Source organism: Apteryx mantelli, chromosome 2 (genome assembly GCF_036417845.1).
Source record: "Apteryx mantelli isolate bAptMan1 chromosome 2, bAptMan1.hap1, whole genome shotgun sequence".
Taxonomy (NCBI): Eukaryota; Metazoa; Chordata; class Aves; order Apterygiformes; family Apterygidae; genus Apteryx; species Apteryx mantelli.
The window spans coordinates 45341997-45414085 of record NC_089979.1 but is presented as its reverse complement, the minus strand read 5'-3'; the positions used below and the strand labels follow the sequence as shown (position 1 = coordinate 45414085).

Sequence of the window (72089 nt, the reverse complement as noted above, 5' to 3'; positions counted from 1 at the left end):
CCTAGAAGGTACCTGATGGAGATTCAAATCCTCAGGCAAAGGATGGGATTTATTCTGAGACTTTGATGTCACAGGTCAAAGCTTTAATCTTCAAACTGTAGGGGAAAGGAATGGGGAAACAGGCACCATTGCTATCTTCTTTGATAAAATGGTGTTCTATAAAGACCAGTACTACTGAATGTTGGACTAAGACACGGCGTACTGTCATAATCATCTGGTTCGTGTTTTGTTTCAAGTATGCCTGATGTACATTCTTCAAAGACTAAAATGCCCCAAGGCCTCTGTGGCTTTCAACCTTCTGGGAAGTTATCTCACCTCAACTCCAATGGAACAAAGAATCTAGACCTTTAGTTTTACTTAGTTCCTTTATTTAAGACTTTCACTTTTGACTTTAAAAGATCAGTTGGCAAGAGTGATTTTATTGTCAATAACTAATGTCTAAGACAGAAGGAACATAGCTTTTTGGAAGAATGAAGGTTTTAGATGCAGTTCTTGCCTCAGTAGTCTCATACTCAGTGGTTCTCATACTCAGAGCTACTACGTGATCTTAGCCAAAAGCAATCTATGGGGAGAAGAGATCCCCCCCCCTTTTTTTTAATTTCTTGTAATGATGAGTGAGGATGGCAAAAAAAAAGTGATGACTGAAAGGATTAACCTCCTGTTTTATGTGTGAAGCTTCAAGGTTATATGCTACATCTTCATGTGCAATGCATTTATAGTTCCTAGTGGTGCAGCCTGACAGAATGGTTCATAGAAATTGCAGGGTTCATAGTCCAAGCTGTCAAATTACAGCATGAAAGCTTTTAAGACAAAATTGCTTGCTTTACTGTAATGTATCAGCAGTAGGCTTGGTGTACTTTGTCTACTGCAATATGCATATTAACATACCATTACATCTCCGTAACATACATGTGATCAAGCATACATCTTTGAATTAAATGCTTCACCTGTTTCAATGAAGATGAAAATAGTGTCAGCCCACCTGAACCAGTTAAGCATTGTAATGCTCAGGAAAAATGTGTTTTCTTTTTTCTATTGCTGAAATTGAAGAAATAATGACTGAATTACCATATGATTGTAGTTAGTAAGTCAAACAATTTTTCTGGTTGGAGAAACTGTATTGTTCTACTCATTATAGAGATAAATAGTATGTAATATATATCTATATAATAGATATAGAGAGAGATATAGAGATACAGATATTTTATTGATGGACTTCATGGTTCAAGAAACCAGTAACAAGAAAGGGAGCCTTTCACTGGTCTGAACTCATCCAGGTCTTGACTGGGCAAAACCTATTACTTCTGGCTGAGTAGTGGAAGAGGTTGATTTTTGTAGTAGGCAAGCTTCCACATTGTGAAAAAAACTCACCAGGATCTTCCTGAAACCCTTCCTAAGTGTTCTCAGTGCAGTAGATAGAAACAACAGGTGGGGTAAGAAAACCTGAACTCTCATCTCAAAGCTGTGAGCTACGGCATGCACAGGCTTCTTTGAATTTGAAGCTATGCTTTTCCCATGTAAACCGAATGTTTGGGAAAACTTTTTTTTTTTAACTCAAAGGGGCAAAAATATGCTAAGCTTTTAAAGTATTAAAGTTAAAACTTCAAAGAACTTCGAAGTATTAAAAATAGATGTCTTTGACTCAAACAAGCAATGTATTCAGTCTTCAGAAAGTCGCAAAAGAAAGTCGAAAGGCTGAAATTTCCCTTCAATAAATTCAGGAAAGAAAACTACTACTTCCCCCTCCCATATTTAGAGACTTAACTGAGCAGAAAAAGATCTTTGAGCCCAACAGAAATCTTTTAAATAAAAGGAAGTATAGTATTTAAAATGAACCTGGAATATAGATGGCAATGGAATTTGAACTTTAATAAAAGACAAGAAGACAGAAACTGGAGGTCTTTAAATTGTTCATGAACTTCTGGGATTTAAGGAAAAAATAAAGACCTTACAAAGGAATGATTTTTTTTGTGTGTAAAACTTCACCAAAGAAGGTTGTGGGAAAAGATCTGCAGTTTTCAAGTAAAGATGAATTGTTTCAGAAAAGAAATGTCTAAAGAGAGATGCACTGCTTGAAAAAACAAGGAAAACATTTTATTACAACCTACCAGGCTGCTCTAGGAGCATCAACAAAAAAATCACAGTCATCTCCCAAACAAAGTAATACTGTATAAGACATAAGCAAGGTTTTCAAGGAACCTTAAAACTAGTAATGTAGAGTGAAGTAAACTAAAGACTAAATCCTAGCTTGTGCTAAAATCATTCTGTCTTGTGGGAAGTCCCCTTTCATTTTTTTCTGAACACAGAAATGGTCTGTGGCCAAACTATCCATCATAACAAGTGCTGTATCACATGGTTGGTACTGAATATAATAAGAAGTTAAAATTAAAGTTACTGCGATATCAGTACTGATAATAGTGGTGTTCAACTTGCTGATTCATAATTTGGAAGAAGAGAAAATAATAGCAGAACGAATGACAGAAAATCATTCACATTGAGCAAGAATATTTAGTCATTTGGGGGAATCACATTGGGAGAGGAATGTAGGTGGCCCAATGACAAACAAATAGGAGCAATGACAAAAAAATTGTAATTGACAATACAAGTCCATGTACAGCGCAAGGAACCATTTATATAACCCATGTTTGTTATAGGTTTCTATATAAACATAGCAAGAACAGACCAAGGCATCTTTCTGAATATCTTGGGGACAGCAGAGAGAAATGTCAATATATGGTACACAACCAGTAAAAAAGGAAATCAGTTTATTAATATGTATAAAACACAGATTGGCAAATAGTAATAGAAGGTTATATATGATTGTATTATACCCTCATACTGAATACCATGTTAAGTCCCAGACATCACTACTGGCTTAGCTGATCCACTTTGGATGAGCCCTTGCTATTCTATTGCATGAAAAAGGACTAATATACAAAATCAAATTGGAAATAGGAGCCTGTGAGTCCTAATTCTCCACTGTGTAGGTGTGAGGGAATATTCATTTGAAGGGGAATTAATTGGCTGGGTAACTGAGCCAGGTTAGTTCCCCTAAATTCTTTCTGCAGAGGGCAATTTGGAGAACCTAAATTAGACACTGTTTTTTAATAGTCCGCTGGAGAAGGTCATCTCTATATTAACTATGCACCTGTCCTGGTTAGATGAGTGCAGCAGGGGGGTAGGAATTACTGGCTTTAAATCAGGGCAATTTTATTTAGTGAAACCTCAGGGGGAAAAAATTAACTCCATTAGTTCTTCTTGTAATTGAAACCCTCAGCACCAAAGATATATCAGCTGAATCTGCTTCTGGTAGTCACAGTGTTCTTCCTAATCCCACATGAGTTTTGTACTAGTGCAAATCTGTTGTCTTCAATTAAGGGATTTTTTATGAAATTGTTCTATGATCTGTATAAATCAGATCTCCCTTTTTTAATTGCATTATTTGTGTAGGATGTACTGAGCACAGTCTACCTATTATTTATGTATTTGTAGTGCTGTGCAAACCCTAAGTAGTTACTCATTTCTTTTCCAGTTTGAAATTAACTGGTCAGTTCTTTTCATTCACTTATGTTTGATGCTTCTGTGAATGTGTTTTAGCAAACTGGACTATCTATAGAACCACCTCACTTGCCCTAAAGAAATAAAAATGTAAAAAAAAGGAGAAAAAACAATGATTAGCTTTAATATGGGAGATGAAATTAGTGAGTTTTAAATGTTTCCTGACTTCACAGCACTTGAATAACAAGCACTGAAGGATTTTAGAGAAACAGAATAATGCTTCAGAGAATAGTGCCTGAATATTTCATGGGAGACAGCAGGGAAGGACCGAAAGAGTGATGAGCTCTTTGGAAGATGCTGTCTGCCCTTGTGGGTGGCTGACGTGAAAGCAGGTCTCCTGCAGGTCAAACACGGATAGAAATAGCATGTTGGGATGCACCTGTACCTGTTGATGCAACCTTTGCATCAATATAATTGATGGTAAAACCACTATGGAAGAATAAATAAGGAGCTTGCCTTCTGAAATGACAGTGACTCCAGAGAAATACAGTAAGAGTTCAGTCAACACAAGCAGCAGACATTTGCATAGGTATTTTATGGCCACACTTTGGTAGAAGGTGGCTATTTACTAAAGGGTAGGGATTTTTCTATAATAATAATTAGTGCAGCTTGTTTTGCTTTGGCTCTCACAGAAGGGTAACTTGTGTTAAACACAGGTAAAGAACAGAATGGCTGTCTGTTTTTTCCAATCCTTGAATATTCTTATTTGTATACCAGGAAGATATATAGTTTTCACCATGGAGGTTTTTCATTTTCAGCTTTCAAAAACAAGAAAGTTTTAGGGAAGAATGTGTTCCCAGACAAAAGAATGAGGATCCACAATTCATAAGGTTTACAGGTGGCTACATACATTTGGGTACGCAAGTAACTCCATTATATAAAGCTGTGCACATGGAAGAACTGGAATCTCTTTTGGGAATAGTAAAAGGGATTTCTGTTTTTTCAAGCGATACAAGCATAATGTTTTGCTGTGTTTGGGAGTACCATTGTAAAACAACTTGCCATCACTAGCATAAATCACAATATTACAATATTCTGAGGATCATGAACTTGTGAAAGCATACATAGGCTGCTTTGAAGGGGATATAATTTCTCTGTGATTAGTGTGGTTTTGTCTCATGAAAAAAATATTTCAAAATCCTAAAAATATACTGGCCTAAAGAATTGATTTTGAAAAACTATCCATGTTATGGATAGTGTAATGAGAAATTTATTGATATAAAATGGAATTGCTTACACTAACATTGACTAATGTAAGACCCATTGCAGCAGTAGGTCATTTTTTGGACATCAGAAAAGAGGGTAGTAACCTGGTTTACTCACCAGAGTTGTGGCAATACTGGTAACATTATCATAAGCAAAAATTACATGCTCAAGGGGAATGGACACTCCTTTCATTGGCAAATTATCTAGAGAGGGAATTATTTTAGATAGTGGACTTTTCCAGAGCTGCTAACGCTTGCCAACATTTTGCTGAAATATGGTGGAATTAACACTGAAACAAGGAGAGGTGCAGTAACAGAATATCATGGTTGAAGGATGATCCCCTAGAGAGTGATGGGCTGGAGACAGCAGAAGGTTTCCTTCTTCTCAGCTGTATGTGTGTAAACACGTACCAGTGCTGATGGAGTGAAGAAGCTTCTCTCTGAAACTTTTGAAGTGGCTGGTCTGTTTTAGGCATTTGAGATTGACATCCTGCCTCAGGGCTCTTCAAGTCTTTTGTAAAAACACGTTGAAAAATTAAATCTTCTCTGTGGAAAGAAAATCTCAAATCTAAATGTGGGACTGTCTATTAGTAACAGGACACTTTGGCAGGTGAGGTGAAAAAGGTGGTAGGACTCTACTTAGGCTAATTACTGCATGATATTGTTAGTTAATCTTGAGAAAAGAAGCTAATTGCTGCATGATATTGTTAGTTAATCTTGAGAAAAGAAGCTTTTCGAGACTTCTACATTTATATAGCACAGCAACAAGTGAATATATATTACTAGTCTTTAATGGTATGATGCCTGGAATTAATGGCATAGTTTAGTAGCACATTGTGTCCTTTAATATCCTCTAATGCTAAGCCTCTTTGTGAGGAAATGGCAGCCTTTTTTAAAAGATTGCTAAAATGAAATGGATTTTCACTCTACCTTTCCATATGATCTTTTCTACTTTTCTGCACTAAAAAGCTGCTCTCGTGTTCCTTTTCTCCTTGAAAATCTTGGACTACTTATGGTAATAGCCACTGAATCCAGTCATTATTGGCCTTTTTAATGTCTAGTTCCTTGGCCCTGATCCTGATCTAGATTAGCACCAGAAAAGAGAGCTCTATCATAAACACCCAGCCATGCTTTGAAACATCCCTTCTCATTCTTCTGAGTGTGCCTTGATGACATTTCTGTCTTTTTTGGGGAATTCTAATAAGCACAAACTTACCACAAATGTCAGAAAAATATTCTTTGTTATTACTTTGATGAATTATTTTAATTTAAATCCCATTTGAAATATTCAGATTGATAATCTCTTTACAGTAAAGGTCACACAAAAAAGAGCTGAAAAGCAGGAAGACACTCTTACTGACACCATTCTGACTGTGCTGTCAGATTTGTGAAACCAGGCTTGGATTCTGTGAGCTGTCCTTTAATCAGAGTTTGTGTGAAGACAGGAGAATGATGTATTTCTGATGTCAGTTCCTCTACCAGAACTAGTTGCAAGACCTACTTGAAAATCCCAGTGTTATTTTCAGGAGTTATTGAGATTTTTTCTGTGGGATATGGTTGCAGATACTGGGAACACTCTGAAACAGAACATGTGTTTTAAGGTATTCAGGACAAAAAACAAGTCTGTAATTCAATCATGTAAAAGACGAATTTACAATACTTTGCTCGCATGGTTTCCAAAGAATTTTCTCCACACGTTAATCTCCCCCGATCCAGCATGGCTGTTTGGACCGCTGTTTCTCTGGGTTGGTTTTGCTTCTAATCCTTCTCTTTAAAATACTACTCATAGCCACCAGGAGGTGCCCGTATGCTATTTATCAGTTGCTTTCTGGGGGTGCTTGCTTGCTCCACAACAAAGACACACTGGTAGCAATTTCTGTAGGATCATTATTACTATATAACATTCGTGTTTGCACTTCCAAACAAGCGTGTTCGTGTCTGGAGAGAGTTCAGAATTCTTTCCTTGGATGAGAAGAATGATACATGAAAAAGAGCTATTAAGTCATCTGATCCATCGTTTTCCCCTACAGCATGCACTGTTCTCTGAAGTATACTTTAGAATGTATTGAGAATATCAGTCTGTTGCTAGGGAAATGATGACTATAATGAGATGTTACATAGTCTACATTTTGACTGCATTGCAGGATCAAAGATGAGGCTGTGGAAATAGAGATCTTATTGAAACGTGTAAGTTGTATCTTATTTGCACTTGTAACTTCCAGGATTAATAAAAAGGGATGAGTGTGAAAAGCTACATATCACATTATTATTGTATTGTGTACCCTCGTTTGGTCTGTGATGTTGAGCTGGAAAATATGTATTTTCAGTTTAAATAGAGACATATAGACATAAAATTTGTACAGATCTATGGGACGTTACAGCTACAGAACATCCTATTACAGTACAGCCTCTCTAAAGCAGTGAGATATTTATTAACACATGGACATTCAAAAGCATATTTTAGAGTGAGTAGTAAGTGAACATGTCATTTGAACATCACATAGGAAGAAATAATTAGTTAATGATAAAATATGATCAGTCCTGCCTGGTGACGTAATATTTCTTGCCAGAGGTTCAGATCTATTTGATAGGGTCCCTTGAAAATTCCTGTTCTAACAAGAGGTTAAAACTCAGAGTGTTACTATAGCTATAAGCACTACTTGGAGATGCTGCATGTGAGGGAGACATGTAGGCATGAAACTTTTTTCATGGCTGCACAGTCAGATTGACTACTGCTGCTTTCTACAGTACTTTTCAATCAACATGTATTTTGACCAAGTGTATGCCATTGTTGTTGAGGAGACGTCATTAGGTTGAAAAAGATTTCCAAATATATGTTGTAATATGCTGTATGGGTTATGGTCAAACCTCTTAAAATGTAAGAGATTTTATGAGCTAGTCAAATCTAATTTAGTAGTCACATTTCACTGAGGTTGTTTTCAGGCTACCAGTATAAAACCACAAGCTGGACTTGACTGTCTTTAAATTACACTTAATACTCCTTCCCCTGGTGTCACTCCCCCCAACTTACCCATATTCTTGGTCTTCCCTATTTGTCTTCAGCTACAACACCATTTACCCAACAGCCTCGCATGGCTTCATCCAGGAGTGGTTATTGGATGTCTGCCAGAGATGGGGGTCCCAGAATGTTTCTGAGTAGTTCCTGATCCCAATCACTCAGATATGTTCTGTTCTATCTATATGTATTAAAGCAGCAGACAGATAACATTACTGCACATGAGCTGTTAACTTCCAAAGTACATGTTCTTACTTCAATAGTCAGCAAATTAAAGAACTGAAACAGAAAAGAATGTAGACAGCAGAAATCATTTTACAAGCAAGTGAGCTAACAGAACTGGTAGAAAACACACTGAAATCCCACTGAATATGAATGATAAAACAGACTCCCATAAAGGCAGATACAGCTAATGCATTGGTTGGATACTTGCCATTTAGGGTCCCAAGTAATAACAGAACACTATCAAGACAAATGAACATTTTTGCTGATGTGCACATTATGATACTGAATTTCTTTGTGCAATCACACCTGTGTTGTTCTTTTTTTAGTGGAACAACTGACGTATGAATGGCAGCATACTAGTAATGAAACATCTGTCAATATGCTAGATGGTGACAATTCTTGTTTTTTCCTTTGCTGCCTTGGAACCTGTTCATGCTTAAAAACTGCTTCTGTGAATCTGCTTGCAATATCCATATTTGATGGATGCAATGAGAGTTAATTTACACGCTAAAACAACTCCACAGATGCAGAATGGATCAACTCATCAGCTAACACACACATTACTGTGACCACACTAATTACTAACTGAATGACAGTTAGGTTTGATGCCCTGATACTGATTTGCTGGGCTGTCAAAGATTTGATCTCCCTACAACTATCTCCCTTCCGTCTTTCAGATGATAGGACAATATTTGCTATAAATTAATGCTGATTTACTTTTCTATTTTGCCTCTTGCCTTTTTACATGTTAAAAACAATGACTGATTTTTTATGATTACAAGTTTGTTTTTTCAAGGAAATAGATTTTGCACAGCTCATAATGAATTCCATTTAAGCATTAACTGATGAATCAGTGATACAAATGGTTTATTATTAAACAGATACAAAGCAACATTATCTGTCTTTGCTAATGCAAGAAGACTGTAGATTTTTGCAGCCATTTTTATCTCAGGCATTTTAGTAACAGTCAAAAGGAACTACCTTGGTCAAGTCTGTATCAGGCTATCATCTGTTACACTATACTCATGGATCAACACCAGAAAATTTCTTAATGGCAAATGGGATTGAAAAAGTATACTGACAGCTAATTTGCTAAAGTTTACAAAAGAGCTCATGAGCTAGATGTCATTAGCATAGGTCTTTTATGAACACTTGGTCTCAGGGTACTGAAGCATAAATGTGTTGCCTGAAAACACCAAGAGAGCATTTGCATATACACACATGTAATGAGGTGAAAAAGTGTTACCTGCTTTCCCTCCCAGAAAATTAGCAACTCCAACCCATAGTGTAAGAATCAATGTAAGAGGGTAAAATATGAAGCTTGGTGCTTTCAGAAGAGCAGGATGCTTCTCAGAAGCACAGTGAGTGCACTGCACTATATTTATGTTTAACTTTATTCTTTGTTTTAACATTTGTTCATATTTTGTTAACTCAGAGTTAGACTTGCTAGTCACATACAACAACATGAACTGACTCAGTATTGTATCATCTTGTTTTTCCAGACTATTGTGTTTGACCATTATTTGCTCTGCTAGATCTTACATATCTTATAGCTATTTGCAGTACATAACGTAAACAAAATGTTAGTGGAAATGTACTAAACATCCATGTTGACCATGCCTGTCCTTAATTTTTCTTTTCTCTTTGAGCACAGAATCCCTGATCATGGCAAAAAAGCAGTAAAGAACAGAGTTCAGCTTGTAAGACTGCAGAGAACAGTGAGAGGGTTCCTGCTATGACCTTGATTTCTGTCATTTTCCTAGCTGTTAAAAGGTTCTGCCTTTCAAAGATACCCTGTATTCTAAATGATCTAGAAATTCCTGTCTTTTTTGATTAGAAACTGATGATTCTCATTTGTTTGTGATGTTTCAAGTTAGGATACCAAACTTGTATCTGCTTCTGTTCTAGAACACAGCTGAAAATCTGGAGTTGGTTGTGAAATCCAAACATACCCAAGCTGTGTCATTTCTCTGCTTTTCAGCTAAGAGCAGCCCAGCCTGACTGTCCATCATTCCACAGAGGAAGCTTATTTTCTGCATTGGGCTTCACATGCCTTACCATTACAAAGAGATATCCTCGTGATATTGCTGGCCTGTCTTCTTGACTTCATGTTCCCCTCCTGGCTCTTTTGCTTCTTCAGCTGTTTAGAGTTTTGAAGCAGTGATCAAATGGATGAAGAGAAACACCCTTTCCAGTACAAGAATTCCGTCAGTTAAATATACAGAAAATCCACTAAGGTACTCCATATATTTCTGGGGCATTATTTTACAGAGACGTACGTAAAACACAGGACAGAAAACAAACCAGCCAGGAAGAGAAGCAGAGCAAAACAATAGAACATGTCAGGGCAAAAATTTAATGTGGGAGTACTGTTGAGGTAAGGCATTAAACTTTGACAAAGTTGAGGTGACTGAACTCACTCTCAACAGCAGCTTTCAGTATTTCCTTTGTAAAATTTCATTGATATCTCTGAGACATAAACATTAAGCACACCTGGAATTCTTCATTATGTTTAGCTAAGGAAGGAGTTGCTACTGTAGGAGTTCCAGCTTAACCACTTTTGGTAGTTGCCTCCACCCCAGACAAGAGATAATTTCATTTGCCCTTTGCGTGAAATCTAACACCTTGGGACCCATCACTTATACTAAGATACACTTCTTCCACCTGAAACTTTAGAATCACAGAAAAAAAATGACAAGGGAAATAGCTGCAAATGATACAAGTAGCAGCTATGCTGCCTTTTTGATGTTGGTTTCTTAATCACTGTATGGAAGGTCATGGTGAAATTTTGGATTTACATGAGCTTGATCAAATATATGTATATATGTGCTTGCTGATGCCTTTAAGAATCAAAGCTTTGTGAAGCACACGACATTAATGGCAATAAGTGAAAGTGAGAAATGCCAATATCATAGAATTCTAGTTCTATGTTCTTGTTGTTTGTGGATGTGGATGGAGAATGTAACCCTACAAGTGCAATGTTTGTAAACACAGTTGTAAATCTTGCCATAGGCAATAAGAACATGGTTACAGAGACTATTTTTTGGAACGATGGGGGTAGCGGGGGGGCGGGGGGGGAAGCACTGAAATGGTATCCCTAAAGAGATAGCCAAAAGGAAAAAAAAAAAAATCTGTAGAAAGTATTCTACTAAGCTAACAGTCCAGACATAATTTTCTGTTGAGTTTATAGATTTTGGAGTGATTGCTCTAAAATAATCCTGGCTTAATTAAACATTTTAACATTTTACCTACCATGATAACAATAAAATATGGAGAAAGTATAGGAACAGAAGCCAGAGCCTCAGACTTACTGAAAAGGTAACTAGCAAAGGAAAAAAGAACATCATTAAAACATGATTCTGCTGTCAGTGTTCCTGTTATACAGGAAGAGATGGTGCAACTACACTGCCATAAAGGTGCAACTATGCTTGAACTAGCTATTTTATAATTGCCTGGGTTATAATAGCAGTCAAGATGCAGTAGTATGATTTGGCGCAGACTAACCACATGTGTAAGTACTCAGGGGCTCTGAAGGATATCCAGCCTATGTCTATACTGGTAAATTAAACATGCCTAGGATCTGTTCTCTAGCACAGAGAACAGACGACAGGAAACAATTTGTATCTATATAATCAAAATCCATCTCCAAAACTGCATGATCACATGCTAGCTGCCTACTGAGAATCTTCTGCAGTTTATGAATGGTCCCTAGCCCTGAAAATTTTAGCTGGCAAGGACCAAATACATGCCAGAGAGCATGCTATTAATTCAGGGGTATAAACAAATGAGTTTTAGTGGCTAAGAACATTCCCTAGAACTGTGCAAAAGTATATAGCTATGATGGCCATACATCTCTCCACATTGATGTTTGTACGTAGTTTTTATTGGAACTGTTTCAGGTAAAGCTAGGCCTGCTTATAGATGCTAGAGAAATACCCCAGATAAAGAGAGTGAGCAGAGTCCAAGTGATGAAACAAGCATTCATATACTTTTGGGGAATGAGAACCATAAATAGCCTTTTACTCTACTAAAATTAATAGTGCTATTTTCCATCAAGGAGACACACTTCAAAAAGCCACAAAGGTCTCCGTGTCTGCTTTAAAAACAAAAGAAAACAAGAAGAGAAATAGAGGGAAGAAACAACTATGAAATAGAGGAGATAGGTTCAAATGTATTTTATTTCACAACATAGAAGACTTGAAAGAAAGAAAATGTATTGAAATAAGAAAAGCATTGAAGGAGAATAAGGAAAACCAAAACTTTAATGTACTATAATTACTTATTCCACTATTACTTTTAACTGCTGCTCTTTAGTGATGGTGTTTTGTGGACTGTCAGTAAAGTAACACTATATAAAGGCCCTAGAATCTTATTTCTTTCTAGTGTTAGTGCTAGAATGAAATTAACTAGTCCCATACAAAGCGGAAAACAGGTTTTGCTTAACTTGAAGGACAGATTAAGGAGCAATGAAAAAAAAATGTTAACTTTGAAAGGAACACCAAGAGAAACAAATGACCAACTAATTAGTTTAAGGGTAATAGTATTTTCAAAGCAAATGGACTACTTCTGTCACAAAGGAGATGGGGCATTTGTCAGCTAGTATGACAGCAAGGCATTTAATTTCCAAACAATAACAGGTAAAAGAATTAATATTACACTAATGAACCACAAGCATACTGCTGGTTTGTTATTTATTAACACTAATAAATGAGCTCATAATACTGATCAGAGGTTTGTTTGTTTGTTTGTTTGTTTTTAAACACATCTCACAAAAGAATTCCAAATGACAAGTACTGTGATACATATGGTAGAAACAGCTGTGGCCATAAAGATGTTTTGTTAAATGATGATTAATCTATTTAGGAAGCAATCACACTATTAATTAGTAAAAGTTTACAAACATTAAAAAGTGCATAACATTTGAAACCACCAACAACAGAAAAATATATATAATATATATAATATATATATAAAGAAAGTGACATCACCTCCTCTTATTAAAAAGAAAAAGAAGATCTTCTGACTCCGATTGGTGCTTATGTGATTGCCATGGTTTATTTGTCAGTCACTCTATACTCACCTTAGTCACAGAGAGGCACACCTGCCCCATTTTGCAGTATTCAGCCTCATGTTGGGCCTCATCTACACAGGAGGAGGAGGGGGGAAGTCAAACAGCATAGTTACTGCAGAATAGGTTATTTGTTTATAGGTATTTTAGGTAATCCTCTGGATGGACAAGCTCTCCTGGTACTTCAATGAGTGTCCAATTTGGACTGTCATTTCAGAATAGCTGAAATGGGAAAAATCCAGTCTTTTGGGTGCTAGATGCCAACTCTCTCACTTCTCTGTCCCCATCCTGGCCACAAGGTTGCTGTGAAAGTTTCTAGCACTTGGCACTTGGTTGTGCATGGTGCATCAGTAACCGTCTGTGCCTCAACTCAACAGCCTGATTAACGGAGGCAAAGGCAAGGAATAGAGCAAAGAGTCCCAATGGCTGGATCCAGGCCATGATCCACTAGTTGAACTACTCTGCAATCTAAAAATCATTCCAGAATAGATGTTTGGCAATAACTATGCTGGTTATTTTCTCATGTGTAAACAAGGCCCATCTTTAACAATGTGAACCAGAAAAATCTCTAGCACCATGGAATTTGTTTGAATTTTAAACCGTATAAGGTTATAAATGTATTCTTAAATCTACCATAATAGTAAAATAATTGGACTACCATTTTAAAAAAATAGTTTGGAGAAAGATTAATAAATTGGGAGTAAAATTAGAAAAAAAAGGGGAAGAATAATGTAAAAGATTCAGTTTAACTCTTTGATATGCAACTAACTACAGGCAAGTGGCAAAACTGTACCAAGGACACAAAACACACCAAAATATTCACATTAATGAATCGTTTTGAAGGCTCAAGTAACAAATTAGAGTTTTGCTGAGTCATTTATGTTTAGGCAAAATTAATTTAGCTGTTGACATTTTAAATCTATCATGAGCACATCACCACATTATGCAAAAAACAGCCCTTTCAAAACGAGTGGTAGAAAAATTCACAGTAACAGAAATATTCTTCATAAGCAGTTGAGAAGGGGCAGTGTGGTGCATCTAAGTTGTACAATACAAAAACCATTGTAAAGAACAGAGCTGTAAAACACAGACGCAGAGTTCTAAAAACAGTGCTTTCTTTACAGTTCTTTTAATGGGTGAACACTTTGGCCAGAGAATTTTAAACTCTGAGGATCACACAAGCCTTTGCTTAAGATACACAATCTGATCCTCTGACGTTTCAAAGGCCATTTGCTACAAGATTTACCTGTTTGTTCTACTTTCTAAAAGTGTTCCCATCAAGTAGTCATTGTGAAGAGATCCATCTGATGATGCTATCCCAAAAATCAATACATGTTCAACCATTGCTAATGACAGAGGTAGAGAAAATTCTGTCTTCTGCCACAGCTTGTACCCCCATTTTTAACATTGTGTTGAGTGGGCTCCAGCAGTGAAGACACATGCACTTTCTTTTCCATAGGCTTGCTCATGGAAACAAATTTGTTCCAGCATGCTCTTGTACCCTGAAAACATCCAACAGCTGTTCCATTCGGTCAAAGTCGGGTGTCAGCTTTCTTGCTTTGCTGCCTCCCCTTGGGTTTCCCCAGTTTGCTCACTTGGATTTCTTTGTGCATCTCCTTCTCCTTCTGCAAAAATACAAGAAAAAAGATGAGCGATCCACTCCAGAATACAGAGATTCATCCATCAGTCTGACAAAAAGAAATTGAAGTGAAACCAAAATCTTTAATTAAATAGAAAATCTCTTACTACTGAAATATTGATATTTCGCATTTCAAAAGACACCTTCAAAATCAAATTCCTAGCTGCATCTCCCACTATTGTTTCAAGTAACACCTAAAATAATATGAAATGAAAGAAGTTTCCAGAAGTAATAGGGTATTTTTGCATATTTATGTTACTATGACAATATAGGAGAAACCCCAAATCTGAACAGAGTTTACTGAAAAGAGATGCAACTTCAACAGATCCACACTGTGTGTGTTCATTTTAAGCACCACACTCCATCATGGTGTTCAGTCCAGCTGTCTCACTGCAAGCCACAAAACGATCTGAGAAATGAAAAATGTTTTACAGTGACAAAAGTGAGTAGATAACTCCTAAGGACTGTCTACAGAAGGATAAGAGGTGACTTGATAATGGTCTGTAAGCACCAACATACAAACTATTGTATCATATCTTTTGCATAATGATTCAAGACCTAACATGTTCAGAGAGCTGGAAGCTGAAGCTAAGTGGAAATAAGACAGAAGTCCCTGAACATTGCAGTAATTAGCTATTGGTACATAATAGTAAGGAATAATGCTGAATAAGAAATGAGACCTATCTTGTATCTTAGGAGAATCCTGAATCATTTGAATTTAAATGGCTTAAGACAGGAGTTTTGAGAGGACAATGCTATGGACTAAGTTGTGAAAAAGCCGAAGTGGAGGTAACAGTGCCTCTTAACTTTAATCTATACTTTATTTTGTAGGCCACTCCACTATTTGAAACCATGTCTTTAGAAGGAAGGAAGACCTTAATATAGGTATTTATCATTTCCCAATTTCAAACTGCACTGTACATTTACAGCTTTATTTCTGTTTATTAAAAGAAACACCATAAACACTTTCTCTTTTCTACATACATGAAACAGCAGCTAATGGAAAGAAGTTCTATTGCAAAAAGCTCAGACTTGGTAGCTGCATTTTATGCAGAATGCCTCAAGTATTAGTAATTATCAAATTCAACCTAATGAAAAGTTGTATGAAATGTTAACTTACTAACAGTGAGGTTTGTTCTATTCATTATGGGTTGACTTAAAAATAAAAATGTTTTGCCAGTCACTTTCTCAGAAAACCTGAATTTTATCAAATCAACTCATGAGGCTCCTTGTTACTCAGCATTATCTCCCACAGACAAATGATTCCAACAGGATGGATCTACATGTGAATTCCTGTTGGACAGAAAATCCCTTTTGCCTGACTTGTCCAAACACTCTCTACAAAGCCTCCTACATTTGTTCTGTTATTGCAACAGTACAGATGAGTAGAATCTGATATTTGATTTCCTTTTTACCTGCTCTGTACTCCATTCATACTGATGACTAGGGAGTCTTTGATGCATCTTATACCTTCCGGGCAACTCAAGATTTGCTGAATTCTTATTTAAAAAAGTCGAAATTCAAAAGATAAAAAAAACTTGCAAGGTATTTGTGTATAAAATAAAAATCATCTGGACAGGAGGCCTAGACAGGTAACTACCTAAATGTTAAATATAGTGCACCAAGATTTAGAGAAAGAGAACTAAGGTTCTAATATACCATTTCTTCAAAGATCTTCTCAACTCACCGACACACTCACCAGTCTAAATCTGTTCAATCTATAATACGCTTCCTTGGTCTTACCAACTGTCTTCTACTGACAAAGGTCTTAAAATATATTTGAGAAAATAATTTTGTTTCTGGGTTCTAAGAATCCAAAAATTGCCTAAGCACACTCTGGAATCATTTTTCCTTCAAAACATGATGACTCTAAGCTCTTAAGAGTAAGGGCTGTGGTTCTTATGCAGCATTTTGATTCCAATAGGCAGAGTTAAAAAACCCCCAAGTGAAATAATAACATACTGTAAGCCACAACACAATTGTGTGAGTTAGTAACCTAGGAACACCTTTTATTACTTCTTCTAATGGGCAACTCTTAATTAATTTTTCCTCCCGGAACATTACTGACTTTTCAATACCTACCACTGTTCCCAGTAGTTATAGCTAAAGCATTTCTACTGTGATCTAAATTCACTTTTAATGACAAACTTCAACATCAGTGCTTCGTTCCAGTTCTGTACTTCATTAGCAACTCCACTATTCCGAGTTTTTCGGAGATGGTTGGACCATCTCAGCTTTTACAGTAGCCTCCTTTTACAAGCCTCCTTTCAACTTCTGCACTGAATTTGTGTTCTCTGGTATGTCCGCAAATACCTGGAAAAGTGGCAGTTTGTTTTAGAGATTAGACTTGCAGAGACTGGTGCTCATTCTTCAGTGCACTTTTTCCTTACCACTTTATATTACTTAGCTACAATCACCAGTAAGATTATCTGGATAGAAAGTTTCTTGGAATTGCACTGTTTACCTTGAAAGAGAGTTGATTGAGCTGATTTCCTTACTAAAGTCTTTCTTTGCCCTTCAGTCATTACTAAGGATAAAGATGCCTCATGATTTCTGCTGAGGTTTTGTACTTGTCAGATGTACACAGTGGAACTTTTGCTAAGTTTATATAAATTGCATTGTCACAGAGAAGTTTGGAGCCTACATTTTGACTTACAGTTTGGTAAGTACGTCCATTCTGTGAACATTGGAAAGTTACTTGCTTATTCTGGACCAAGAAAACCAGAGCAGTTGTTTTGAAGGGAGAATATTGCAGTCATTATACACATTATACATAATTATGCAGTCACCTCATGATTATCCATGGGTGGCTTTTCAAGGTGGGAATTAACCACCACTCATTTCCTTCAGGTATCAAATAGTGCATGACAGAAAACATGCGGTCTGTCTACAAGGTCTCACTGTGCCTATTGCTGAAGCTGTTCCTGTTCTTTACAGGAAATGTATTTGCAGGCTTTTCAAAGTGAAGGTATTAAATATGCTTGGGTAGCTTAATTTACATATGTTCATAAATAACCATTTTTCTTTGTTTCATCTGTGTTATCTTACACTGCCATTACTCCATGCAGTTGAAAGCAACTGCACTTGCATTTTTGCAAGAAAACAAGTATAGCTGTAATAAAAATAAATAAATAATGAACCCCCCCAAAACTTAAGTCTCTATATTTGTATAATTAGGTAGCAATGGTACTTATCATCATAAATTATTTGACGTATACCTTGCATGAAATAGGACTCCAAACATATAACCCCTGAACATGTGTGTTCTTCTTGACCTGCCAGGTGTGAGGCATATCTACATCCTGCAAGCACTGGCACCTTCTGAACTAGAATTAGGGACATAATTATTTTTTTTATTGTCTCTTAGATTTGGAAGGGCAGGATAGGGTAATATAGCAATGATAATGCGATACATTTCAAATATTTGTGTTTTGGAGGCTTTTGCTCAGCACCTACATGTACTAATAATATAAAATTGAAGAATATTTCATTGTATCTAATTCAAACTGCATAACTTCCCAAAAGGTATGCTGGCATAATTCTATGAGCCACTTTGAATACTCTTCTGCAATGATTAACAGTTACCTAAGCAGCAAAAGGGACAAACTAAATAGACTCTTGAATTATGTATTCAAACTTAGGCTAATAATTATTTTAACCATTCTCATTACTACAGAGCTAATGGCACAAACAAAATTTATACTGACATACTACAGGCCCTAAGTCATACTCTTCTCATGGCTCACAGGAGAATGTAGCTCTGTCTTGTAATCATTCCAACAGCTTAATTGAAAAGTAGGGATAGTGCACATTTTCTAAGTATTCAAGATCAAAAACTGTTTTGATAAGTGCAAATGTGAGACTGAAGAAGGAAGAAGGAGACTGGCACTATGCATTTTGAATAATACCTACAATAATAGCTACTGTATAACTATTTTTATTTAGTGTAAGGCTCTTCACCATACACTGTCCCTTTCTCCTGCCAACTGAAGCTGCATGACGTGTTAAAATTTTGGTAATCTTAGACATAGAGTAAGAGTGTATTAGTGCTGATCACTTTAAAAGAAGGGCAAAGTACCAGCTGAAAGGGGAAAGAGACAATTCAGCTGGAAACAAAGATCCAAGTGAAACAAATACAAATGCATTGCTGTTGCTGTGTCCTCTAGCAGCTGAAAACAAAATTAACCTTTACAATAACCTTTTAAGCAGAGACACTGTCTCTCCTGCAAGTTTCAAAACAGAGAGATTCTATTAAAGATTATCAAGAAAAGTTGGGTCTGTCTTAATAAACGCCTTCCAAACTAGTTCTTTTTGTTTCTTACATTTGATTTTCCATAAGATTTATTCTTACATGGACCCTGCCACCAGCCACTCACTGCATAAAGTCTTCTCTTATTTTAATAATATGCTGTACTTGCAAATAACCATCCTTCCTATTTCAGAAATCTGGACTTCGCATTGCCGGCAACCCCAGCTGATCTCACAATAGCAGATAAAACATTTGAGTCTTGTTGGTGAGGGAGAAGGGAATAATGCATGCACATAAACCATGTTTTATGTACTACTTTTTCATTGCAGTTTTAAATAATAATAATAAAACCAAAATGTACCCACCTGCCTTGTTTATATCAAGCTCTGATAACTTTAAGGCTAGTTCACTAGAGTTCCCACCTGTAGAGGACACAAGTATGTCATGTAGTGCATTTCTTCTACCTGTTCTTCCTGAAGCAATAAAATCTGCATATGTAGATTCCACATCAGTCATTGCTAACAAATATCCACATAGCAGTACCTGGATGAGAGGAAAAAAACACCAACATTTAGAACACCAAGAAGACTGAATATGTTATAGAACAGGAACAGAAAACTAGATGGTCCTCCCTGTGGGGTGGAAAGCATTTACAATTTACCAGGTATGCAGTAAGCAAAGGAGATGCCTCATCAGAACTTGGAGAAATTAGAGAAGGAATGGAGTAGAAAGCAAAAAAAAGGTGTGTGGATTTTGTGCAATCTGTATTCAACAGTAACCTAAACAACTTCATTTTACATGCTTCATAAGTGCTAGTGAGTACTTTATAAAAGCAATGACCTCAGCAACATAACAATTTCTCTATAGAGCTGTCTCTGCTTTTAATATTAGCTGGGAAGTGGGAGGTAGGTAGGGGGTGGAACAGAGTTCTTTTCTGCACAGGCAAAGCATAAGGAGTAAGAAAGTACAAACTGGTAATGCTTTTGGAGGCAGATCTGTGTGCTTGTGCACAGTGCTCTTCCAGCTAAGTTTTGTCTTTTCCTTTCCTGTAATAAGGTTAATTTTGGCATTGTATATAGACCTCTTGGGACTCAATTAATTTTTTTGGTGTGGTAGCTGCACCAAAGTGAATGCATTATCATTAAGTCACTGAAATGAGTGGAGACATGCTAACTTAGAGCAAACAGAAGAGCTAAACTACACTGCAGGGGTTGGAAAGCTATGTCCATAAGCTAGATACAGCCCAGAACCTCTTTTCATAGGAACCTAACTATTTTTCATATTATTATGGAATAACATGATGACATTCCATAATGTTATTATGGAATAACATGATGACATGCATTAATAATGCCAAAGACACTGGGAAACTCCTATTTCATCCTCAGAGAAATACTCCCATCCCTGCTGGAGTAGCTGACGTATTGGGATTTTTTTTTAAAATAGAATTGTAACGAGAGACCAGGGAGGAGGGAGGCAGGAATGGGCGGGAGAGACAAGCTTTTGTTTTACTGATCATGCTTCTTTTATGGTAGCTTTGTTTGTACTAACTTAAGGATTTCTGCAAAAAGCTAGATTACCATGCTTCAAATGTAACTGTCCCTCCCCTTTTATTTTTTGGATGTAGGAGGGAAATCAGATAAGTTCTCTGTTATAGCAGTACTCTGAAGAAAAGAAGCACGAGGGAACCACTACACAAAAGCAGCATGCCTGCAGCTATATACTTCCTTTATTTCTAAGCAGTGCTTCTCTGTTTTTGCATACTGCAGAGAAAGGACGTGGCCATAAGGGCAACATTACACACAGTTGCATGGAGTGACAAGGTTTAGCTGTTATTTTAGAGCAGCTGAAACTTCATGTTTCCATAGAGTGTACAAATCTTTTTAACCTAGTCCTACTGTATGCAGTTGCTGGACCTTGATGCTTTTACGGCATTCTTCAACACAGTGACTCAGTGCAGCAGCAAAAGATTCAATCTCATCTCCTTTAGAAAACCTCATTTTTTGATAAACACCTATCTGTTTTTAAAACAGATACATAAGATACAACAAACAACCCTTTCGTAACCCTCAGCTCTGAATTATCTTCACAAATCCTGTCCTTTCTTCTTTCATCTTCATTCTAGTCCTAACTTCCCCAACTTCACTGTCAACTTTAGGAGGGTGTACCTGTTGGTTATTTGAGAAATCAAGAAAAGAATTCTGCATCATATTTTATTTAGACTAAATATAAATGTATCAAGTATCATTGCAAGACTGACTTATTTAAAAAGAAGTTTGCAGCTATCAAGCTTCAGGTCCCATGCCAAATGTTGAATGACCGACAGGATAATTTTACTTCTACAAACAAGAGCCATTAAACAAGAAACTGCTTTGAAACAAAAACAACAAAACCCAGGGAATGGAAAGAGGTCAGCATTGACCAAAAGCCTGCCTGACACATGTAAAATGGTGTAGTGCCTCTCAAATAACAAACGCCTTCATGGGCATGAGAGTATGTGCATTTCTTCCTCTAAAATGTTCTCTTTTTGAAAAACAGTAAGAATACTGAAGCAAGTAAGAAATTTACCATTTGTTCTGTCCCCAAGCTGCAGATATTTCAAAGCCAAATATATCAACCACATGGTAATGAAGCATATAGCATGCAAAAATGAGGAAAAAAAGTGAGGACACTTGTTATCGTGAGGTAAACCAGCACAAGTCTCCAGACCTATCATCTGACCTGTTTAGCAAAGAATATCATATCTGGCAAGATCAGAAGACAAAAGACCTTGAGTGAAACTTAACTTGAGTTATATTTGTCCATGCCTGTTATTGCAACTGGCTTGTAGAAAAGGAAGTGCAAAACCTATAATTAATCAATGTACAGCTTGGATTTTGGTGTTAGTATAGCACAAGTCTGAAGTCATAGTCAGCTACCACTCCTGCAAAGATGCTGATTTCATTTTTGCGCGTGTGTGTGTTGGGGGGGGGGGAGGGGGGACAGAGAAGAATATTCTTTTACTCCTTTGGAAGCCATATATCAGTCTCCTAACCTAACTTTGCCTAAAGTGACCAGACTCTGCATGAGGACAGAGGAAAGCCTCCTGACCTCCTCAGCTACCTTCTGATCTGAAGCAACGAGGCTGGTGTATAGGATGTCAGTAGGATGTATATCACCCACGTTAGAGTTCATCAGTTCTATCCCAGGGTTCAGCCATGCCCCAGTGCTGCATCCTGGCTCTGGGGAGCCAGGAACAGAATGAGCAGAGATGTGCACGACCAACGTAGAATAAGCTGCAGGGCTGGAAGCCTGGCAAAATTGTTGCACTCCATGAGCAATTCCCTGGACCTCACAAACTTTGCACTCCACAAGGTACTCTTCTGAGAGATGATATTCCTCATGAAAGATTCCATAAAAACACAGAGAGAACTTGGGGGAATTATCAAGCTTACTTAATTTTAGCGATAAAACAAGCTATAAAATAGTAGAAAATGTGCTTGTGGAGAACATTACTTGAAAGGTTCATTTTCTATAGGCTCAATATGGAATTACTAGCAACATTTTGATCAAAAAAGATTGTTACCAAACATACATTTATTAACACTTCCTAATTTTCCTGTCTGTATCTTCTCTTAAATGTCAAACACCATTCTGTTTTGTATTGGCATTATCTTGAGACATTACTGCATAAATATGGAACTTCATTGACATCACTGGAGAGCTCCCCTTCCAATGAATGGCTCCATGCCCAACAATCGCAATTTATTCACTGAACCAACCATTCCCTCCAAAACAGCAAAACAAAAACAACAAAACCCCCTCACTTCTTCAGTCTCTGTGGAAGGAGTGGAATTTGCTAATATTCCATAAACATAATTTGAATTTTCTAACTAACTGCATTAACAGATACTCCTGTGTACAAGACTCTGGTTCCAGTCCCAGTAACTCCGTTATTTATTTATTTATTTTTTAAGAAAACGTTGAAGAGCTGCAAAAACAGTCACTGAACAATTTTTCTGATGTTCTACAGGAAGGTATTCTGCTGCACGGTATTCAGCTGAAACAAAAAGGCTGCTTCTGTCAACTGAACTGGCAAACTAATAATGCAGTTCTGTGAACATCAAGACTAATGAAACTTGCTGTCTCAGGGTTGGATTCCTTGGTAACTGATAAGATAACATCCCATCTGAAGTTTCCCCAACTGTGCTTTGCCTTTGCTCCATGTAGAGTCACTTTGCTTGATAAAAGAGTTAGAGCTTGTGTTGCAGCACTGGGGATTTTCAGAGGGCAGTTTTCCTTTCCTCAGCTTATTTTCATAAAAGTTCTAGCAACTTGGGTATCTTGAGACTTCTGTCCCTTTCCCCTTCCCACTCCTTCCTCCTACAGGAATTTGTGAAGGACTTCAAGAATTATGGAGGGTGAGGAAAGGGAGAAAGGTAAATAAGCATAACAAGCATAACAAACGCAAAAGACTTGCTTTCTTGGATTTTCAGCTAGTGTGATAAGATACCTGTATATTATTAATGGATATTCTGGATAACACACACTGTTACACCTGCAAAGGGCCTACTTCTATACCTTTGGAAACTGAAGAAATTTTACTGGTAAACATCAAGAGGAGTAGAACCAGTATCCAGAGAATTCTGGAGGAGAAAAAGAAGTTTTTGAAGTATGACAAAAACAGTATAATTAATAGGTACAGAAAGAATCAGTATCTGTGCTTTCAAAAAGCTCCCTGAATACTTCTTGATCTCCACAACCCAGTTTCTGGGTTAAATTTTCCATTTTCATACTATATCTATCTATCTATCTATCTACCTATCTATAAAACAGAACCCCCACATTCCTCAAGGTAACTCTCAAGGTTCTTTATTAAAAAATTTAAAAAGTGGTGACTTTGAATGAAATCTCAATTTGACTGGATTCCATAATAATTCAATAAAACAAGGTTTTACACAGTGACTTTATTCTTAAGAGTTTGGAAATGAGAGAACAGAAATTATGTGACACACCAACATAAATTAAAATCAATGTCTATAGTTTATGGGCTAGTGGTACCAAGGTTGTTGAATTTAATCTATTTAAGGACTAGCTAGTAGAACTCCAAGGCATTTAAAGTACCTTTGCTAATTGTTACTTTATTATTACTATAAAAAAGGAAGAGAGAATAAGAATGGGCATTTAACACATGGCTTGTCTGTGGGATTTGGCATATGTTGCTGGCTAGCACAAGAAGAGCTGCCATTTTTTTGGCAAACTTGCAATGCAAGACAAACAGGTATGATCCTTCAGCGTTTACTCCCCCTCTTTCTCCATATATGTTTAATGATGGGGTTTAATAGGGGATTTTCATATAAAACTCTAACAGGCTTTGGCTGCTAAATGTTGTATCACGATCAGTGCATTATTTAAATATAATTATCTATATTCAGCTTTCATAAGGGAACAAAAAAAGAGAGAGAGCTTGTCATTTAATAGTGTGTCTGTTTTAGAGAAGGTGTATAATTATGCTTTTAAAATAAATTTTGGTTCCAAATCTAGCCTTAGCTTAGAGACAGGGCTCTTTCCAGTGAGGAGATAGCTCCAAGCCACATGAAGCAACAATTTGTACCTAGATTACATCCAATACATGTTCTGCTTTATTGACAGCTGATGAAACAGTAACTATTTAACAGAAGTATACTTCTCCCACAAGAGATGATACCCGGTATATTATACAACAGTACTCCTTTTAGATAGGCACACACATCAGCAGAGCAAGAAAACACTGTTGACCCTTGAAAGCCAAACTGGCTGTGGACAAGTGAAAGATACCACTTTAAAGAATATGAATGTCTGTGCCAGCAAGTGAGCTAGCTAGTATTTTATTTGTGTTTTAATCTGCTCTTTGAAAATCCTGTATGTAGTTTTGCCACTTCTCACACTTCTAAAGTGCCTAAATCTATAAAATAGAGATGTGGAACAGATCATGTAGCATTTTTTAAGTTGCTTATTTTTACTGTGGACATAATATATGTAGTACTATTAGTACAAAGAGTATCTAAATGAACATCAACTCATAAAATAATAAAACAAAACAAAGAAGAGAATGAACCTAGATTTTTCAACCAGAATAAATTATGAAACTGTTCTAAGTCTGCATTAAAAAAGCATTACTGAAGCATTACTACTTGGATATCCTTCAGCATATAGCGTATGTGAAGAGACCATAAACACAGCTAATATGTTTTACTTCTGTGTTAGCTATAAGTGATGTTTTAGTATATTTTGACTGAAGACGTCTACTGAAGTAAAGGCCAAATAATTAAATTCTTACTCTGTCCTTGTTCAGGCAAAATTCATGAAGCCTATGACCGTAACAATTTGGTCTCTCTTCTACTACTTTCAGTCCACAAATTCAGTTCTCTCTTCCACTATTCCATAAAAATAGGCAGGGAAATAAGAACAACAACAAACAAAAAAGGCAAAGACGATCAAATGAAGCAACACTAGGCAGACCTTGATTCTTTGGAAAGATATAGTGCAGAAATTTTCATTCCCACAGACAGCCCTTGAAGTTATTGGGAGTAATTATAAATAACAAAAACGTTTGGGTAATTTGAAATAAACACCTATGCAGGAAACAAATCAGGATATTTAAGTATTCACACGGACACTTTACTTTAGGAAATGGAAGAAAGTGAGCTACCATCTCTCATCAGTAGTCACTTCTCAATCTAATCTTTTAATTCTATACACTAATGGAGCATTACATGCTAAAAAACACAGAGGTATTTGAAGGTTTGTTCTGATTATATGGGCAGCCTAAAAGGAGGCTGTTGACATGACCTAAAATATAGGAAGGATGTATCATCTCCCTCCTAAATAAGAAATCACTGAATGGTAAATGAAACATACCTTTGATAAAAGAGGCATCAATCCGGTACATGGCTTTTTTATTTGCAGTTGGTGAATGGACCTCTTGGCTTCTGAGGGGAAGGACAGGGTTAAACCATCACTTCAAGATGTGGCTTCTGAGACCTTCTATGAATGATTGATCATATTGCTATAGCATCTCAAACTGTAAAGACAGATCAGGGCCTCAAGCAAGATTGGAGCTGCCAAGCTCTTCATGTGACACATCTGGCAGCCCTACAAAGCATTCCCATATCCAGCTGAGCTGTGGGAAGACTGATTTTGTAGGGCTCTGAACGAATGAGGGCAGATTCACAGCACTGCAGTTTGTTTATTTAGAACAGTTTGGTGCTTCTATCCAAGGAGCAGGTTTAATATAGTATTTTAAATAAACACACTGTTTCATTCAAAGGGAATGAAAGTTCTCATTTAGGCCTTTGGGGAAAGCCTATCCACTGGGGCTTCTATATGGCAGTCCAGCAGCACTCCTTTGGGTGCAAAGCAGATGACAGGAGAGGCAAGTACAGGGAAGAGTATGAAGACACAAAATACACCCTTTGACAGAAAAGAGGAGCACTTCCTTAACTGCTGGATAGCTGGAAAAGCCCAGTCCATTGAGAATTCAAGATAAATTGGAAGCTTGGAAGTGCTTTGTGCAAAAAAAAGAAAAGCCTTTGTGCAAAAAAAGTACAGTAGATGTCTGCTTAGCACCAGGAGGTTTACTGGAGGAAAAAAAAATAGCCATATGGGCTTTGTTCATGAAGCTTCTCTGTATCATCCTGACTCTGCCTTCGATTCAGAAGGATTCATGCTGCAAGCAAGTTCCTTCTCACAGATACTTCCATCAATAACAAGTGCCAGCCTGCACAGCCAGTAGTGCGTTAAAGGTATTGACAAAGTTGATTCTCATTAGAAAAGCTACCTAAGTTTATGGCATCTATTCTTTAGAGTTAAACTTGTTATAACCACAGTAGTGACTATTTTTGTAACTGCTACATCCTCCCTAGCCACTGCTGCATACAGCAGCATGGGTACAGCTTTAAGGAGGGGGGGAAAGAACAAAAAACCTGAACTGTCTTGGATCAGTAGCCTGCAAACTTTTGGGACCAAACTGCTGTAAGCCACTGTAATAATTCTCATAGACAACTTTGAACTGAGAAAAATTATAATTTTAGCCAAGTTTTAACTGGAGGTCCTACAGCAAAGCCCTTTGGTGAATTAGACCTGTAGACCACAATGAGCAACTGTACAAAGGCAATAATGGGCAGCCACTCATACATGATTTGCTGTCACCTGACTTAGATGTCCAATTTTAGACAGAAACTTACTGTTCTGGAAGGAGCTAAGAATGAGATTCATTTGACTAATTTTAAATGCCTGTGTATACATATGTAGGTAGGTACTTACATGCAGTGATTCATCTGACCTATAATAAGCATTTGTTTTAGAATGAATGCAACTAGCACCGTAGAGGTGCTTACCTCTTTCTACTAAGTATAAAGGATACCTAGAAGGTGGGCCGAGAGTGTTACTGCACATGTCTTAATTTAGGTGAGATTGATCCTATTCTAGATGACATAAAAGGATTCTGGCCGCTTGAACTTTTAAATTCAGCGTATATAAATGCTTATCCACAGAAGACCTGTTCTCCCTGACATCATAGTTTCTCTGCAGATATTCATCTTGCTAGATTTTAGCTTATTATTGCAACTGCTTTCTAAGCCAGAGCAAAGAACTTCATTGTTGGGGGCGGAGGGGGGGGTGTTAATCAAACAAGAAATGGCATACAGACAATATGTAGCACATTTTGTGGTGTATTTTTCCAGTTAAATGGGAACCAGCATACTTCCTGAGGTTTCTTCCAGACCTATTTGCTAGGATTCCTCAATGTTCCAGCACTATGCGTGGTCTAGCTATCAAGTATTCAAGGCACCCAAGTGCTCCACAGATTAGCTATCTCTAAACTCTGCTTAGAAAGTGTTTAAAGAGCAATCTCCACCCCCCACGCCAACACATTATCCTCAAATCCTGAAGACATAGTAAGCTATCAGAGATTTGTTGTGTCACGCATCTTTTAGATAGGTTCTGGTGCAATAGCTCAACTGACAGCATGTGGCCCTCTTTTAAAGCAAAGAATGCAATCAGCCCTTGACTCACTATGTTGCATACGTTGCAGCATCCAGAAGAGAATAGCTTGAGGTTATTACTATTGCTTCTTGGGCAGTGACAAGAAGCAATTAATACTGGGGAATGAGGGGAAGGAAGGGAATTTGCATTTTTTGATAGCAAGACAATCCACGACTGTATGTTACCAAACATTAAATATTTATTCCTTCATTCTCTTTTATTAAAAAACAGATTAGCTCTTGCAAAAAACAAATTTGCTGTGGTATTAGGTGGTACTTCTGCTAAGATTTGATATTTTACATTCAAGCTTGGAGTTTGCCAACAATGCACCCAATGGCACTAGCAGCTTTTCAAAACTTGCAAAGATAAATAACACTGGGCCAGCTTGGAGACCTGTGAAAATGACACAATCAGCTTTTTAATAATATAAATAAAAATATTTAAATCTTTCTGTGTCACAATCTTGTAACACATTAATCAGTATTTGATTCATGGTATATTTGGTCAACTTTTGGCTCCTCAGTAATAAAACCAACTTTCCCATGCAAATATTTTTCCTGTGGCAGGCATTTAACATCTACTTTACATTTGAATTAGTTTCCCCAGCCACCAAACATTCTGCCTCTTTTTTTTTTTTTTCAGCTTCTAGATATTCATTAAAAGAAGCACAATGTAGCTGACAGCATTTTAGGTTTTTTTGACTTAAGAAAACAGAATCACTTCAACTTACTATATCTCGTATGATAAATTCACATTCTATACTGCACATCTTTTCACTCTGGTTTCTCTTAGTCTGAACCTTACATTTTTTCAAGGTTTCTGTCATCTTTGCTGTCTGTTCCCATGCGTTCACTGACTGCTTTAGATTCTAAGGGCTGCTTGGCTCTGTTGCTATGCAACAGCATAGCCTACTTAGGACTTCCTGAAATAATCATCATCTCAAATGTGCTTTTTTTAGACCTGCTTCCAGCAAGAGTACTTTACTGCTTTTTTATAATGGACCACTGAGATTATTACCATAAGATTAGACAGTGGTCACCTGGAAAGTCTTGCTAGCTACCGAAGGTGACAGAAACCATTGCAAGCAAAACTCAAGACATATATCCTGCATTTAGGACAGGGAGGTATAAACATCTCAATATTGCTATATTCTTGCCAGATGTTCTCCAGGTATGAGAGTCATATATTTCTTTGTCGGGGGGGGAAAAAAGTCTCAGTTGTGATTTGTTGTTCCTATTCTGTACTTCATTCAAGGGAAGAAATCTTTATCTAATGGAGAATAAGTTACCAGTCAGACAAAAATAAACAAACCTTCTTTATAAGCAGTCTATTATAAATGTAATCTGCTCAACAGAAGGAACCTATATGCAAATATTCCATTTTGTCATTCAGTATAAAATAAGCTGATTTCAGAACTCCCTAGGACAAGGTTCCAAATTTTTAAAATCACAAAACAGATGCCATAAACTGGGGCTTTGTCCTTTCAGTCCCAAGACTTTGTCCTTTCCAGTACTGCTGCCGCAAGGGTGGAAGAGCATGTTTTGTTTTCTTATTGATGACTCATTTGGGTATTTTAAGTTAATTCAGTCCTGCAACATTACATAGAGCAGTATAAACACAGGGCTCCTGTTAAAGCATGTCAGTCCAACATGCTTTGGGACCAAACAAATTTCTTACTAGGTAGCAGGCTGAAGGTCTAAAAGGACAAAAGAGATTAAGGGACTTCTGGGAAATACCTTATCTTTTGCTGTTGTTGTTGTCATCCATTTTAGCATGCCCAGCAGCAGTTATGTCTATGGAGAACTAGGTGTTAGTCCAGAATTGAAGGAAGGAAGGGAAAGATGTTTCCCAGACCCAGATAACATGGATATGAAGTCTGGTGTTTTCAATTACACCAGCTGCACTCAAATCTGCCTGCAGTCTTTAAAAGAAAGAAGGGGAATAGAGCAGAAGTTTCATATTGCTTCCAAGATCCTAAGTCTTGAAGATGACTTTGTCTTAAGAAGGGTAGGCTGTGGTAGGCACAGGAACAGACTTCTTGAAAATAAAGGCATGAAGTGGTATAAAGCAGTCAGCTGCCATATGCATATGTGTAGTCACATACATGCATGGTAACCAAGCTATCCAAGGACATGATTCAACAATGGTTAGTGGATGTAACTCTCCCAGAGTGATGCCTTTCAAGTATTTATTCTTCAAAACCACCAATATTCAAAAGTACAGCTTAGATGCAAATCAGTGTCAGTACTGTTGAAAGTCAAGTGGTTGAGACCCTGGCCCAGTGGTTAAGAAGGGTGACATTTTACAGCAGCTCCTTCACGATAACCAAGCAGCCTGAAACTTGAAAATGGTGAATGATCAGCTGGAGGAGAGAAAGGGATTGACAGGGAAGTCCCATAGTCCGTTCAATTTGCATTTTATACTTTGTAGTATTTATGATCACTTCTGTTAAAAAACAGAACAAAACAAAAAAATGGTTATAAGGAATTTCTATCATAAAAAAACAAAAGAAAGGCCTCATGTTTGCAGTGGTAAATTTGAAAATATGAATCTTAAAGCCTGCACAAAAAAAAAAAAAGAATGTAATAAGAAAATAAAAATAGAAGAGGCAAAACACAACGTCCCCTCTCCCTTAAGAATCCCTAATGACCTGGGATCATTTTGAACACTTGGGACTGAAAAATCAGCATTTTACAGAGCTGTCCTTAACAATGCTGACAAGTTTCTATGTGCTGGTAACAGATGGAAACTAAGAAGTGACTTGAATATACTAATATTTAGTTAGCAATTGTGCTGTACTACACAATCTGTGCCTAACTCTCAAATTTAAGACATGTTTCTATATACAAACCCAGGTATTCCAATGAATATGATACCTGTTATGTGATAAACAGCTCCTCTACACAGCTCCTCTACACACACACACACAAGAGCACAGAGAGATGATGGCAGGTGGGGGAACCCGAATAATATCCTGCTCTGGCTACTCCCAGGTCCATCACTGGAAGTCAATCAGCCCATCAAGGGCTCATCTCCACAAGCACAAAAGAGGCACGATAGCAGGTGGGGGAACCCAAATTACCTAGTTTGGGGAACAGACACCCTCTCTAGGCTTCTCCAGGGCTCCCCCAAGGAAGCATCAGTCCCATGGGTCAGGGGAAAACCCAGGCAGGAAACCCAGCACGATGAGTCAATGGGAGGGGTTCTCCAGAGCACCTTTCAGATTGAGGGGTCACTGCCTAGGTGCATGGGACACAAGGAAAGAACATTTTGGGATTGCACAAGATGGGGTGTTTAGGGGAGGAATCAAAGAAAAGGAAGGATCTAGGTGATCTGGGGAGGAACAAGTACAGGAAAATAGGGGAAAAAAGGGATAAGAGAGACCAGTCGTGTGTAAACAGGTTGCTGGTCAGTGTGCCTGTCTGGATGTGCCTTGTGCCTGAATAGGTCAGTCTGTCCGTTCTTATCAAATTATTTTCTATTTTTTCCTGGATGAGGGACTCTCTATTCTGTGTGCATGTATGTGTTTATGGGGGTCTGAGTGCCAGCAACGAGTCAGACCAGAGATCATAGAGGCCTGTGTGTCTGTGGTGCCAGAAACTGGAGAGGCTGGAGTGAGCGAAATGAAGTGTCTGCAGCTGGAGTGGGACCATGGGTTGGAGGGCCCACGTGTCTGAGTTGCCAGCAACTGGAGCAAGTGAGGGTACACAAATCAGGGTGTGATCGCTAGCAAGTATCACACTGGACTAGCCAGTGAGTAAGCTGAGTGACCTGGGAGCCAGGTATGTGTGTGTGACTCTAAGGGCAAGACTGCAGGGGAGTTGGCTACCAGAGGGACCAGGGGAGTCCCTGCCAACTCTCAGAGGAACTGCAGGGTCTGGGGGTCAGAGACTCATGTGTGCATATGCATGCATGCATGTATCTGTCTGTCTGTCTTTAGGGGTCAGGCACCTGGGAAGAGCGAGGATTCAGGACCAGCCACTGGATGGACTGCATGTCCATGGCCAACAACTGGATGGATCCTGTGTGTGTGTGTGCACGTACATGTGTGTGGATGCGCATCTCTCAGTGAGGGGGGTCTGTACCAGCATCTGGAGTGGGACAGCGGACCTTGGGCTCACATATCCAGGTGTTAGCAGCTGGGAAGACCAGGGATCTGGGGCCAGCTACAGAGTGGACTGAGTGCCTAAGCCCAGGGACTGGAGGGATACGTCCCAATAATGGACTTTCCTCTTGATCAGCCAGAGAAGAGAACAGGATGAGACTGCTGGTGCTATTCATGTTTGTGTGAGTGCTATGTATGTCTGTGTTGATCCGTGTTGCCAGCTATGTATATATCTGTATATGTGTGTTTGTGTGTGTGCCTACTAGGAAATACATGCTCAGCCTCCCTGCTAGTTAAGCACAGGGATATGGAGATGCAGCAGCCTTACCTCTACCAGGCTACCAGACTCTGCCTCCTCCCTAATAATGCTCAACATCAAGTGGGAATTCTGTGAATTCTAGGGAAGAGCTACACAAAATTAATTAGTGCTAGTTGCCATTTTTAACCTGAGGGTTCCAATTTCTTCATCCCCAATTTAAAGCAAACTAAAGCTCATATATTTAATTGTGATCCCCTCAACGCGCTAGTTCTTCATCTAAAAGAAGAAAGGGCCAAAGCAGGAATATAAGAAAATGGACTACTTGCAAGAGGGGGTGGTGGAAGCATAGAAACCACGCAGAACTTCCTTGATTCTCACAGAGCTCACTGATTTCAGCCAACCATAACAGAATTGCTCAATCATTTAAAGAGATGGCCTATTAAAAAAACCATCAGCACACAATAGACATTTTATACGCATGCCATGAAAACAGCTATCCAAAGATAACACATTTTTTTCTGCAGCCCAAGCTCTTTATTCCAGCTCACAGCTCTCCCTTTCACAGCAGTAGCCAAGTACTAAGAAATGTTAGAAGAATCTAAAAAGAGTCAGAAAACGCACTTCTAACCTACATGCACAAACAATAAAATGCAATAAACTTTGCAAGCTGTGTTTCTGGTATATGAGCTGGGGCACAAACACATAGGTATGAGCAGAGGCTGAAGAAATTAGAAAAAGCCTCACAACTGTATAAAGTTCCTGAGGGAGGAATTCATGTTGTCAGGCCACATGAGTACTTCCATACCTGACCTGAATAGCTTACCTGATCCATCAGAGGCCATTCAAAGCACAGACATCCTCCTCTTAATTACCTACTGGTGTATTATGGCTAATGAAGGGAAGTATCAGCTGTCTGCTTACAGTAAGAGTGCACATGTAGGCAGAATATTTCCCAAGACTTCCAATTCTGAAATCCTAGCAAAGAGGAAAAACTCTCAAGAGTAATAATCATCCATGGAAGAAAGTTTCTGAACATCAATTTTTCATAAAAGGCAAACAGTTGGTATGACCTCATATAAAAAGAAGATAGCTATATAGATGAGTTGATGCTGCCCCAAACCTAAAGCAACAGAAAAACACACACACATATGGTTCTTCTAGGCTTTTCCTCAACAAAGCTTTAACCTTCTTCAGCCGGCTTGCTTTGAAGATACCCCTTCCAGAGATTCTCCAGAACAGCAGCACTAACACTTCCTGATATCGACAAACCTAAATTTGCAAAACATGGTTGTGATTCAAGACACTCAAAACACACTCAGTTAACTAAATTCAAATTATTCTTGAATTACCCATCCAATTTGAATTGAGTGTCTACATTTTAAAGGATAAGAGCCTGTCTGGGAGAGGCAGCATCTATCCTAAAGAAAACAGTATCCAATAACAAACATCTTAACAAGAAAAACAACAGAAGGCCAAATCCATCTTTGAAGGAATCACAAACAACTTGCATAAACTTCCATAGGTGATGACAAGCCTTAGACTTAATCTGAAAACTAAGCTTCTAACAACTGTTCATGCAGCTCACTGCTCTCTAGGTACCTGCTACCCTGGTTACAATGTAGAAGGAGCTATAAATAGTGTAGGTTTTTTGTTTTGTTTTGTTTTCCCCATACATAGATTCAGCCACTAGGAACACTGCATTCTCTCCTGGTTGGTTTTATATCAGCAGCCTCTTCCTTACCGTCTTTTCCTCCAACACACTGGGGTAGATTCACTTTCCATCTGGAATTTTTCTACTCCTTCATTTGTTCTCAGAATGCTGGGGGGGGCAGGGAGGGAGGGAGGGGAAAGAAAGCACCTTTGCATAGATAAAGAAAACTTATTGCAAAAGTTTCCCCATAAAGGATTTTTGGTCAACAAGAACTGAAATTCTAAAAAACCAACCAAACAAAAAAGCCACCCACAAGTTCATCAAATCTAATTAAGGTTAGATTTAGAGAAGCTATGCCATGTAAACTGCACAATTAAACATATAAGTATAGGAAGACTCAGGGATGCAGTATCTCACAGAATTTTCTTTCTGCTTGTACATACTGCACATACAAGCTTGGCTTTGCTTGTACCTACTGCACGCTGAAAGAGAAGATGAGTGGAAAAAAAGCATTAGAAGTTATCAGCTTACATACAGACTTGAGTTCTTTGACTTTGCAGTAGCTTGCAACTCTTTCCAAAGGGCAACCACCTTCTGTGGGCAGGAGCTTCTGTCAGAGTTAGGTCATATGCTCCTTGGCAGTCCCCAAACAGAACACGAGACTGACATCCTCTGCCCACCGGAGAGCATTCACCTACTGTCTGCTACCACCACAAGGCTCAAGCTGATGATAATATGGCAGTGTTGACTGTCCAGTCTCCTCATAAGACAAGAGGAAGATGCACATAAATTTATCGCCTTCTTGCAAAAGTGAAGTTGGAAATCAAATAATATGTTACAATTATTTGGGCTGCAAAGTCCAGGACTAGCAAGAGAACCAGGACTGCAGAAGTATATGAACGTATAGAACATTAAGCATTGTGTAGAAGTCAGTGCATATGAACTTTGGCACTGATCATACATCCATTTTGCTAGTCATGCTTCACTATTCCTAGACTCATTTGTACACTGCTTCATATTTCATGCAAATAGTTTATCCAAAGAAAGTGATGGAAAGTTACTGCCATTCTGATTTGATAAACTTTTTAATATCTGATGCAAATGACTACAGGAAAAACACAGAAGGAAGTCTCACACTAAAATGAAAAAAAAAAAGAAAAAAAGTGGTCTCTCAGATTCAGTGATGTGATCTAGGCTGGGGCTTTAGCGAGTTAGCTGTGATAGCAATTGTCCATTTATAGGCAAATATTGCCTGAATTTGTTTTGATTTAGTTCATAGTGATAACAAGTAACTATTCTGTGTTGAGTGAACTTTCTGTGACTCCAGAATTAAATGCAGTGTAGAAGAAGAGTGCAGACACAGGATGACACCATAGATTCCCAGGCTGTAAACACCATTCATATTGGTCAATCCATGGTTACTACAGCAGTGTAGCCTTGCACTGTTCAGGTAAAACTAGCTTTAGAAATAAAGAGAATAGAAAAACTGAGTAATTGGGAACCAATAAAGAATATATAAGCAGACTGTGGTTAGAAAACATATAAACACCTAGGTGGGCTCTAAGACTGTGGAGGAAGAAACAACCAACTTCAATTGCCTCCTGGCGAAGAGGGAAAGGAAACACCCATTATTACCGTTATTCCTCCCAGCAAAGACCCCAGGATGCTGACAGCTAGCTGTAAGCCTCTCCCCCATCTTGACTAAAACAGTCCACCATCTCAGGACCCAGATGAACATGCGAAGGTACATAACACCAGAGAAAAGAGCAGATACAAGGAAGGTTTTCTATACAACAATATTAACTGTATTATCAAGGCTTTTCTGTATCAATACGGGCAAGTGCCAGTATTATTGTATCTGAACTAACAATAACCATTTCTTGTACTTTGATTAGGCTCTTAAAATTTTTACTGACTTCACATAAGGTGTGCTTCTCTTTTTGCCTTTTTTTCCTCCCCTCTACTTTTGCTCATAATGTTGTTAGTAACACTCCCTCTCCCTTCACTCTCACCAGGGCCGAGAGTCATGCTGGCCCTTCAAAAGAGTTGACTGGACTGCAGAAAAACTGTCGTGCATACATCCCCAAACAACAATTTTCACTCATGTAAGTGGAACAGAGAATGATTTCTTGATTCCACCTACCTCTCCCTGATAATAAGCAGCACTATATCAAAGTTAGAAAAAGAAACTGAAGAATCATGACTAAGGGGAGCCTTTCACCTGCTGTTAAGAGACAAAGGGTAATTGTAATTCTTCTCATACCGTTCTTCTCTCCCTGATCTGCATATTAATAGCCTATGTATGTGTTCAGCCTGCTGGCTGATAGCGATTACTGTCCATGGATAGGACAGACTTCTGTGTCCAGCTATTCCCCACAGAGCAATGGTGAAAGAGTGGAAAACACAGTTCCAGAGACCTTTTTTGAAGTGTCAGTACCAGCTCACAAGGTCCCCATCCCTAGCCACTTAACCCAAGTTTAAAAACAGATGGAAGAAAACTAATCTTACTGTTCTCTTTAAGTTGGATCATTTCATAAATTTGGCCAACAGCATGGCCACAAATGATGAATGATTCAATGAACTGAGGAGTACAGAAAAGGAATAAGTGAGTGTCCAGGGTCAGGAACCTTTCAAAATAACCTCATCTAACAATATAAATACACATAGCTGTATCTTCTTAGATGGGTACAGTTATATATTCACTCCACCTGCCTAACCACTTGTATCTAGACATATTTACCAGTAGAGTCTGTGGGATTAGAATTTTATTTCGGTATGCGGTGTACAAGAACTGCCTCTTATTCCAAATGTTCGTCTCTTTGTAAAAATGATCTTTTGGTACCTAAAATAATTAGCTTAAAACCCCCCCCACAAAATTTCTATTTATCACAAGATATTCTGCAGATATAAATAAATGACCACAAGAAGGGCTTACTATTTCCAGCATCTTCCTTAAACTTCACTGACTTGCCAAGAGTACCCTTCTGACACTTTCTTTCCATCTCAGAGTGGGAAATCACAGGCCCCCAGCGATCTCATTTGTTACATGTCCCTGATAACACACAGCTGATGTGCGACAGCATCATTCCAAGCGAAGGCTGGGGCAAGTATGTAAATACCATGAGCGACAGATTACAAGGCACTAATCCCTACTCACCAGTCACCATCTCAGACCAAGATCTCAGTGCTCTCAAAGATCATGAGCCTTATAAGCATGATATTTATAGACACTAAAAGCTACATGTTTTTTCCAAGACTGAAGCTTTTGCTTTAGGGAGAGGACCAGGAATCTTTCCTGTTATTTTAAATAACTGAAAGTTGAGATTAGCCTTGACATTTTTAGGTTTTTATACTGTGAAAGGTGGAGGAGGAATATATACTGGCTTTTCAAGCCTATAGGCTGCTTCCAAGAAAGCATTCACTATAGTAACAGAATTATGAATTCTTTTTTTTTAAAATCACACCATATTATCCAGTTCAATTAATACCTGTCAGTAGAGAAAGAACTGCCAAGGTTGCAGGCATATTGCAAGAGATGGCATGTTTGCTTGCGGGTTAACTTAAGCGTTGATTAGCTTGTTTTACAAGTGAATGCTTCACAAGAGCAATAGGGAAAAAAGACACATATGCAAGTAGCGTGCCAGTTCAGATGAACACAGTATATAAAGCCTCATATTTTCAGTTCAAAATGATGAGCATGAGATACTATAAACGATCTCATGCTTCAGAAATTAATATGAAACCTTTTAAGAAGTATCTTAGGTAAGTGCTCAAACTGGCCAATCAAAGCCTCTTATCACTTCTGAAAGACTGGTTTAATGTAATTTTGAAGTGTAGGATACTAACCATGAAAATTGAAGATGTGGTACAAACTTCAAGACCTGTTGAAGTTGATAAAAAACAACAACAACAAAAAACAACACAAAAAACACTACCACCACAACAACACTTTCTTTCCAAAATACTACCCCCCCCCAATTTGCGTATTAACCCTTTCTCAGGAATATCTAAGTTTGACTTTCAGAATCAGGGAATTTTTCCCCCCTTCTGTATTTTGCCACTCTTCTTCCTCAGCCCCCTACAGGGATTATTAAGATATCAACACTTAAATATTAAAATAATGAAAATTTTAAATATTTTAAATTACTTTTTAAATTAAATTTTTAAACAAAAGTTAAAATACCCCAAACAGAAAGTGTATGCGTGGGGGCAGGGGAGGGAATCGAGTCTGGAAGACTAGGTGAAATGGAAACTATGAAGGCTCACACACTGCATGCTTCACTTCTATGTGAAGCACTGCTGAATTCACACGTCTTGACATGTGTGCCCTCCTTTCCATGGAGCTATTTTACGTGATGTCATTACTGGAATAATGCATTTGTGTCCAGACAGCAATGATCTTGCATGCACCAAGATGTTCTTTAGCAATCACTACAAGTCTTTTACCCATTCAACTCATACCAACTGAGGCAACATAGCATCTGTAAACTCAATGGGAATTTTGCTATTTGCTTGAAACTCCACATTACATAACATGGTGATTTCTTAGGTCTGTTAAAGCTATTTTGGGTAAATTACTCTCCTGTTTGGCAAACCTCATTATACTGTTTAAGGGGCTATCAAAGCTAATGGGCTCAACAGAACATGAAAGCAAATTTCATTAAGTTTTCACAAAAACTTCAAAAAGAAAAAACAGAAGGATTTTTTTAAAGATATTACTGCATAGAGTATGTGAGTATAAAGGTGTTCAGATTCCCTGAAGCTGACAGTCCTAACAAGATATTATTAGACCATAGGATTAAAAATAATCAAGAGGTATGCCATCCTCATGACAACAACAGTAGCACAAATACAAAGGCAGCCACCATATTTAGTTTAGGAATATATGTTTGGTTGTTAAACAAAACAAACAAACAAAAACCACACACACACCCCACGCAGAAAATGTACACCTCTCACATTCATCATACACATACCCTAAACAAATACTTTTAACAAATAAAGCCTGTTTGAGACGTTTTCAGTTGGCTTTCCAATTAATTAGTAAAGAAACAAAAACAAAACAAAACTCAGGTAAGCTAAACAAAACCAACCGCCACCTCTGATTTGAGTAAATATAGACAGTGATCAAGTTGCCAACAAAAGCAAACTGTTTCAGTCTGATTATTAAGCATGTAATCAAATGCACTCAGCTTTAATATTACTGCATAAAGTTTCTACAAAGCTGCATTATACCTTTTAAACGCAACTTGCAGTAGTCATCAGTTATTTCAGAGCTAACCCCTACCATTTCTAGTCAATTTTTGCTCTGCTCAGCCTTATATTTGGAAGAGGTAGATGACAAAACCTATTAATCTTGGGCACCTGAAAACAAAAGCAATAATGCAGAGGAGTTCTAGAGGCAGAACCATGCCTGATACTATATACAGAGAAGGCTCTGAGGAAAAAAAAAAAAGAAAAAAAGAAAAAAAGAAAAAAAGAAAAAAAGAAAAAAAGAAAAAAGAAAAAAAGAAAAAAAGAAAAAAGAAAAAAAGAAAAAAAGAAAAAAAGAAAAAAAGAAAAAAAGAAAAAAGAAAAAAGAAAAAAGAAAAAAGAAAAAAGAAAAAAAAAGAAAAAAGAAAAAAGAAAAAAGAAAAAAGAAAAAAGAAAAAAGAAAAAAGAAAAAAGAAAAAAAAAGAAAAAAAAGGCTGATAAGGTACATTTAGAACAAGTAGCTTTAAGTCAGCTCTGTCAGTACACTATTACAAGGCTAAATGTCTTCTTCCTTAAGACACACACACAAAGACTATTTCAAGGTGATTTCTATTTGCTGTGAGGAAGTCTCAAAAAATATTGCGTTGATTATGGTTAACATATTTAATACGTCAACATAGAAGCTGCAAGTTACTATCGTATACTAATTTTGTTAGAAGAAAGCAAGAATTTTTAAATATGTAACAGCAAAGTATAGACTAGTCATACTGCACTATTTTACTTTAAAAACCTGTGCTCTGTATAAAGCAACTACTTTGTGTCACGATACTATGGATATAGTACTGGCAAATATGCTTTCTTTTCTGATTCTTAGATAGGCTCACGTTGAAGAAAATGGGTATTTTTCACGAGCTTTCCTTGACAAGCCTGTGCAGAAAGCCTTTGGCTGTTGTTTAAAATGAATCCCCCTCAGGAGAGGAAGTTACACAGTCTCCTAGAACAGTGTTGGCAAGATTCACAATAAAACACACAAAAAAAATCATTTATTTTTGTGCCAACTTCTGCACTCTTTGCTTGATTTTTATTGTTCCTTGTCCAGTGTCAGACCAGTACAGTCTGACTGCTACAGTTATTAACTGTATTCAGATTAATCTAATTTACTTCTTGGGGTTGCTTTAGATTCCAGCCTGCAATGGGGCTTTACTTGAGCGATCTTGTACGTGAGTGGATCTGATAGAAGAGGTCTAGTTTGCAATGATTGTTGCCACAGATCTTTATTTTTCTGCATCAGGGTAAAGTACATAAAACAGCAAACTCATTAGCACTTAAATAGGGTATTTCTTTTTGGGGATCCCATTGTCTTATTGTTGGTTTCATTTTACATAGCACAGCAGCATAAGGAAAACAGAAGCAATCTCTTCAAAAAAACCACTACGGTCAGTGGTGAGGGACTCGCTCAGCCCTTCCTGGTACATCATGTGCTCCAGACCCCTAACCAGGTTAGCAGCTTCCACTAGACTCAACGTATCAGTATCGCCCTTGTACCCAGGGGTCCAAAATCAGTTACAGCACTGCAGATGTGAAGCAGAAGGAAATAAGCACTTGTGCTGACCTGCTGGCTTTACACTTTTTGCTAATGCAGCCCAGCTTTCAATTAGCCTTTATAACTGCAAGGGGATACTGCTACCTCATATTCTTTAGCGAGTTTAGGCTCACAGATTCCTAGTTGCTGGATCATAAACAGTCTTAGGTGGGAGACACATGATACACATGGATACGCACAGTCTAGCCAGCAGTCTTAAGTGAAATAGGCAAGATGGTGGTCTTGAATTCAGTCTCCTAAAAGGTGTATCTAGTTCCCAAATGTTTTCTTGGATCAAGAGCCTAGTCTCATGAAAGATGCAAAGGGTACTGGTTGATTAACTGAGTCTTGGCAGCATGTTTTCCTGACATTAGCTTGGCCTGCTCTAGACATGTTTGCTCCCAATACATACGCTAAATAACCAGGTACATTCCTTTTAACCACATCTGCACAGTGCTTATAAAATCAGATTTTAGCTCTCTATTTGCTGGAGGATCGCAGCCCAGATTTAGACTGAAATTGATACACCTTTACATCACTTTTTATAACTTTTTTTAAATCACCTTTATATCAATATTATGCACTTTGTATTGTGCAATTCAAAATGTTAACATGAGAGTGCAAAGCCACTACTCTACAAAGGAGCAATCTACAACACTCATCTACAAAGGATGAGAGTTCCAGCTATCCACAAGGCAATCTGCCCTCTCAGCTTGTGATCTCAGGCAGAGACTACCTAGATATCTTTTCAGTCCTAAAACTTAAGTATTCAGACTGCCTGCATGAACCAGGCACTGAAATATCCAACTGTGAGATCAAGACAGCGTGTTTTAAATTAGGGTTTGTCTTTGTAATTAGGCACTGTAAAGGCTACCTCCTCTTCTGGAGGAATACTTGTTAATTATTTTGCTGCCTGCCTTCTGCTGCCATTTCTTGTCCTGAAGGACAAATTGTCCTTTACCTCTTTTTCCTACTGCTGCTCAGAATTCAGAGTCTACTGACTCCTCCTCCTTTGGAAAAGAGGACCAGTGCCTAGTGCTCCTCTCCCCGGATCCCAACATTCAGTTAGAAACATGCCCCTTGATATTTTTAAGCCCAAAACAGTGCTACAGATTGAGTAACCACTAACATTTGATTAATTAAGGTTGCAAAAAGTAGAAGTATATTCTGAAACAAAATTAATGGAAAGCTTTCTACATTTTCTCAGGACACCAGCTTTAATTAATTTTACTGGAGAAGATTCTCATTAGATTCTACCCATAGAGTCAAAAACTAATTTCTCAAGAGAAGATGAGGGTTTGCATATTTAACTCCTGAATTTGCAGTAACACACACACTTGACCTTGAGCTTGATGATAAATGAAAGAGAAGCACTGCTATGCATTTTGCTACTAACACATACATATATTCTAAGAAAGTCTTATACATCTTATCTGCAAGCTGGGTAGTGTACTACAAGAGACAGAATGATGATCTCCATTGAACTGGCCAACCTTAGAAATACACAAGGCAAACAGGCATTGAACTAAGATACTGTTTTAAGTAGTGTCAAATATTGTTTATGATGATTTGAGTAGTGAGGAAAAAAAAATTCCATCTGTTAGCAGCATCCAGAAAAAGCTACATAAGAGGCATTTCTGCAGTGAGGATTCCTCATTTGTACACTGCAGTTTTGAAGTTTTAAAGCGCATGCGCACACGCGTGTGTGTGTGCATGCATGTATATATGCATAGATGTAAAAATAAATTTGTTTAAAAAGCTAGAAAATAGGCAATAGGTGGATAATATGAAGCAGTCATTCAGACCTACAGTCCAGGGCATGGAGCTGAGTTTCATCTCAGTTCTTTGAGAGAAAAAAAAGAGCAAGGAGAGGGGTAAAAAAGGAGAAGAATAAGGTGGGACAGCTAAAGGCTGAAAACAAAGGATCCTACAAAGGTGCTTCTCATAAAGAGTTCTGGTCACAGCTCTAAAAAACAACAACAAAACAAAACAACACACATCTCAATTTTTGAGTTTTTTTTTTTTTAAGCTGCTTGTGAGAGACTCTTTGAAAGATCTTACTCATCATAATTGCTGGTGCTTGTCTCTTTTCATCTTGTCTCTCATGGCATTTTCAATAATTAATTTCAAACAGCCAGTCAGGATCCTCTACCTGCAACTTATACAAGAGGTTGCTCTCTTCATGCTACTAGACACCATGCATACAGCACAGCTGGCAGTCTTCTGGTTTCACAGCAGTTAAGTCCTTATTTTATTTATCACAAGAGAAGCAGGGAAGATGGCGTGACATTAAGCCCCCCCTCTTGAGCTTTAAGCAACATGCTGATGTCTGAAAGGATCTTACCCTATTGTAGATGGAATAAGGAGCTGCAGTGGAGAACAGCCTGTACCAAAGTTCAAAATGCAAACAGAGAAATGAAACAAAAGTTCATATTGTCTAATATAGACAGAATAGAAAGAACCAAGACACACAACGTAATCACAAGGGATTCATGAGGTGTAAAACATTTAGATGAGGCAAGGAAAGTGATGAGTCATACAGGAAAAAAAAAAGTGCAGCTTCAATGTTTCAACAGTTTCATAGTTTTCTGACCAAGAAAGTCATATTTTTGATGTATTTAATACGTGAGTTTACAATGAATATGAAGACAAATAGGTTCACGAAGGCCAAATTTCAACAACATTTCTACAAGGAACCAAAGAAGTTTGCTTATTCTATTGGCTAAGTACCCTTTAACTAGAAAGAAGTCTTGAACATCACAGGAAAAACAGAAAAAAGTGGTTTCAAAATGGATTTTCAGAAGCTTTGTCAGGACCCCAATAACCTACAGTCCTTCTCCCTAGCTTTTTTAAAAGCTTAATGCCTCTGTGAAATTACTGACAGAAAGCTGCAAAGACTTTTCACTGCCTTTGCAAGGTAGCAGCCAAACACACTTGGAAAAATGTTGTCTGCATTACATATGAACAGACAAAGCAGCAATGATCACAGAGGCCTTTAAGATGGCCTGAGAGGTCTCTTAATCCTCTCTTTGGACTGTCTTTGAAACCATCTAACAATCAAATGCACTTTGTGAGCCTTAGGAAGAGGTATTTTAAGGCACTGTTGATATATTTGCTATACTTCAACAAAATCCTGAATACCAACACTTGTGAACAAGTAGACTTCACTTTGAAATCAAAGAAATGCAAATTTTATTTTGAGAAAAATTGAATGGTTGCGTGTCAAGACAAATTATCACTAGGAAAACAAGTTTTTCCATCAGTAGAATAAATATGGAAAGCATACAAAATTTTGTAGCTCTCCAGCTATTCACAGCTCTTTAGAGTGCTAGCAAATTCTGTTTCTGCTGTAGAAACAGCTTTTCCCAGGGGGAGGGCAGGGAGGGGAGAGGAGGGTAAGGGTACACCCACCAGAATTGCAGAGCATTGCAGGGATTGAGCGAGAAGGGGAAAACAACCCATTAGTCAGTAGACATGTTTCGGTATTTTCAGAGCTGATACAGAGTCTTGCAACTACTCCATCTTTCAGAAATCTTTTCATAGTGGTCCCAGAAGCAGCTACTTAAATCCTGGGTCAGAACTGACCTAAACACTACAATGGACTTGTTGGGGAAGACATTCATCTCACATATATGACAGCTACAAAAGAGTTCCACTGAGTATGGCATAAGTGTGAACTTAACACGTCATACATTCTGCTGTAACCATCCACCACCGTGTTGCCCGGGATCTGGGACTAACATGCAAACCTGGCACACTATGTACAAGAGGTGTTGGAGCTGGCAGGTATGATAAGGTATTGTTTTAGTTTTTCCACTTCGTGAAGCGTAATATCAAGTTTTTTACCTTTATTCAAATGAGCAATCTCCTAAATATATAAAGCTAGCATGTCAGGCTCTCTGACAAGGTATCTTTTTTGTTAACCACCAATGATTGGCATTAACTATAGTACTGTCCTTTAATACTTCAACTGATAGCAATATTGCTCTTCCTACTATTTTACCTGGGATTAATATCAAATTGACACACCTTGGTGATTTGAAGTCATTCTATTTATCCTCTTGGAATAAAGGCATTACATTAGCTTTCTCCTGACTCTGAAATTTCTTCAGTATTTCAAGATAATTGTGACTGAAGAGGACAGAAGAATGGAAGAAGGAATGGTGGACCGTTTCATTTAAATTTGAGTGGCATGGCTGTGTTTTTGAGCAAGTTGTACCCAATGACATGGGACAAACAAATCCCATTCTTTTTGGTAGCTTGTCTATACAGACTTATAGAAAAAGACTAGCAAATTCACCACAGATGTCCCTCCCATTAGAAGAGCGGGAAAATGCCATAGAAGTTCCATAGAAATAAATGGACTTTCTCAAAGGCTTGTGGAAAAGAAGTCTCTTCTAGAGATAAAAATTCTCCTTCCTCACCTAATTTTTTTCCTGAGAAGCTTGGAGATAAAATTATTTCAGTTGATGAGATGAAGTATCTCATCAGAAAGGCACTTCAAATAGTTAAGATTATGAATGACAAGTTGGTAAACTACTTTTTTTTTTTTCTGAAATGGGTTACTCACAGCAAAGCCATTTTAGCTTCTTCAAAGCACCTGGCAGAACACTTCCATGTTGAGCCAAGCCTCACTTGTATAAGTATATATTTTTCCTTCAGCTCAGAGTAGATGAGCAAGCACCAAGCACATCCTCTTCCAAGCAGCAGCAGAAATGGAAATTAGTACCCAAAATGTATTTTCATCACAAGGCTAAGGCTAAGCCATACTGTCTGATAGATCCTGCTGCAGCTGCTACAGCAAAGAAAGAAGTGGGAAAATTGCTCATTGCAGGTGGTATAGTAGCTTCTGTCATTTTGAGACGAGGATGAGAAATGCCAACAACAGCCTGGGCAGGGGAGGAAAAAGAAAAAGTCCTCCCTGTCCCCCCCCCAAAACAAACCAACCAAACAAAAAAACTAGCAAAACACACCAATCAGTGAGACCAAAAAGAGATCCTGGTAATATTAAAAGTTGCATGCTCCATGACTACTTTGCAGATTTGTCCTGTTTACATGTCAGGATGAGACCTAGGCATGCCAAGTCCACCATCCTGGTTTCCATAGAAAGGACATCTAAATTCATAAGGTTGAAAGGTTCTGTGCACAGTCCAGGTAGATGTGTTACAGATAATCTAAGGGCACATGGTGAGGCACTCAGCTGTGCAGTTTAGAGCTTATTGCAGTCTTGTCTTATTCCCGGTGTTCAAAAACAACAGGATTTTCACAGGATGACACAAGGTCCTTTTAAGAGTAGCTGGTTATTGTCAGCTATAGCAGTGTGCAGCTTTTTGCAGATGAAATCAAGCAAATGATTATAAAAATTAGAATGTGTTTTCATTAAGATCTGTGAGAAGCTCTTGAAGCAGTCAGTGAATAGGGAAGGAGAGACACACAGAGAAAATGAACCATGTTCTGCCTTGGTTAGGTTCTGAACAATAAGCAGTGCTTGGAGAAGAAGGCCTGAACTAAACTTGTGAACAGTCAGTCCTTTCAGGTACGAACAAGCCAGCATTCAGAAAAGCCTTCCATGCAATCTATTTATAGAAGCACATCGAGACTGACTTCATCTATGTCTCATTCTCAGATGTCATCCATATCCCCTTAAATGGTCAACAATTCTGATTAAATATGTCTAAAACCACCTGGGGTGGGGGGAAGAAGGAAAGAGACCCTTTTCCATAGGCAGCTGACTATGGGGAAGTGCATAACAGCCATTTCATTCAGTGATCTCTCTTTACTCTATCCTTAACAGGCTTCTTTTCTATCTCTGTTTATATGTATCACTTGTAAACTAAAGACCTCTAATTAATGCTTTCAATAGCTGAGAGAATTTGAAGAATCTTCTCTTCTGATTTCCATTTTGCATTTTAACTTCCACAGTTAGTGCCTCTTTCTTTAGCTTGCTTTTAGCTTTCAAAGGCTGCTCCTGCATGGAATAAACCCTTATACTTTGCCATTTAGCCCTACTGGATCCTTTCATGGCTCCCTGAATACTTTTTCATTTAGTAATACATCAACAGGATTCAATATAAATAGCCTCCACGTCAACTGTAAGATTTTAAATGTAAATGAGTAAGCTAGATGGAAAGCAAAGTACAAACCTGAAGGAAAAATACAAGCCTTTGTTCCTCAATCTGAAAAAACTGTTTATGCCAAAACTAAGATAGAAGCACCTGACAGCCATCCAAATACACACAAATGTTGAAAAGAAGGAAGAGGAAAGGAAAGAGTTTCAGAGTAGAGATCACAGCTACCTTTACTTTTGGTTACTCAAAATTTGCTATTACTGACTTTTTTAAAAGAACCCAGAAACACCTCTCCTCTCACACTGATCTCATGTTCATCAGTGCTGCTGAGAAGCAGTTGTTTGTGGAGGAGGAGGAAAAAAAACAAAAACAAAAAGCAAACAACGCTGGACAAACAACTGACACACCAATAATCAATAAGCGTGTACAAATAAAACTAGACCTGCTCTCCCATTCTTCTGGTGACAGTTGATCTAGACACCTCTATTTATTCTATCCTTTCCAGCCTGTCTCCGTCTATGTCCTTACTTAGGCAAGAATCTCTTTAGAAGAGGGACAACCACTCAGTGAAAATAGGATAGAAGCCTAATATATTTTGGACACTCTTACAGAAATGTTAAGTACTTTATAAAAAGTACTGCTGCATAGGTCAGGAATAAATAACAGTTCCTAGCTTTTCTACCACCAACAAAACTGAGGCAGTAAAAATGACTTCTTTCCTCTTCACATCACACCTGAACACAAAATAAACACATGTAGAGAGCAGAACAATTGAAAAGCCTTGCAACTGCTAATTATGAAGGCCACGTGAATTATTTCAGTACATCAACCTTTCTTGAGAAAGCCTTCAGATGTGCCCAGAGACGAAGAGATGATTTAGAACACTTTGTTGTAATTACTGTTCTTTGAACAGAGCAGGAATACTTTAGAAAGGCGGTTAGGAATTTGCAATTTCTTCAACAGGGCAAAGGGCAGATATGATTAACTAAGTGTTTAAGAAAAATGTCACAGAAGGAATGGCAGTTGAAGGAGAAATCTCACAGGATGTACAGAAACCTTTCACTATTTTCATCAATTTGAACAGAGAAGAACCTGACAAATTAGATGAAAATCTGCCATGACTCAACAGCAACCATACGAAGTCAGGTAAACTGAAAGCCTTCTAGTAGGAGAGATTATTTTCTAAACAATATCCAAAATGCCTACTGAAAAATGGTCCCTAGCCCACACAAATTCCCAAATCATATTCTGGACTCATTTGGGAGAATATTAGTTGACACAAGCCAAAAATGTACCAAAATGCTTGGTAACAAGTTAAGAGTATATATGAAAGTGTTCTAGTGCCCAGCAACATTCACTGACACTGTTTAATTTAAAGCATAGATTGCAACTGTCACCCTGCTGACACCCATTTCTCCAGGGGGGACCAAAACCTGCTCCAAAACACCAAAAAACCCTGTCACTAAACTTCATACAGGGATAGAATTATGAAAGAAGACGCTGAAGAGAAGCCCTAAGAGGAGAGCATAACGAATCACTATTAAGCCCAGAGACACAGGCAATTGCAAGTTTCTGATCTCAGGAGGAGCTAAACAGAAGAGCCCACTTGACAAAAGCATGTCTAGAGACCACAACAAAGTGGTCAGATGCTACTCATGGCACAAAGACACAAAGAGCTCAGTAATAAGCTCAAATCACACAGAAACTTGGACACATTGGTGACACTTTCTTTTTTCCTCCCACTCCAGTGGGAAATTAATGCAACTTACCACCACAAGAAGATACGCAGTCATTTGAATGCTGTCTCCAGAGCAGTGCTAAAAATAGTTTTCTTCTTTCTAGAATTCTGTCTTATAGTTCACTTAAGAAGTCATATACATTTGTTTAAAGTATGCAGTCCATTAATCTCTAAATAGATGTATAAGAGAGAGTAGTTAAAACATTTATAAAATACTGTGCGACCAAGACAGTCTCAACTGTAAACTCAAAAAACTCATTTCTTGCCAAAACCTAGTAAAAATACATATTTATTTATTTATTTTAGGACTTGCAAGAGGAGTACCAGTGCTTGGCTCAGCCGGACCAAGAAGGTTAGAGGAGGAGGGCAGAAGAGAGGAAATGGTAATGAAGACTGGGCTTGGAGGATCTACTAAACTTACACAAAATGCATTCGCATAGGGTGTTTCCCCTCTAGAAATTCTGATTAAGAAGCAGAGAGCTACAGCCTGTAATGGATCAATGGCCTTCAAAAATTGCTTCTACAAGGCACGAAAGTGACAGAAAAGAGAATTTTCTGCTTGGATGGAAATAGCATGGTTCAGTGTGCTGCAGCAGTCTTTAGAAATCAGTATTTTTTCCTGGAGATTAGCATAAACTCCCTGATCTGCAGACCTATGGGCTATACAGCTGTGGAAAGACAATGTTTAAATAACACCTTTCATTCCCTACTTGAAAATATTGTCAAAGAAAATGGAAGTGCTGTAAAGTGTTTTGAGATCTTCCAATATGAAAGGTGAAATAATATGAAATAATACATTTTCCCAGTATCTGAGAAAAGGAAGATATCAGAAATGCTTCATCCCGATCTTTGGCCTCTACGGTAACTGTGTAAATGTGCAAAAGAGCATACAATTGAAAAGTATCCACCTCTGGAGTGACAATTGACCATTGCATCACACCATGCAAAGAATCTTCATGAAACTCCTTTCTTATGTACTAAAGAAATCATATTCCTCATTATTAGCTTTCTATATATTAGAAGCCTTTGTCTGTTTAGTGTCTTTTGCTACATCATTATGCAATGAATACTAAAGTTTAATGAGGAAATGATGCTGCATGCCTATAATTTCTTATATGATGTCTGTGTTGCTCTGGGTGCAGGGATATCATGTTCATTTTCTGTAAATACCCATTCAGACATTATTTGCCCTGGAAATGCTGGGAGGGGGGAAACAGGTGTGTACAACACTCTTGGTTGAGGCTACATACCTGGTCTTCACCATTTATCAGTGTTTTTAAATTTGTAAAATTCAAGAAAATATTGGCATTGCCCAGCCAGGCCCTGGTAGCACCACACTTAATATAGCCACAAAAATCGCACTCTGAAAGGACATGGAGGTGGTAGTGTTATTTTTGCACTTTATCACTCTGAGTCAATGACACTGGCATTACACAATTCTTTACTACCTGATATTGTAGCTGCCATTCAGCAGATCAACACCTGAACTCCTCGCAGACTGCTGTACACATCAAAGAAGGATCTCAAGGCCTTTAGCTATTCAGGATAATCTAGGGCATCTCCCAATTCAGGATAAATATTCTGTTTGGAAAAGCTTTTGGTGCCTGTTTTTAAAAGAACTAAATGTAAATATTAGCACTCTGTATATAAACAAATATATGATAAAGTTAGCTTACTTCACTGACAAATAGTAATGGTGCCCTTAGGCTTTTAAGGCATGTTGTAATCAATTTTGATAAGCCATGTCTCTTTCTCAAGTCATACAGTTTCTATATTCATGCATACTCCATTCACATCTCTTATGCTTTGATTCCACGAGAGCTTACAAATAACAGTTACTTAAAATGCAGCAGTCTATTTTTAGGCTTGATGCTATTTTCCTTTTTTTTTTTTCCTCTCCCCTTTGTTTTTGTTATGAAGTATTTCACATTACGCCTGCCTTTTAAATTCTGGTATTTTTCTCATGCTCCAATTCTTCTATGCATTAACAAATCCTATTTTCTCTCATTTTCTGCTTGCCATGTCTGAGCTCACAAACATTAGCCCAACTCAATAAGGCTGCCATCATCCCACTGTTTTAAAACACATGAGACAAAGGAAGGCTTTATGACTGAATCTCTCTTGCTCTATAAGGCTCCATGCTGCATTTTGTTCTGTCTTACATTTGTAAGATGCATGTTTTTGATACCATGCTATCAACTTTAATGCCTGCTAAGGCACCTGCTCCTTCCAGTCTCACTGCAGACATATTACTGTACTGATCTTACAATGAGCTTATTGCAGATGCAAGATGTCAGCCCAGTTGAAATATGCAATTGACAACTGAGAAGAATTTGCACAGTAAGAGATTATTAGGAAAGGAACTGAGTAGAAATAGAAATTATCATGCCACTAAGCAGAGTTCCTAAATTCTGACTGCTACACATCAAAAATAAATTAGTAGGAAAAAAGGTACGTAAAAAAAGCGTCAAAGACTCAGAGTTATGGAATAGAGCCTATATGATGAAAGAGTAAATTGACCAAGGAAGACTGTTCTTGAAGAAAAAAAGAATGTGATAAATCTATGAAATCATGACTAGTGAGAAGCTGAAAAGGAAATGATCATTCCAACCTTTCTCACAACAAGACGATCAAAAGGGTCCCCAATGAAATCATTAGACACAGATTTAAAGCAAAATTAAGAGACTTACTTTCTTACACTCCATATACACTGAATCATGTAACTGCCAAAGGCCACTGTGAAGGCTGAGAAAGTAGATAAGTGCAAAGAACAACTGAACACATTCAGCAAGGACATCTTGCCCATTGCTATAACATATAATGGTGCAAATGTCATATTAAGCTCTGGAAATTCCTAAATAATACTGAGCTCCAGAAGCTGGGAGACAGTATCAAAAGAAAGATTATTTTGTATCCAATTTTGGTGTCACTTCTCTAAGCATCCTCTACGGGAATTTTTGCCAGTGTTCTTACTCCTATAGCAGATTTCTATTCTTACAGGCTAGGTCTAAACTGATATGCCACATAGCTTTTCCAAATGGGAAGAGATTTATGTCCATCCCATACAGTATGAGCTGACATCCAGCTGTCAGTGTTCTACTGTTAACAACTGCTTTTTATTTACCTGCTACACTAAGCCCAACCAGTCTGTGCCATCTGCCAAGCATCACAGGGAAAAAAGAAAAGGTCTCCATATCTGCTGTATTCCATTAGCTTTCCAAAAAATGAAACTCACACTAATAGTTCCTAAGAGTTTTTGCTAAACTTAAAATAAGCTGTATCCTTTGTTCCTATTTTGTCATATATTTTCAGTGCATAACAATGTTTCCTTGGGATTCACTAGCAACATACTAATACCAAGGATGTAGTGTGCCTTCAGCAAGCACCCTGGGAATTTTGAGAGCGGCAGTGTGTGTTTTCCCTGATCACCCTCCTAAATTTATATCTCAGTAAAGTGAAGGTGGATAGGAACTGTCATGAATATCATGAGCTTTATTTGGTCCATCCGTGGGTAGATGATTTTAAAGCAGAAATGCATTTTTAATTTCTGCTTTGACCAGGTTAGACAAAAAAAAATGGCATTCAAAAGAATTCGAGACATTTACAGACCAGAAGTAATAGGCAAAACTCTGGAAATCCTTTGAAAGCAAACCTGCGAACCTGTCACTCATTAGATTGGACAAATAAAACATGGAATTGATGGAACACTTGTTTACATAAGTTTAGTTTAGTCAGTTTAGAACTGACTTTTCCATGGGGGTGTGGGGGAATGGAGACACTGCTGCTCAAAGCTCAAGTTCTGTGGCTATTCATTTCCCCTTGCTTTGAAGTGAGAAAATTCTCCTCTTGAGCCTTGGCCCAAAGGAGTTTGCATCACCGGAGATGAAGACTTATTAATGCAGAGAAGGGGTGTACTTATACTTTTTGCAGTCCTTTGGTTTGGTCAGCTATTGCAGACCCTCGTACAGGACTCACTGAAGGGTGTCTCGCTGAGGATCACAGCTTTGATTCTCCTATGAAGTTTGCCTCCCTCCTACCTATGAACGATCAACAGCTAGGTAGAGATGCTGAACAGAAACCATTTTTAAAGCTACTGCTGAAGTAATAATATCCTTTACCAATATGATCCACAGCATTTTAAGGGAGGTTTAACATGTACTATAAACAGCATCAAGGAAGGACCATTAATAAGCATCTGTGCTATTTTAAAACAACAGGTGGTGGGATCGTTTCACCAGTTATGTGCTTGCCATATGTTTAAATGGAAATTCTGTAGGAGGTACACAGGCAAATGATTGAATATTTAGAAAGTTATATTTATAGATATATATATTTATGTGTATATATATATATATATAGAGAGAGAGAGAGAGAGAGAAAATAAAATGTATCTTGTGTAGCACATTTTATAGGCTAACTAACAGTTGCCAAAGTAACTTTGATATGGTTTTTAATCTTTTGGAATAACTGCTAGAACAAAGAGGTGGCACAAAAAAGCAGTCAAAATAAGAGAAATGAAGATCATATGTTAGAATTGGACCTATTTGCCTATTGCTGCTGATGAACCACTGGGGCATTAGTGCAGAAATGGATGCACGACTGTGCAAAGACCAGCGCAACTGTGAAGTGGTCCTGAAAAAGGGCAGGTTATATTATCCATGAACGCTGTAAAGCCAAAGAAAAGTAACATAGTCAAATTTTAAAATCATTTTAATAAAAGTAAGAAAAATAAATTCTGGTATAGGGACATACACCCTGGGTGACATAAAACTTCTTCCTCTGCAGTTATTCCAAGCAGTTTGGATAAAACAAGGTTTATATTTGGTTTACCCAGTGAAGTGGGACAGGGATGCCCTGGAATCATTTTACCACCATAAAAATGCAGTCACCTCAGAAGAGCAGTGTATTTTCAGTATGTCACAGAGAAAAAAAAAACCACTATCATATTTTATTGATTCTACTGTAAGAACTAAGGGATGAAAAATGAAATTATTTGATCTGGCATTTGGTTGGAACATTTGTACTCATTCTCCTATCTGAAATTCCACTTTGTCTTACCTTTCCCAATACATTAATACAAAGACAGGGATATATATTGAAGCATACAGTTCTTATACAAAAAGATCTCTCTTTTATTATGTCATTTTGTAAGAGTATACAACAGGGAGACTTTCCCAAAACTAGTGTCTCGTTGCATCATAAAATTAATAAAATTAAGCTGATCGCTGCTTACTCTAAGAATGAAATATGTTGCTGTCATATACAGTCCTCTACAAGGGAAAGGCTTAAATCAACTTGCTTTTGCAAGGAACATACATGAAGACTGTATTAATTTCCCCATACTTCAGATATTAGATTCAGGCCCTCAGTATCCAAGTTGTGAAGTGTTGACTTATTTGACCAGGTCTATACGCAAAGACATTTAATGCCTGTCTTGTTCCCACCACTGATGTATTATCAATGGATAAAAGTCCTCCTCTTAGTTCTGCTCTCTTAGTTAATAATAGTTACCTTTGTAGTTGACTGACCACTCCCATTAAGATCTTCTATTGAAAATAATTAAAGATTCCAACAGGAAATGCACTCACACAGCAGGAGATGAAATTTAAGTTGATATGTGGCATTTAATTCTCAGATGAAAGTCTAGTCTCTCTTGTCTAGAAATATGAGCTCCTGCTTTCCAAAGGCATACCCTTTAATACATGTTTCTTTTGTGAAGAAAAGATGGTTCCACTCATGTTAAAATACTCCTGACTGTTTGCACATGCTAAAGTACATAGTCCGAAATCTACTGTATACATCCAGATACACTTTTTTTAATTCCTGACCACTCACACCTAGCTCAGGACTTTTTTTATATCCTAAACTCTCAGAGGAATTCATAATCTGGGGAAAACAATCCAGCTCAAAACCTTATAACAACATAACTGAAAAACTATATGCTTGCTCTGGGACATGGTTACTTCATGGTTACTTAGTTCAAATAGCACTTAAAGACATAAGCTTTAAACACTCTTATAGAAAAAGAGAATATATAGATAAACTGAATTGTTTCACTTCAGCCCTTGGAAAGAACCACAAGCGAAATCAAACCTCTGCAGCTTCAAGTGCAGTCAAGGTTACTGAGTTTTTTCAGTTTGGTCTCCTAAGAAAACAAGCTTTATGCAAACATGTCCATCTGTTCCCCCACTCATAAATTTGGTCAAATGAACCTGCTGTTTCAAAGGCTGACTGTGGCCCAGAAATCTCAAAGATAATTAAGCTCTTACAAATTTGCAGAACTAACCCAGATAAAGAGATCCAAAATAGCAGACCCTCTGTGGAAAAAGCAGCTAGATCTCAGCTGCTACCCAGTCTGTCTGGCATCAGCCAGCTGGTCAACTAGGCTGTTCCTCCAGTCAGCAAGGCTGTTGCCCCAGATTAACCACAACAAAGATTTTTTTTTCCTTGCTCGGCAGAGGTATGGAAGTTACTGTAACAGAAAGAGAAAGAGCAGTTCTGGAAGAGAAGTTTATAAAAAGTGGATTTTTATCAGTTACACTGCTCAAAACTAAATTCAAGCTGATAATTATATATATATTTTTCTGTGGACACACATGTATGTGCACTTCTGCATTTTACATGATTATACCACCTGTATTTGAAGTACACGAAAGATACAAACAAAAGGAATTCAAGTTTTTTGGTACTAAACCAATCAGATGTACATTCACATCTGTGATAATGTATGGCTCTTGATCAGCTATTCTTTCAATCCTGCCACCACCACTGTTTAAAAAAAAAGTTTAACATTCTTTTAAAATATTATTTAGGTTTTCTAGGAAGCACAAACAGCTATATTTACTGTACTAATGTTATGTCAATGTTAATGAGTACTCATACTACTCTACATTTACAAAAATAAAATGAGAGAATATTTCATTATGCTCTCTTCAGTAAAGAAACAGATTCTAATTTACAGAATGGATGGACTAGTATGAAAAGTGTCTGAGCTCAGCTACACGTTTTTTTTCCAGCCAGGGGCAATTAGAGAAGAAAACAACAAATGACTACAACATTGCAACAACTAAGACAGCCAGCCATGCTCTTTACTAGCCCCCAAAAGGGCGAAGGAAAAAAAAACAACAACAACAACCCCCCTCCCCAAAGCCTAGCAGATATGTCACAACTCAGACTCCTAAGTGTTTTACAAGAACAAAGCAAGTGTTTGTAAAAAGAAAGATGTAGTTTTGATAGAAAGAGAGACTACTTTTTCTGGCTTGAAACGCATACTAGGACATGCCACAGAGCACTTAGAAGGGACAAACATATATGGGTTCATACTTAACTTGCTTATTCAGAAGAAAGACTCATCTGTTGAACTGACTTCTGACATTGCAATTCACCAGTCACTTTGTTTCAGCTTTGTGAAGCCTCAATGGTCTTTTATATGCATTTCTTGTTGTATCACTTACCCCCTGCTTAGCCAGCAATAGTACGGAGGCAAAGGCATGCATTTAAACATCTTCCCAGAAATAATGACAGCAGTCCAAGCAACCTCCTGTTACCTCCATAAGCACTACTTTTATCACTCTAGCATCATGGCCAGTGGTCAGTCAACCTTCAACCACTTGCAACCAAAACTAGGATCCCACAACTGTGCTAGCCACTCTCTAAAGACACAGGATAATATGATCCACCCAAATTTGAACATCTAAGTAAATAAGACACAGAGTAAACTTTCAGCTTCTATTATTCTGCTTCCTTTCTTCATTACTAACAGATTAATACTCTATCCTTTTCTTCCCAGAGGTGCTATTACTGTTCTCTCTTCCAAACCAAACTACATAAAGCAGTTAACCATTAGTACATATAGATAACACTCATTCTAATGATTGCCTGTGCATGCCAATGCTAGCCTCTTGTATTGACATGCCTCGACTGGAACATATTGCTTTTGAGCAGAACAAAGCGAGGGCGGGGGTGGTGGTGGAAGAATTTGGAATTTTTTTTCTCCCTTTGCTCGATTCTGAAAGACTACTCACATAACGGGAAGCCCGGCATATGTACCACAGACAAGGTGCCATATCAATGGCCAAGCTGCAATGCTGCGCACACTCTTGTTTTTTTCACTTCCGAAGCCAGTACGATGGAGCAGCAACTCACTAATTCTTCCATTTAACAAATGCAGGCATTTTGATTCTGCTGCTATTCTGTGTCCCAAGCATTACCATACAAGACAGAAAGGGAAGAAGAACACAACTAGAAGCTTCCAAAGAACCAACAGACTCCATTTTGGCGTGAGGTCTGGCTCTCCAACTTCTTCGGTGCTCCCTCCAGCTTCCTCCGAAGCGGCTTCCAAAACCAGGAAGGCGGATGAGAAGGCGAGAACCTCTGACACCCGGCGCTGCTCCCCCGAAACCCTGCTGCCCGCCGATGCCTCCCCGCCACTTGGGAAGCGCACAGCAGCCGCCGGCAGGAGCGCGCCGGCGCCGGGCGCGCGCTCCGCACCTGTCGCGGCGCCCCGCGGCCCGGCCCGCGCTACGCTGCGCACCGATCCCCCCCCCGCGCCGGCGGATCCCTCCTGACAGGGGCAAAGACAGCGGCCCCGGAACCACTGCGCACCCTGCCAACAGAGCACAAAGCACAACGCAATAAAACGGTGTTTCGGAGCGGACGGGCTACTCGCTTTTGGAGGGGAGCCGCAGCCCCCCCCCCCCCCCCAGCACAGCGCCAGCGGCGCCGCTGCCCCGGCCGCCCGCCCGCGGCAGGGTCGCTCGCCGGCCGCCCCCGCGCAGCCGCCTGCTCACCTTTCCAGCGACCGGCTCAGCACATCTTCCACCCTCCCTCCCGCAGCGGCTGCTTGTGGGGGCCCGCAGCCCTGGGCTCGGCGGGGCGGAGCGGAGCAGGACGGGGCGCCCGCCGCTGCCTGCTCGCCCCTCCCTTCCTCCCTCCTTCAGGCGGCGGCAGCTCCCGCTGTCACTTCACCCCCACATCCCGCCGCCGCCGCCGGCAGCTGCTGCTCCTAAATTCACGGCGCTCCGGCGGCATGAAGTCATCCTCCCCGCCCCCTCGCCGGATCGCCGCTCCCGCCGCGGCGGGGGAGGCGGCCCCCTCCGCCCGGCCCCGCCCGGCCCTGCCGCCCTCGCCCCGGGGGCCCCGCGCTGCCCCCCGCCGCGGGGCCGCCGCCGCCTCGCCAGCGCCCCGCTGCCCGGCGTTGCCCTCTCGGGACTTCCCCGCGCGGCGCTGGGGCGCTGCCGCCCGCCGCCCGCCAGCGCGCGCGGCCCGCTCCAACTGCCCCCCCCCCAACGGCCGCCCCCCAACGGCCGCCCGCAGCGGCACCGAGCCCTCGCCCCCCTGCCCAAGCCGGCCGTACCGGGCAAGCGGCGGGGAGCCGGGACGGGCAGGGCCCCGCAGCGCGGCGCGGCAAGGCCGGAGCCGAGGGAGAGCCGCCCCCGGGGACAGCGTGCGTGTGTGTGTAAATCCCCTGTGATCCCTCGTGCTTGTGTGTGGGCGCGAAACTCTCGCCCGCCCTCGGGATTCACAGGCGCTTCGCAGCCTGTGCCCCTAAAATGCAGCTGTTTCCGGGGTGGAGGGGAGCTGCTTTGCCAGCAGCTCTTGCTCGGTGCCAGGGAGCTAGAGCAGAGGAAAGGCCCTGCGTTCAAGGTCACCAGGACAAGCCTCTCCCTTCACAAGGGTGTCCTGACATTTTTAAGATCCACAAGTAGGCAGCATGTGTGTATTTGTTATTAATAGAGTGCTGTGCATTTGTTGGGCAACTGACAGGCTCGTAAAGAAGGCTGGGTTCCTGTCACAGTTTACAGTCCCAGGAACGGATTCCATATGCTGGACACGCACAGCTATGTCGCTGCATAAATAACAGCAGGCAGTCCAGTTCAGATACGCGTGTGGCCAGATCATCTTAGTCTGAGAGCTCTTCATATTTCACAAGCAATGCAGGTTGTGTCTGGTCAGGAAAAACCCTGATGGGAGAGCTCCCAGGAAAACACAAACGCAGTAAGCACAGATGTTTGCGAGGCACTGTGCCTGTTCTACTGAATGGGTAGCCAAGCAATGCCCTGGAAAGGTTTTGGAAAACATTAGTTTGGAAACATTGTCATTTTCCGTGGTGGTTAAGTCTGAAACAAAAGTAGAGCTCTGAAAAGTTGCTTCAGCAGGTTGGCTGTAGTGGCAGAAGGAGGCAGAAAAGAGGAAAGGAACCTCATTAAGGTAAGGACCTTAATTTCTATCTCTCAGAAATATAAAAACTTAGAGCCTGAAATCCCTTTTGGAAATTCCATGCATTTATTTTTATAGTGATTACGATAAGGCTTTTAACTGTGCTAATATCTTTGATTTGATTGTCCATTCCTGTGCAGTCCCACAGTTGCACTAGTTTTGGACTGCTCCTGTTTAATCCCTGCTTCAAAACTATTATTATATTGATTGTCTTTGCAGATCTGAATATGCAGAATTGGCTGCATTTCAACAGTGATACTTAATTTCTGTTTACAGTTTGTTAGGTTATGTGATTAAAGCTCATTTTCACAAACAGAAGGCCAGAGGCAAACTGGCAGGTAGGGGAGCCCCAATTTGGAGAACCGGACACCCTGCCTGACCCCTTGCAGAGCTGTCACAAGAGGGGCATCAGCCTCATGGGCCAGGGGTGACATTCAGCAAGAAGAGTCAATGGAAAGGCTCTCAGGAGCACCTTACTGTCTGAGAACGTCACTGCCTAGGGGACGAGACACATTATGGGATGCAGGGAAGAAGATTCTGGGATTGTACAAAACTTACGGGAAGTATAGGGGAGGAACCAAAGGTGGAGAAAGGGAGAGTTCAAAGTGGTTTGAGGAGGAACAAGTCTGGGAAAACAAAAGGATAAGGGAATAAGCAGGGCCAGTCCCGTGTAAACCGGTGGCTGGTCTGGGTGCTTGTCTGGCTGTGCCCTGCCCCTGATCGCTGCGGACTGTTCTGTCTTCTCATTAAACTCCATTTCTAACCATTACTGGGTGAGGAGACTATTCTGCGCACACCTGCATATATGGAGTCTAAGTGCCAGCAACTGGAGTCGGCCCATGAGTCATAGAGGCCTGTATGTCTGTGGTGCCAGCAACTGGAGAGACCAGAGTGTGCGAGGGTCTAAATGCCAGCAACCGGAATGGGGACCACAAGTCACAGGGACTGTGAGCATGTGGTGCCAGAAACTGGAGAGACCAGAGTGCATGCATATTCTGTGAGTATGTATGTCAGAGTGTGTTTGCTAGCAAATATCAAGCTGGATTAGCCGGCAAGTAGAATGTCAGTGACTTGGGAGCCAGGTATTGAAGCAGACATAAGTCTGGGCTGGATACAGGAGAGACCAGAGGGTCTTCCAGTTGGCTACTGGAGGGACTGAAAAGTCTAAGCCAGGTACTGGGGAGACCATGGGGTCTGGGGGTCATCTGAGAGCGCCATTTGCATGTGTCTGTGCATGAGGCAACTGGAGACTAGAGGATCCGAGGCTGGCTACTGGGAAGACTAAGTGTCTTGAGGCCAGTTACTGTAGAGATCCATACTGTGAGAGGAGCAATTTATAAGGAGGAACTCCAGACCTAACTACATAGGGAGTGACTTTAAACAAGATATGAGAAGTAGGCAGTGAACCAACAAGAGAAAAGAAAGTTGTGGCTTAAAGACTAGAAATAGCAAGGGTGAATGGAGATTTGCCAACATTCAGATTGAATTAGATTGGGATAGAAATAAAACAAATAGTAAAAGGTTTGTCACTTGTATAAATGAAGAAATTGAGCTTTTTCTCAGTGAGGATGGGGTGAAAAATCTAGGCTTTGTCCCTCATATCCATGTATATATGAGCTGTGAACTTCAACAGTAAAGTGGAGTAGCAGATCACTTCATACATTGCCTCTAGATTTGACTTCAGTGTTTACATAACTCAGGAGGTTTGACCTCCTCCGTATTTCTCCTGAGCTCTCACTACACATTCAGAAACAGCGTAAGGATGTCCCATGGACCTACTTTTCATCTCAGTTTTGCCTAGGCATTTAACACATCAAAAATGCATGCAGTAGTAAAAATAGCAGTATCTCATAGCTTATTGCAGCTTTCTGAAGCCTTCCTGTTAGAAAATACTTCATCACATTTTTGCCCCGATTTAAACTACTCTTCTGCAAGTATATAAGAATGTCTTACAAATGTTAGGATGCTCAGCAAGTTCCTAACAAAGAGAAGTCTCCTAGAGCTGGCTCAGAACAGGAGGGTTGGTAGAAGTGCATCTGATTTACAAGACCTCTCACTAATGAATTGTATATCTGAGCAAGGGAATCTATCTTATTCTAATGTTATATGGCAAACAAGGCAAGATGAACGTACCACTGCATACAGACTTCTTCACAATTTATATTTCTGAAACTAGGAAAGTTCATTGCATTGAGTATAAACAAGAATTGTCATCCCCCATCCATTTTTTTTCTTTCTGTCTAAATATCCTTCTACCTCCTACTAACCTGCCTATGTGGCCTTTACCTGTGTTAGGTTTTCTTACTGTGTTCCAAAATTCGAATGCCTTTGGAGTCTCTGCAGTGCGAGCCAATGTGCTTTCTCCTGGAGAACAACAATAGATAATTCTGTTATAACCAGTTTATTTATCATACTTTGCCATAAGCTTATTTCTTTTCCTTTTAATATTAAACTAAATAATAATGTACATTTTAATAACAGGGATTTACTGGATTTCTTCTAATTGCATTAAAATGAAGACAATGAATAAACAGTTCTTATGAAATTTTACTAGTTTTTATGACAGCTCTGGGCAAAAATTTTATATAAGCATTCAAACAGACATGACAAAAAAAAAAAAACAAAAAAACACACTCCCAAGTGTCACCAGCAAGGTAACATAGAATATTGAACATTATTTTACAATTCCTAAGGAGAATGTAATAAATGCAGACCATACTGGCTAGCAAAACGGTCTTAGTGATGTTGTTGAAAGGCAATATAAGAACGCAACATCTCATAACAATCCTTAATCATCCCTTTTAGTATATTAACATCAGTTTATGAAATTGAATTTGTCTTTGCTTTCTTAATCTTGTATCAGATTCCTCTATGACATGCTCAGGCACCTATCAGTCTTGAAAGTATTCAAATCCTGGCAGAATGGTAGAATAATTTAGGCTGAAAGGGACATTTGAAGGTCATCTTTTCTATTCAAAGCAGGGCCAACTTTGAAGTTAGATCAACGTGCTGGAGATTAAACTACAAAAAGTGGCCTTTGCAGTCTGATGAAAAAATAATAATACAAATGAAAAATTTTATTTATTTCCAAACTGTGGTTACTTGTTCAGTGAGACAGAAGGATTAGACTGAAGAGATGTACTCAAGTGCATTCTCTCTCCTCCATAATCTTGGTCTTCTTCTTACAATGGGCCATATAGACAACATGAAAATAGAAAGTGTTTAGGTGGATGGTGTCTTTATTAATCCCTGTGACACATTTTAGATGAAATATTTTCTGGTCCTGCAGAGAAAACTATGAACAAATGAAAATTTGCTATAGGCAATTAATACTAAGAAACAGTACCTAAAATTTTGATGTTATTTTAAAGATATTTTTTAAAAGCAGGTCAGGCTTAGCTTGCTCTCTCCATGGCCACTCTATGTTTAAATGAAGTTCTTTCATTACCATTAGAAGTTCAGCAATACCTGAATAGACCTTTTTTATAAGTAAAACAATCATCAGTAAAATATATTTAAAAATAGTGATATAAATGCAATGATTTCCAAACCATCTAGGAAGAAATACTGGACAGTACACGGACTGAAAATCTTCAGTTAGCACTGTTCTTGCTTAGAATCAAAATAAAATTTTCTGTGAAATGAATAATGTAATGAATAGCAGAATGAATATATTTAAGTAAACTGATTACTTGATAATGCTATCAAATAATAACTATCAAAACAGTGTGAAAAAAGTCATACTGCATTCAGTATAGCATTTTATAATCTTCTGAAATGGGAATTTTAAAGTAATTTCATCTATTTGTAAACAGTTCAGAAATACCAAACTCTGGATGCAGACAGCCTCTGCCAATGTTTCTAAGTATCCACCTCTTAATGCTGGTTAGATATTTACTTAGATTGGGATAGTCAAATTTTCAGGGCAGGAACCGTCAACCTTTCGGTTTGTACGACATTGGTAAGCACTTGAAAAATGCACTGTTGAGAATTTATGGCACTTGGGTCTCTGATATGGTTTTGCCTTTTCTGCACAAGACTGAGTTCTCCCCTAAGTCACAATTTGTTTCAGCTGAAGGTAATGAAGGTTGTGCATGAACAAGAGTGGAGCCTGGCCCTTAGCCTCCTGACGTCAGTAGGAACAGATGTGTTCTCCTTTTTTTCCCCTTGGGGCTTCGAACATTTTCTTGGTACAAAAGAGTCTGATTTTCTTAACGCTTTAATGGCTATATTGCTTGGGTTTTCTCTTTTTCCACCATCAGTTTCATTGCTTGCTTATACATTTTCTATACTTTATAGGAATCACAGTCCCACTGTAACATTTTCTTTGCTTAAAAATACATTTATTAACGTTGTATTATAAAGCATCCTTCCAAGTGGGAAAATAGCTTGTGATAATATAATACTGTTATTATGTATATACTATAGGGAGACAAATTCAGGTTGCACTAGCAATCTCAATTCTGGCATTAGCCATAATGTTTTCTGAGTGCTTGACTTGTCAACCTTAGTCTTTTCATATTCTTAGATATAGTATGTGTAATCTGTTCTTTTTAAACAAAAAAAATAGATTCTATCATTTGACAATTCTGATATCTACATAGGTCTTCAGTATGTTTACCTATTAGAATGGATATTAAAGTGAGATAAAGTGTTTTGCCTCTGGATTTCACAACAGCGGAAAGGTAAAATTGGAGAATCTTGACGTATGTTATCCATGTGCCCTTCTCGCCCCATCTCATCATCATCCTGCATCTTCAACCCAGGTCCCATCTTCAGATTTCTTACATCAGTCCCCACAGATGTTAACACTAGGAATCCTTATCTCAATCTCCTAGCCTAGTAATCACTCCTTTCTTTTTGCAGTGTCCTTTCCCAGACCCCCCATCCACTGCCCACCCCTCCAGTATGCCCCATTTTGCTCTTCATTCTGGTTTCTTTTTCTCCTCTATATCCTGCTGCTTCCAGTTTTTTCCTGAATCTCATTTTGCCTTCCTTCCCCTTCATCTCTTTCATAACTTAATTTGTTCTTCATTCCTTCTGCCAGTATTAAGCATAGCTCCTCACCAGATTGTGGAATTTTCTTCTTCCTAATAATTTATGGCAAAACAAAGAAATTAGAGTCTCTGTTGTCCAGTCTCACTTCCTCTTCACCTCTTCCCAACTGTCAAGTGTCATTTTGGTGTACCACCATGTCCCTTCATCTCTTTCTGAAAAGCCTGAGCCAGTGTAGTCTTTCTCTTCCCAGAGGACTTTCCTGGCTCATGTCTCCTTTCCATTTGAACTCTGCATCTTCCTCTCCATGCAGAACCAGATGGGGTGGATGACTGTCACTGAGGGAACAAAAGAGGTGAAAGCTTTGGGTTCCCAGAACAGATACCCAGACCAGCAGTTAATGAACCGCCCTATTGACAGTGGTGCATGCTCTGTGAGAATGGGATCTTGGGGGTGGTTGCTGGTAAAACTCACCAGTTCTCCCTGAGCATGTGTAGAATTCAGATTTTTAAAGATTTGAACATGATTGAATTTGAGTGGCTTGTTGAGTTCCTCATCTAAAGCTTGTGGACTAGAGAAAGATTGTCATATTTTTTTTTATCCTGGCTGGAGTTGCTCTGACTTTATTTTTGGAAAAAAAGAATTTTCTTACTGAAGTTAAAGTACAATTTGAAGCTGGCATCCAACACTGAAATTTGTAGGTCAAATGGTTAAAGTCAGTGAAGTTATAATCAAGAGTAAAAGAGGGTCTTCCAGTGCAAAGTGATGTGTAACTCTTATAATAGGTAGGCTACTCAGCACTTTTCAGGATATACTTGTGTGCAATTTCCACTGTTTCATTTTTAGTCTGATGCTGTTCTGTCTTATTCACTGACACTCTCAATCCTGCAGTGATATTTAGCATGTAATGTACAGCCTGTATTTCTTTGACAGTCATTGATACATGTTTAAAATTATTTAAAATTTTAATCCTGATTTTATTCCAGATTCCTTCCCTTTTACCTATCTGTCTTAGTGATGTGAGGAACCCATTTAAGACTAGAGTCAGTGAGTCCAGAAACTTATTGCTAAGTTTCCCTTAATTAATTAATTAATTAATTTAATTAAGGGTACTTACTCTGTACCCTTTAAGTACAGATTTGTCCAAATGAATGTCCTCTTCACTCTTCATTTTGCAAAGAAGCAGAGAACATACTGTAACATATATAAGATCTTTAATTTAAAAAAAGTAGAAAAAAAAGCTACCAAAATCTGAGTGCATCACAGGGAAGAGAGCAGCAAAGACTATGAGGGCTGCCAAAACCCCCAGACCTGGTGCTTTTGCAGATACAGAGAATTCGATAGTGGAAATGTGCTCCAGTGATCCTGTGTACTTTAGGATATAATTCACTGCCTAAAACAGTTAAAGCCAGCCAACAAATAAGAGAAGCCCCTGTCATTCTGACCAGAGAAAATATATCTTACTATCTGCCTAAGCACAAATGGCATGACGTGAGCTGGGTGATTTCTCAGTAACATGCCAGCATCTCTAAAATTGTGTTTAAAGCAATTTCTAAAACTGAAGAATGTTTTGATTCTGTATTTTAGCTTTGTTTCCTCTTTCCCTTTCTGTATTTCTTTCTGTTCAGTATTCTTGGGCAACAACTTTCAATTAAGAATTCAAAAAAAAAAAAAAAATCCAATCTTGGATGGTGGCTAATCTTAGTTTTCTAAATAACAGAAGCTTGTGGGTTGCTGGTAGTTTTTTAATTGTTGGTGAGTAGGTGGCAGCTAAACTTACGCAGTTTTTCTGATTTTCAAGGCATTTGCCTTGAATGTCAGTCATTTCTCAGTCATTTCTTTGTGTACCATGTACTGAAACCTTTGGCCTAGGTACCTGCTCCTGTCTTTGCCTGTGAAGGTATAATTCTTCTTGAGTTTAGTGTAGTCAGAACAGTATTGGACTGTCAGAGTTTAACTTAGTTGATGGTCATCCTTAGAAGTATTTTTGCATTGGTTAAAACGTTTGCCTGTTTCCTGAGGAACATTTTAATAGTTGTACAGATGTGTATATTTCAGGATTTCTTTTTTTTAACCAAAAAAAGAAGCAATTTAATTGCTGATAGATATTGTACTCAGAGCTGATCAATGTTTTTGATTAAGGCAGTTGGTGTTTTGAAGCTTTCTGCTTGCAAATATTCCTTTCTCAAAACCAAGTTCTTTAGTGATTCTGTATCAATGCCAATGAATCTTTTCCTCCAAAACACAGTTTCATAAAATGTAATTGATCACTTTGTTTTCTTTTATTTTTATTGTTCCATTTTTCTGAATGTGCATTGAAAAAATTCTGTTCCTTGTGTTTGTTCACTAGCAAACTCAATCCCTCTGCCAGAACCCAACTTTCAAGTCCATCTTCTGTTGTTATTGAGGATTTCTTTGAGTCTGTTTATGTTCCTAGAGCAAACTATGTCATTCATGAAACAGATAGAAGAAACAATAACCTTTTGGAGATGACTCTCTCAACCATAGGTTAATCAGCTATTTGTTTTGCAGGACAGTAAGAAAAAAGGAGTTATACAACTTCTACAGAATCCTCCTGCAGACATTTTTTTCTGATCAAAAATGGGAGGATTACCAGAAAAGAATTTGTAAGGCATGTATTTGCTATTTGAAATGAGCTCAGATGTTACTGGGATGCTAGCAGGATAACTTGTACAATAGGTCAAACATTGATATTTATGATGTGTGGAAATTCATTGTTCTTATATAGAAATGGACACTCAGGCAGATAAAAGTATATATAAAGGAGTTTTCAATATCCACTGAGGCTATTATCTTCCGAAGGTGGTATCTAATTACTAGACAGTGGAGCAGCAGAGCATGCTCTGTTTCTGAAGAGCCTTTGGACAGCATATGCTAAGTATCTCAAGGCAATAAAAGATTAATTAAATCGATGGGTAATTGGATAGCACAGACCTGTAACCTGCCATTTGTAATCCAAATGTATCTTGACTCTAGTTTTGCCAACTCAGACCTCTGGAGCTGATTCCCAAAATTACAGTTTTATTCCCTTTAACTTCATAACTAACTGCAGTTTTCACCATCTTTTGAACAGAATATAATCAGTATATATAATCCAAACTACCTTACTTTTGAGATTGGCATTTTACTAGAAATGACAATAAAAAGTGTAATTTGAATTGCCATAGCACAAAAAAGCTTTGATCTTGGATCAGGATCTGATTAGGCTAGGCATGGTACAAAAACACCCACAAAACAAGATCTTTCCCTGTGTGGTTTACATTCAAAGGATCAGACTCTGGGTAGTAGAATACGATCAGGGATTTCAATATTGGTCAGCCTGACAGACAAGAACCATAACACAGGAGCAGCCTAAGTACCCATTTTGCTAAAACTGTATAAAAAGAAGCACTGAATATGGATGATAATGAGGTAATCACTGCGGGACTTGTAAAAATGTCTCATCTTAGGCCTAGGAGCTTGGCAGGTGAAAACACAGAGGTGCTGGTACTGAAAATGTAACAAATGGCCTGCATTATGAGCCAAGCAGGAGTGAGAATAGACCTTATGGTGTTGATTAAGAAATGGTACTTGATGAAGTTCATTCTAAAAGTGGGTAAAGCAGGTTTATGTAAAGAAAGAAGTTACAGGAGTACCCAGAAATGAATAATGCAGTCAAAGTGACAAGATAGAAAACTCATTGTTGTAACAATGTTCTGACTTTGTACAAGTAGGGTGTTAGGGTGTTTGCCAAAGCAAAAAAAGATATTATGGTAATTCATAAGAACTTAAATAAGATTTTTGGCTGCATGGCTAAATAGGAGCCATGTTTTAGAAATGTGAAGACAGAATCTGCAAGACTGAGAAACAGGTGATTCTTATTGGTGTTAGAGAATGAGAAGATAATGATGTGGTCCACACTGATTATGAGAAGGAGTTTCTAGAATAGTGATAGGTTAAGTGCTCTGATTTGTCTTTCTTAGTTCAGAGACACATTTGAGATGGAGATGTAACAGAGATTGCAGCTCCTGGTGGTGGAGTTTGGTGATCTGAAATAGATCTGGTAAGCAGATGGCACAGAGACATGGATGAACTAAGAGACAGAAGAATAGAAGGAGAGTAAGCTAGGAAGCTGAAGAGAGGAGTTAAGAAAGATACTTTAAAGGACACACTAAAGGAAGTAGAAAAAGACCAAGAGTGCTGATCCATCAAAATGGAGAAAGGACAAGACTGCATAGTTAACAGGTTAAAAGTCAGTGAGGAGGGGAGAGTAGTGGTTTTGAGGTTTTGGTAGAGTGCATATGGTGGGGGCATAAAGCAAAAGCATGCTCTTTCCTAGTTTTTTTCTTTACAACTTCCCTTCCTGTGGCTTCTGAAAACAGTTACTGCATACAACTATACTGTTTATTTTTTATCTTGCTCTAGAATCTGAGTTTTGAGGGATTTAGCAGATATATTGCTACCATATTGCAGGGTTTTTTAGCTGACAGTTATCCTTACCTGGACAATAAAATCTTAATTTTGACAGGTATTTATGTTATTTCAAATGTTTCTAAGAGATGTCCTCTTCTCCATCCAATTACTGTAGGAAACATTCTCTAAATTGAAAGTACACCCCAAATTTTTACAACATTTGTTATGAAACATCAAAGAAATTTATTGAAAACTGGCAGATAAATTTAAAGACAGTCCTTTTACAAATAACAATAGCAACATTCCTGCACATTTTTAAATGTTTAATGCTAGTTAGCAGTGAACATTTTGCTCAGTTAATGTCCTTTAGTTAATTTTGCAACTACAAAAGTCTTCACTGATGTCCTGTGAATATATTTAATCAGCATAATTGATAAATTGCTACTTGATTATTGTGCTGTGTCAGTAAGCACTGGCTTTTAATTAGAGTAAAAAGTACTGGCACTGGAAAAAAAACAACCTTTGGGAACTTTGGTGAACAGACCTGTGAGATTTGGGCACTTGTCTTGGGATGAGACTGGGAAAGTACCTTAGCCACTGCTGCCTCCTTCTGCTTTTTGAGGAGTTAAACTCCTTCCAGCATGCCCTTTCTGGAGCCATGGCCTTTGCGTTGCTAGCTGCACACTAACTTTCCTTCAACAGGACGGGTACAGAGTGCTGTCTTAATATGATGGTTTGAATGCCCTCCTGGGGTGTGGGATCACAACTCCATAGGATAAGAATGCGAGCAGCTTTGCAAAAGATTCGTTTCTTCATGGCACCACCTCTCATCTAACACTTCAGGCTTCTCTGAGAAGTTAGGATGGTACCCAGTGAATTTAGGTGTTTATAGGTTTAAATACCTGTAATTTTAAACTGTGTTAGAAAATAGATGGACTGAACCCTGGATGTAGGTAGATTGGTCAAAGTATCTAAATGCCTCTTATCTCTAAAAGAACTGCAATCACAGAGACACAGCTGTAACAAAGAAGGAAATCTTTTTAAAATGTAGGTAGTCATATTAAAATTGTGTTGCAGTGATTAAGAAATCATCTCCTTGTTCTTATGCACCATGTCTAAACAGAATTCATTCAAAGCATCGATTCAGCATCTGTGGAGAGCTGAAACTTCAAAACTCTTCAGCTTTCATGCTTGTAAAATATTCTCTGCATAAAAATGACTGGCTCATTAAGTTCGCTGGTTAGTTGTGCTTTAATCTTAAAAGAGAGAAAATCTGATAGAGCAAAATAGTTATGATTATTCCTGTAATCTTCACTGAGAGAGAACTCTGTTGGGCACACTTCTTTCAGATAGTGTTTAAAACTCAAAGTAGGCAATACCTATATTAAATCTATAGAACCAAAATTATAAATTTCATTTGCCAGCATTCAATATAAAAAGCACATTTCCATGGTATGAGATAAAATATGCACCAGAAAGTACATCTAGACTGATACTATTTAGTAGTGTGAATGATTCATTTCTTGTGGCATGAAGAGTTCTCAAAAGAAGTCTGGACCCCACAATGTCGTGGAGGCTATACATATGCATAATGATAGGGCCAAGATTTGAATCACCTACGTTCTGTGTTAGCTACAACCTCAGTGTTTAAATTACGCTTAAGTCCCAGCCAGACTGACTTTTCAGATCCAGCTTACCTTCCCTGACTGTCCTGAGAATTCCTTGTATATCTAAAATTAGGCACTGGGAATATTCCTAAACAGCCTTCCCTGAGAATAGAGATGCTTGTCTTTTGCCTAAGCCCTACTCAGTCTGGAGTCTGTGTGTCTGCTTGCCTGAGTGGAAAGGGACTCTATTGTATAGCCTGGAGAACAGCTAACTGATGCTGACAGCGCTGGAGTCATTAAAAAGTGTGTCATGATACACAGCAGCTATACAAAGTGATTAGTATATGTATAGTGATATATATAAGCTCAGATATCTTACAGTCTGAATCATCAGTGCAGAGAAAGGGACAGAAGAAAGAGAGAAGGAATCTTTCATTTCTGCTTATTTTACAGATGGAGAACTGGAACACACTGAAGGCAATTAACCAAGGTCACACAAGAAATCTATGACAAAGCTGGAAATTGAACCAAGATTTTTGAGTGCCTTAACCACTCTATTTTCCATTAAGTGTGTGGGGTTTTTTTTCCACTCTAATGATTATCAGGAGAAGACTTTTTTTTTTTCTGCACCATAAATGCTATTTGTGTTACTGTTTAAATTTCAGTTTTTCAACAGCTGCTATTTTTGCAGCAATGAAAGACAATATTGTGGAGCTGGTCTTCATTTACAGATGGAGAGTAGTTATCAAAAAAATTGTTGAACGCTTGCTCCTTATGACATGTAAAGCTGTTCACACAGCATTCTGAGAGAGAGGTGATAGCTTTGGGAGCTGGCTTTTATGATTTTTAAACAATCTCATTTCAACTTTTCTAACAAAATTCAAAAAAGAGGAGAATTATAAATCATTATCTTTTACTAAAAGCCTATATTTTGTGGCTTCTGTAATCACCTTTTCAAACAACACATCAAATCTCACTACTGGTGAGACTTCTTCTATATACAAGATCCCCTATTGTAACAGATAATTAAGTAGCAGAATAGATTTATATCGACTTTATTTTAAAGAAAATATAATCAAAGCTGAAGATATGGCATGTTCTTTCATTTTAATTACCTTATGTCATCCCATTATGTATGAAGAGTTTTAATTTTAGTTATTAAATCTTAAGAATTAAATAATTGTTTGATTTTATTCCATGTAATGAACTTCTGGTAAAACATGATATGATTGTTCTGTGTGAAGGCACAGCAGATCAGAAGGAAGGATATTGTATTACCCCTCCAAATGACTGTTTTTTCTATTCACGTTCATTCCTAAGAATAATTCAAAGAATATTTACAGCAAACGCAATGCTTCAACACTAGCATAGATATTTAGGCTGTCTCAGAAGCAGAGACAAGCCTGAATCAGTCTTTATTTTTGTAAAAAGTAACAGCCATTCAGATTGCTTCTGTGTTGTTAATAAGTGTTTAGCCACTAAAGGTTTGGGATCTGCTGAGAATTTCTGCTTCAGTCTGCCACTTCTAGGTAGGTGAGATGGATATAAATTTAAAGCTTTTGCTAAAGTTTTTGCAAAGGTTCACCAAAAACAAGATCATGACAGGGCAAAAATTCATCCATGACTTCCTGTCCCTGTCAAGCCTCTGCTGACTCTTCCCTATTCCAGTTCTAAACTGAATACAGCCTCCAGGAAGGAAACATTTGTGTAAGAGGGTTATGGTGGATGGATCTCTATTGATCCTGCATGTGAAATAGAGGCCTTGGAACCAGAATGCCTCAAACTAATTAAATGTGGGTGATCTTCCCCGTGAAGAGAAGATATTTATCAGAATGACAAACCTGCAAGTTAGTGGAGAGTTTTATGGTGTTCTCTTGTTCTTTTGACAGAGAATACCTTGAACTGAGAAAATGAAAACCGAGCAAGTAAAAAGTACTGTTCATAGCTTTCATATTATGCAATATATTTGTGTGCATGTGTGTGTGAATAATTGGTAACCCTTATTTGTTTAGGACTCACTCCCTGACCATGTTATTTCTCCTGAGTGTCGAGGTTTGTCTCTTCTGTTTCTCTCTTTGTTTATTTACTGTTCAGAGAAAAAACCCTTAGGGCTTTTCCTCCTGACATTATTGGAAAGTATTTTGACGATGCCAGAAACAAGTAACTAAAGACTCAGAACAGTTATTTTTTTAGGTTGTTTTGCATTAATTTATGATGTGTCATGTCACATAAGCATAATTTTGGTGACTTGTGATATCTCACATGATGCTGATGTGAAGCAGTATGATATTAAAAAA

The 72089-nt window shown here is 38.5% G+C and overlaps 1 protein-coding gene across 1 annotated transcript; it reads right to left on the bottom strand.

Moving 5' to 3' along the window:
* Positions 1-12681: 12681 nt before the first annotated feature.
* On the bottom strand, positions 12682-57418 carry PKIA (cAMP-dependent protein kinase inhibitor alpha). Its single transcript, XM_067292344.1, has 3 exons — positions 57349-57418; positions 19326-19503; positions 12682-14697 (listed from the first exon to the last, which is right to left on the bottom strand). The coding sequence occupies exons 2-3, from the start codon at positions 19474-19476 to the stop codon at positions 14618-14620; spliced, it is 231 nt and encodes a 76-aa protein (XP_067148445.1). The 5' UTR covers positions 19477-19503; positions 57349-57418; the 3' UTR covers positions 12682-14617.
* Between the last annotated feature and the right edge of the window lie 14671 nt (positions 57419-72089).

Coding starts and splice junctions, on each gene's coding strand:
- PKIA (XM_067292344.1), bottom strand. CDS start 19,476: ATGACTGATGTGGAATCTACATATGCAGATTTTATTGCTTCAGGAAGA. Junction 14,698..19,325: donor GCTTGATATAAACAAGGCAG/GTGGGTACATTT, acceptor GTATTTTTGCAG/AAGGAGAAGGAGATGCACAA.